The sequence below is a fragment of the Eptatretus burgeri genome, chromosome 8 (assembly GCF_056783735.1).
Source record: "Eptatretus burgeri isolate ZD-2024b chromosome 8, Ebu_testis_v1, whole genome shotgun sequence".
Taxonomy (NCBI): Eukaryota; Metazoa; Chordata; class Myxini; order Myxiniformes; family Myxinidae; genus Eptatretus; species Eptatretus burgeri.
In genome coordinates, this window is record NC_140968.1 from 70,626,234 (window position 1) to 70,698,322 (window position 72,089).

Here is a 72,089-nt window from a genome sequence, read left to right on the forward strand (position 1 = left end):
AGGACACAAACAACAAGCACAAGCATGAATAACTAATTTAACGTGTTAAATAAGGTGGTGGCCAAGACGCTGCATCAATGGCGGTAAACCTCGAAAAACATTTTTTTCTATAACATTTAAAATCTATTTTATTTCATTTGAATTATGTACCTGAACAATGGAGAACACAAATCGCCTTTTTGCGCTTCTGAAACCATTCCATTTAACTGTACTGTACTTGGGAAAAAAATATTACAGCGTTTTACGTCAAACCAATGAAATTTGCCGCTCGTAGACCCCACCTATGTCCTTCTTTCTCAAGACTGCATGGGAGACAGTGTTCTATGAACTCGAGGAATATTTGTTACTTACGTCAATGATTTGGACAGAGTGGTTAAAAGTCTGCTTTATAAATTTGCAGATGACACAAAGCTTGGAGGTGAGGTTGATAGCAGAGAGGACGTGATTAGATTCAGGAAAGTCGATACCTTCATTTATCAGACAAAAAGATTGGCAGATGCAAACAAAGAAATTAGGTGCTGGGGATGGGTGAGAACAATGAAAATAGGGACTGTTAATGCAGGGGGGCTTTACTGAGGATTTACTTCTTCAACAATCTTCTTGAAGATGTTCAATCACCAACACATTGGGTGTGACCATGAGCCAGACCTTCACCTACAGGTTCATGGAATACTACTCTCCCCTTTGACCTGGCACCCCGACCTCAAGCCTTGCTTAGCTCGACGCCACGTAAGCCTTCAATATCAATGGTAACTCACGATGAAGCTGTCTCTGGGCCTCTTACTGTCACATCACAGACAGGTTTGTGGTTTTTAGTTTTCGACCGACCCCTTTCTAGCCTTGCACCCTCTGCTTTCTGTGCTCTGCCCCCCCCCCCACCCCATTCCCCTGTTGCTTGCAAAAGGTGCACGTGGTCTGCCAGGAACCCACTTCTGGTGAAACTACCAAAATCCAGACACCCACCCCAAAAAATGCTCACCTTCATACATTCGTTCTTTTCTCTCACCTGTCGAACAAACTTCCTCAACCTATTCAATCTCATGCTTCCCTCCAGTGCTTCAAAACAGCTGTTTACCACCATCTCAAGTCACCCCCAATCCATATCCATGATATTGTCACGAGTCTGAGCGGTTATGGTTATTCCCGACACAATTGTGGTGTACTGGTGGTTAACACCGCCCAGGCCCGGATCGCCGAGCCATTTTCCTTAGGAGGTGGACACGTGATCCTCAGAGATCATGTGACGCACGCGGGAGGGGCAGGCGGCACGACGGATGCACAGCACAAGAGTTTATATTCGAACCCGCAACAGATGCACGGACACCATCAACTTGAAATAAACGTGGATTTAATGAAAATAAACAAATATTTACAAGGGTAAAATTCAAAATGTAGTAATAATACGTGAAGTAAATGAAGGTCTGAAGTCGAGGCGCCTCTACACACAGACTTAAATACAGAAAAGGGGAAAACGAAAGAAAAGAAAATCCTCCCTTTGATCTGGCACTGAGCTTTGTCCAGAGATGGTTTTTTATTGAACATTGCGATCGATGCACTTCGTCCTGCATGAGTAGACGTGCCCAAAAATGGTGCCCAGCCGCTTTCTCGGCGGGAAACGCACGCGAGGTAATATTCAACGCCAGGATTCACCAACCGCCGTGCGGCTTCCTTGTCGATCTCGCAAGCCGACGCCGCTGTTCTCTGCAGAATGGCGCCACTCCCTCACCAACCGCCGTGCGGCTTCCTTGTCGATCACGCTAGCCGACGCCGCTGTTCTCTGCAGAATGGCGCCACTCCCTTTGGTGACATACACGAGGCTTCGAGGTCCGTCTCATACAACCCAACCAAGAGTCAACGGCTGTCGTCTTGCTCCACCACACGAGCCAATTCACCTCAGCACGAATACGAGAATCGTTCCATCTTCTTCATGTGTCGAAGGAAAGCCGGCCGTAATGCCCAATGTTACACATTATCTCCTAGCTCTGTCATCTGTCGACCGTGTGCGTCGCTTACACCCAACCAAAACCTCTTCCTTCTGATGCCACGCGCATCAATCATCCACCTCCGGGCATGGCTTGCAGGCACGAAAACCGGGAAAGCGGGGCTTCTCACCTGCTTGGACATGCAGCTGTCTTGTTGTTGTTGTTATAAAAACACACTTCTTTCATGGCTGGCTTGTAAATAAAAAAAATGCAGGAGAAGGTCACAGGGGGGTAATTGCATCCTGGGGAAAATTGGTCTTAATCCCGATATAATTAACACAACACCACCCACCCCCTCCCATGTGGTCACACATAACACTTAAGCTCACAGTCTCCCTACTTAATTTACATCGAGATGTCTCCTACACGTCCATGGACCAAGCAATGCTATACAATCCTAACTTCACTGTGAAATTCCTCAATCTACCCCCACAACTGCAACAATATCTTCTACCCTCATCAACCATCTCGAGGTTATTGGGTTCCCTCCACCACCCGCTTCCTCACCCTCCTCGTTTTTTTTTTTTCTTTCTTTGTTCTGTTTTTACTTCTTCTTCAGTTTTCCCTTCCACGGGGGAAGAAGTAAAAACTGAACAAAGAAAGAAGTAAAAACGGACTGGCCTCAAAAGCCAGTCACCGACTGGGCATCCTCAGTCATGCAAAGTCCTTCCTTAGCACACCTGAACTCCTGACATACAAAGCTTTTGTCCACAGCCTGATGAAGTACTGCTCTCTCCACCTGGCTGGTGCTCCTGCCTCTCACCTTTCTCTGCTTCACACAGTGGAAACCAAGGCATTTAGGATCATTGGTATCGTCTGTGGTGAGGCTGAGTCTTTGTTCCTCTCACTCTCTCACCACCAACAGGTCGGTTGTCTTTCTGTCTTCTTCCGTCTTGCCCTCCCCCCCGCTCTGTCTGTGATATGTGCCCCCCATATTTCCACAGGATGCTCAAGGTCCGCCAGCAACCCTCTTTTGGTAAAACTACCAAAATCAAGAATTACTGCTCACCTTCACTCTTTCATTCCTCTTTATTTCCACCTTGGAACAAACTCCCACACTCTCTTTCATCCCACTCTTCCCTCCAAGTCTTCAAAACAGCTGCTCACCAGCATCTCTTATCTCCCCCCATCCAAAACCACGATCTTTTCTACCCCCACTAATCTGCCCCAAACCCACATCTTTCAAATTCCCTGCTTTCCTTCCTGAAAGTCCCTGCAACGTCCATCTTGTTAACCCCGTGTACCCCACCCCATCCCCCCTCTCGCTTCCAGATCTCATGTCTCTGTTCCCCACTGTTTTTTCCTTCCCTCTTCCACTCGTCACCTGCTCCCCTTGTTGTACATTGTGTGTAGCTCTCAGACGAGCCTCGACATTGTATAAAATAAAAAAAAACTGATTAAATGTTCTTTCTCTCCTCTCCTCTCCCTCTTCCCAATGTCCTTTCGTCCTCCAAATGTCCTGTGCCAGGCAAGCAGACAACAGTGCCAGGTAACTCTAGGTGGAGCTAAGAGAGTTCAAGGTTGTATTTTCAGGGTGGAAATTATAAATCAAGGTGGCATGAACTGTGCAGGAATTTCGTAACATCATTTCGAATAGTGCAGAGTTCTGGTCACCACCTCCGAGGCAGGACAAAGCTACCAGCTGCACTAGAGATACTGGATTGATTCCTCAAGGCTATCTCGAGTAAACTATGAGCGGCTTAAGGAAACAGGACTTTACACATAAAAAAGGAGGTGATTCTGAGATCTGATACAGATGTTCAAGAAAATGAAGGGGGTTTAAGATACAAGAGTGTTTCAGCAAAATGGATAAATGAGAGGACCAGGGGCCACAGTCGAATTAGGATGACAATAAGATAGGTATCTTCAACTAAAAGAGTAGTTCATGCATGGAATGGTTTCGAAATGGCAGCAGATACAATCGGTTTGAATTGGCTTTTCATTGGTACCGAGATGCATTGGGGATCGATGTGGACATGTTGGTAGGACTGGCAGGTAGCTTGGGTATGGTATGGATGGGAGATTGTGACGTTTGTGAGAAGAGCTTATCAAAAGGTGAATCTTCTATCAGTTTCTCGTCCTCTCCCCCTCCCCCCCCCAAAAAACACTTTTTTTTTTCTTTCATCAAAATAGCTTTGTGTACATCAATTAGGTATATATAAAGTCCTTATTCAACTTCAATAACTTTGAAAGTGCACATGATTGAAGCAAACTGTAAAAAGCACAGAACAGCACGATTCATAAAGTTTTTACACAAAACGGTTCAAATATTTAGGCTCCAACAAAACCACCATCGTTCATTATTCATCGTCCAATCCGATTTTCCGAGAGCGTTCTCGAGTTGCTGATGAACAATTTAATTTGTGATTTTACACCCAAGTTCATCCAAAGAATATGGTTTTGTTGAGTAAACATTTTTAACATAGCCCCATAAAAAGTTGGCCAATGGGGACAAGTTAGGTGAACGAGGTGGCCAAGCAATTGGTCCATGTCCACCAATTCACTTGTCTCGGGAAGATATATCATTCAATAATAATCACACATTCTAAAGGATAGTGGCAGGGAGCAGCGTTTTGCTGAAATAAGGAGTTAGCCGAACGATATCATTGTTCAGGGACAAGGAAATTCTGCAACATTGCAAAGTAACATTCACCACAGTTACAGCTTCAAAAATAAATGGACAAGGATGATTGATGCAAGACTTCGAGAGAACATCAGACAGATTTTTGGCGGGTCGCTTTCATGTTGTCAGACTGTGGTCTATCTGGCCCCTCAAATGTGACAATTGTGGCGGTCGATGTTGCCCACTGATGTGGGATGTTGCCTCATCAGAAAATGCCAACTCAAGTAACCCAGGAGAATTGTGGATTTCTGATTTCAACTATTCACAGAAATCCAACCTTACATGGTCATTCTCTTCCTGTGCCCATTTGAACCACCTGAATCTTGTAAACGTGTTAATGGAATTCCACTTTGCCAATGTTGTGCTCTGTTAAAAACAGAACTTTTAGTTCACCCTTTTGTCACAATGACTTTTGTGGACTCCGTTCTAATGTTTCTTGGATGACGGCCAGTCTCCTTGCTGATGTGAGACCTCCCAGACCATGGTTTGTCATTTTCTAATTCCAATTTCTTTAACGTTTTTCATCCAATTGCTAATCAAGTTCTAATGTAGTGTATATTTTCTGTAATGAGCAATTTTGTTTTCTTCTCATAGCTATTACAGAATTCTGCTATCCAGAAGACAGTTTAGCCTTTTCTTATACTGTCACTATTTTAAATCAGTTTCAGCATCTGAAATGAAATAAAAAAAAAAAAAAATTAACATTAACAAAAACTTTATGAATTATTTATGACACAAAGTTTGGAGGAAAGGTGGATAGCAGAGGAGGTGGTGATCAGATTCAGGAAAGTATTGATACTTGTATATATTGGGCAAAAGATTGGCAGATGGAATTTAACCTGAGCAAGTGTAAGGTGTTGAGGATGGGAAAGAACAATGAAAATGGAGATTACAGGATGCAAGGGGTAATTTTGGAGCGTGTCACACGGGAGAAGGATCTGGGGATGGTAATGGATACGGGAGGTGAGGAGGCAGCACAGTGCCAGGCAGCTATAGGTAAAGCAAACAGGGTTTGCGGTTGTATTCAGAGGGGATCATTTATAAATCAAAAGAGGTGGTGTTAACATTGTACAATAATTTAGTGAGGGCTACATCTCGAATATTGTGTGCAGTTCTGGTCACCACAATTCCCGGCTGGACATCGATACCACCGAGAGGGTTCAGCGCAGGGCTACGAGATTGATTCCGGGCCAAGCTTGACTCAGCTATGAGGAACGGCTGGAGGAGACGGGGCTTTATACACGAGAGAGGATGTGGTTACGAGGAGATATGAGAGAGATGTTTAAGATAATGAAAGGTATAGATAAAATAAGTGCAGATTAATTATTCAGAGTCGATGGTGATAGGACCAGGGACCATAGCCTGAGAGTAAAGAGGAGAGTTAAGACGGTAGCAAGGCAGGGGTCTTTTACTCAGGGAATAGTTAATGCATGGAATGGCCTCCCTGGAAAGGTAGTGGCAGCAGAAACAGTCGATAACTTTCAATTAGAATTAGATAGGTACCTGGACATTATGGAGATCGAGGGGTATGGGGATGTTGATAAGACTTTTAGGTTGTTTGAGCATTGATGAGTGATTGTGTATGGAGTGCTGTTGGTGAGGGTCTCGTCAAGGGGGGGTTGTGTGGTTGATGTTGTGTGTTTTTAAACCAAGCCCATGCCCTCTCCCCTGAGGGAAGAAGATTTGTTTGCATTTTCTTCTTTGGATTTTGTGTAGATAAATTGGGATGGTGTTCGCACAGGCATGATGGGCTGAATGGCCTCCATCTGCGTCTGATTTCCTTGTATTTGTAAGCCATTTATAGCTTGCTTCTATAATGTGTCCATGCAAACCTATTAAAGTTTAAATTTGCACAAGGACTTTATGGACAGCACATATGTCACTATTGACGTCCCTGTCTCACTGTTCTCATCCACACACCTCCCCTTGTCTTCGTTGTTGCTCGAGTTGTTAAATTAATAGATTGGATAAATGGGGGTGTGATATATCACAGGCATGATGAGCCAAAGGGCCTATTGTGTTAAAGTTCCTTGTGTGCCCCCTTTTCAGTTTATGCCAGAAATCAAAGTGGTTGAAACACCGATTTAAAGTACAGCTACACAGACACGGGATATCAGCATAATTTTCGCACAGCGAGTGCTCCTCAAAGCAGCCGTTGGCATATGCTAAAGGGTGACCCATTATTTATTTTTCTTCCGCAGTGACGAAAGGGGCAAGTAAAAATTTGGCACCCCAGCATCATGTGCTCAAAAGGAAATGCCAAGCAAGCCACCCCAACCCAACCCAAATTTAAGAGCAACGCATCGAGATGGAAACAAAATATCAACAAGTGATAAAATAAAGAAATTAATAATAAAAATATATAAATCCATCGGCAATTTACATAATCGGCTTCAATGGTACAATGTCATCAAGAAGCACAATTATAACCTTTTTCCCCCACTTTATTAATTCGACATCATCCTCCAAAACAAAACACATGACTGAAAGATTTGAAGAAAAAAAAAAAAACAAACATACTGCAACAAAACAATTGCATGAGGCCACAAGTAAGGCAATGGCTGGCAGGGGCGTTGCATGGCAACTTTCAGTGGATCTGTTATTAATCTCACCCATTCCCTAAGGAAAGGGTGAGGCTGTAATATTGCTCTCTGAGTGTGTGTGTGTGTGCGTGTGTGTGTGCGTGTGCTTTAAGAACAATGGTTCGTTCTCACATCTGTCATTTATATACCCCAGCAAGGTTCTACATTATTAAATGCTCAGTCTTGATTCTTAGACAATTGGCCTGATGCACGAGCATCGCTTCCCACGTGCTAAAATACTGCAAACCAGTGTCATATTTAGCCTGAGTGACATTCCCACACGAGTTGTTGCAACCATGTTCAACTCTTCCACGAGCCAACACGCACATACAAAACGGCAAAAAAAAGGTTCTTGGCAACAGGTTTGTTAAAATTAAACGGTATACAATTTTGCATAATAATGCATCTTATATATTTTTCGCATAGTGAGTACAAGCAACAGAAATGAAACACGATTACCTAGAGGTTTTAGTATTTAATACAAGAACGATAAGTATCTCAAGTGATTACTTGAAGAAGAAAAAAAAAAAATGCACCTTTACACAACTTGTGAGAGAATCCTATGAAGAATGGACAAACAGTGGACTAGTCGGGGTGGATTAAAGCACAATGTTGAGGCGGTTTATTATCATTTTTTGTCTCTCAGCAGATCCGTAACAAATAAAACTACAGAAAACTCCCTACACAGGCTCAACATAGTTTGCAGGCAGCATTCCCGTCTGCATGGTCCTCTGTACCGTTCCGTACATCCAACCCTGATCGATTGCTGTCGCTTCCATGATCAGATCGCCTACCCTGAAGGACACTTCATCTCTGTCTGCGGCATCGTAATCATAAAGAGCCTGGAAAACGTTCTGGAGATGACAAACAATACAGCACAGGACTTAAGAAGCACAGGAAACATAAGTAATATCTTGATCAACAACATCATGCAAGTTATTTTATCACATCCAAGTTCCATTTATTACTGGTAGGGTTTGAGAAGGGGACTGGCAGGAAGGCCGAGAGATACGCACTCATCTCTAAGCTGTCTAGCCTGCACATGGATATCGGCCCAGCTACATACCGTCATCTCGGCGTTTCATAGGCAGAGAGATTAATCGATGTGTGCTGTCCCTTGGAATGACGTGAAACAGGCGTCCTGTCTGCCGAAATTAGTTGATGGATGTTAAAAACTCCCACGGTGTCTTCCGTGAAGAGCAAGCAAGCTATTGCTAGCACAATGGCCAAATTCCTGTATGAACTTTCGTCAAATGTCAAGACTGGCGAGCCGGTTCGTGAAAGACTTGGGCCACGCTTCCCTGGCCAACGCCACAACATGAGAATAATTGTGGCCGTAAAAGAAGGGATTAAAAAAAATAAAAAATAAAAAGGGAGGGAGGCCTTGCACAGAAAAAGCACCAGGTCCGAAATAGAATGGAAGACAACCCAAACGAGAGAAATCAGGATGCTCAGGATAGAGGGGTTTGGTGAAAACTTGTGTTGCCAATCCCATAATAAGTGATAAGTTTGGATTCGGACCATCAAAGTAAGACTGTCATAATAGTTGTAGAAGTAATAATAATAATGATGATAAATAGTACTCGTAGGACTAGAAGTAGTTAAGTGTGGCTGAGGCTCACAGGCTTGTTATTAGTAAAAGTCAGAGAAATATTAACATTGTCGTTGTTACAAGAGCGCAAGTGAGCACAATATATGCCCAAAAAAGCTCTGTGATACACACACAATTATTTATTCAAACATCAATTTATGAACAAGAAGGTATATACAGAATTGTGCTACAACATGGAAAACAGCATCATGGTTGCCATGGCAACCACTTTAGATGACGAAAGTATGTCGCGACACACCGTCTCCACAGTCTGTACCTATGTACCAAATATGAAACGTGAAAGTCGAAAACTTTGGGAGTTAGAGTGCGGACAGGAACGGACGGACGACCGATATCACATAATACGCCCCGATGTATGTATATATATATATATATATATATATATGTATATGTGTATATATGTATATATATGTATATATGTATATATGTATATATGTATATATGTATATATGTATATATGTATATATGTATATATGTATATATGTATATATATATATATGTATGTATATGTATATATGTATATATGTATATATATATGTATATATATATATATATATATATATATATATATATATATATGTATATATATATGTATATATATATATGTATATATATATATATGTATATATGTATATATATATATATATATATATGTATATATATGTATATATATGTATATATATATATATATATATATATATATATATATATATATATATATATATATACACACACGTCGCGGATTCGCGCCCGCCGGCGTGCGAACGGCCACGTAACTCGAATCACGGCACGTCGCCCACCGGACGGACAATCCAGTCGTGACCCTCTCGGACTAACGCTGGGAACCAGTCACGGGTGGACCTTTCGGTCTTACCGCGATCGAGCCAATCGGCCCCCGCGTGGGATAGGGTTGCTCGCCAAATTCGACCTACCTAAGTACCCACACGGAGGGTAGATCGGGCGATCGCACCTCGCCGCAGGTCGACTTCGGACACGGGCCACTTAAGCGACCCGTTCCGTACTATCGGGATAACCGAGCGGTGTTATTCGCTGGATATGGGATATCATGGATATGGATTCGTCGGCCTCGACGGTTCGATTAATTATCGGGCGTCTTAACCCACGACCAACCCTTTACGTGAAGCAAGATGGGGATTCAATGAAAGAAATGACGAAGCGAAGCGGGAAAACAGTTCAACAATAAGCACATTTATTTCGCGGCACACGGGAAGCACACATATACAATTCCACCAAAAGCACATGGAAAAGAAGAAGACAAAAAGCAAATGCGACAATGCAGATCTAATACCGACTACGCGAGCACACGGCAACACTTATACAATTTTACTTCACAGACGGCGCCGACAACACACATTCCCAAAGCAAAAGAAAAGAGAACCACCCTCCAGGATGAGGGGGTAGGCGGGACTGGGGCCGAGACCGTGTCGGGCCTACCCGTCTGATGATGAGACGCGGAGCGGCGGTGGTGCCTCAACTCCGCGGGCCTCGCGGACAGTGTCTGGTAGGGGGTGGGAAGGGGGCCCCCTTTTGTCGCACTATCTCAGCGCGGGGGGAAACAGGAGGGGGTTGCTGATGCTCGGGGAAAGGAGGATTTCACAAAATCTCGGGTCCCGCGACGAGCGTCTCCACCACGACCTCGGTCGCGCCGGCGGCCTTTCTCTCCGCAGTTCCCTGAATCCGACGCGAGCACCCCCTCGTCCGCCTTCGCCGCCGCCGCCTCTCCACAGCTCCGTCCTCTTCACTCCGACTCCGCGAACTCCCAACTGCGAACTGCCAACTGCGAACTCCAAAACTGCCCTCGACTGACGAACGCAGTCGTTTTTATAAGCCCCGTGGCTTCGCTCTTTCATCTTTGACCCTCTGCCTCCGACCTTTCACCTCGCTCCCCATTGGCCCGAGGAAAAGTAGGCGTGAATGCTTTTTGATCCATGAATTTGCATATAGCGACCGCCCTCCAATGCCCTGGAGGCGGGGCCAAATCGCCCCTCACTCACCGATTGGACGGAACAAAAGTGGGCGTGAGTCGTTTTTGATCCGTTTTTCTGCGGAAAGTCCGCGATGCTTTTGAACACGCTGCACGGTGCGCGCCTTACACGAGTCCAGCATCGGTGCCCACGAGTGGCGCGAGATGACGGTGATGCGATGGTCGTGAGTTGTGACGGTAAAGGTCGTGGCGGTTGTGGTGAAGCAGCGTTGTGGTTGGTGGTTGTTGTGATGGCTGTTGAGACGTGGTTGGTGGTGGTAATAATGGCGGTTGGTCCAAAATAAAGATAGTAAAAGAAAAACGGCTATCCTGAAGAGTCGCAGCCCTCATGAATGACATTTATTCCCTCCAGACAACGGGTTTGGGCCTAACTACACATATACTTACCGAGATATCTCACCTAAGGGACCTGAATGGTGGTTTGCGAATTTGGTCAACCACAACAATGTATATATATATATATATATATATATATATATATATATATATATATATATATATATATATATATATATATATATATATATATATATATATATATATATATATATATATATATATATATATATATATATATATATATATATATATATATATATATATATATATATAAAATGACCGTTTTTACAGCCATTTTTCCCTGCTATGCAGGGGTTTGGCTTTTTCTTGAGGCAATGTTTTATGGCCGGATGCCCTTCCTGACGCCAACCCTGGTCGCCTCTTACGACACACAGGGATATGGTACACCTATTCTAACCGGGGCATACACCGGTACTCATTTCGCCGACCTCGGAAGGATGACAGGCTGAGTCAACCCCCTGGTGTTAATTCAGCAGCCAACGGGGCTTGAACTCAGGACCCTGGGATCCCAAGCCACCATCCTAACCACCAAGCCAACACCAGGCTATATATATATATATATATATATATATATATATATATATATATATATATATATATATATATATATATATATACATATATATATATATATATATATATATATATATATATATATATATATATATATATATATATATATATCCGGCGTATAAAAATCAGTCATCTTAGTTGGTATTTATGGGACTTTAAAAACAAAAACTGAAGGAGCTCTCCTGGTTGTTGAAATACAGTTTGGCAAGGAGCAGTCCAGATTTGGCACATTTTCAAACAGTTGCTTCCAACAAGTCACTTCCAGTTCTGAGTCTGAGCACATAGCACGTTGGCTCAAGCAGGGCATTAATTCATGCAGCGTCTGCTTCCAGTTCATCGAAGCTAAGTTTTCCAGAACAGATCCATCACGTCTTTCTGTTATATTTTCGTCCCTGTGTTGTTGGAGTTTTTATCCGATTTTCTGTGTTTCACCATACCTTCCATCCATCCATCCAGACCAGACTGTGCAGAGCGTTGGTGCTGCCAAATCAGTCTCCTTGGCTATTGGGCACAATCCTGGATGGGTCACCACTTCGACACAGAATACCAGCAAGTTGGCACTCATTTTGCTGATCTCAGAAGGATGACAGGCAGAATCAACCCCACCTGGTATTAATTAAACAGCCGAGTGGGATTTGAGCTCAGGATCCTCGGATCCCAAGCCCACCTCCTGAACCATCAAGCCAACACTAGGCATAAAACCATATCTTGTGGTGGTGTATTGTCAAATTTGGATTCATGAGTCTCTGGCCTAATCACCAAAGCCTCTGCAAGTCAGGTCAAGTACGGGAGCATGATCCAGAGCAGAGTCGTTGCGTCCACTTTACGCCAGTACGCCAGTCGCCTCCATTTGCCCATCACCCAGGCAGATGCTGAGCCCATCCCCATCTCCTTGAGATGCTGATCAACCTGCTGTAACAATGAGGCATGCAGTTGGCCCATTGGCATCCTCCACTGATGAGGCTCCCTCACTGAAAGAATCCAGTGAGCAGGATCAGCATCAGGAAAATGAGCCATGTGTCCATGCAGCCGCAGCTGACACTCACGGACGATGCAGGTAACAAATCTCATCTGAGTATCTCTCAGGAACCGCTCGAAGAACACAAATCCGACCAGCGCTAGCCAAGGATCCTCCGAAGAGACCTGGTACCAAAGGAATTAAGACTTTATCTCAAATCCCTGGTCAGTGTCCAAGTCTCACACCCTTGGAGCAAGACTGGAAGCACCAAGGAGCTGAAGACTTAGACTTTCGTCCTCCTGCACAGGTACCGGCAGCACCACACTCTGTGATCCAGTGAATCCGTGACTCTCCAGGCCCGACCCAGACGTCTATTGACCTCTGGCTCACAGCCAGCAGAGATATGAATATCACTGCCAAGGTAAGTGAATATCTCAGTGACCTCAACATCTTCACCACAAACAGGTACAGACAGGATAGCAGCACCCAAGACATCATTGAAAGCCTGGATCTTAGTTTTGACCCAGGAAACCAATAATCCCAGTGGCTCCTCATTCAGCACCTCAAGGGCCCCCAAAAGAATCTCCAGTCTCCACAAAGATGACTGCATCATATGCGAAATCATGGTCAAAGATCATGACATTCCGAAACGACGCACCACAGCTTGATCTCTCCAACATCCTCCCCAGAATCCAGTCCATACAAGCACTCAAAGTGTGGGGGCCAGTGCACACCCATGACGAACTCCAGTAACAACTGGAAATAAGTCGAAGATGGTACCACCACATCTCACAGCACTCTCAGTACCAGAGTCTTGTTCAGACATCAGATTGATCAGTTTTGGTGGCACCCCACAAAGACCAAGAGTCCTCCAGAGGGCATCCTGATTCACTGAATCTGCAAGCAGCCCCTGCTGAAACTCTCATCTGTGTTCGGTGAGGACCCAAAGGGCAAGGATACGGTCAATCGTTGACCTCTTTGGTGTAAAGCCTGACTGCTCTGGGTGTTGGTGCTCAAGCAGATGTTGGAGAACCAGATCAATAACCATCCGAGCAAAGACCTTGCCCGGCACTGAGAGCAGCGTTACCCCTTGGTAGTTGTTGCAGTCCTGGTGATCACCCTTCCCTTTCCAGAGAGGAATAACAAGGTCCCTCATCCAGTCAGTTGGGTTGATGCCTGTGTTCCAGGCAGAGCACAGAACTGCATCCAACGACATGAGTACAGCATTTCTTCCAGCCTTGATAAGTTCAGCATGGATGCCACAGATTCCAGGAGCTTCACCTCATTTCAACCGGTTCACCGCAGCCTGCGTTTCCACAAATGAAGATAGATCACAGTTGATTGGAGGGTCAGCAATAGGGATTGTAACACCCCTGACATCCAACTTAACAGCTGGTGGATCAGCCTGGCGCAGCCGCTCAATGTAACCAGCCCAGCGGGCCTTCACTTCGCACTCCTCTGTCAAGAACCCTCCCACCTCCACTCTAACTGAAGTACACCGAGGGACAGGCTTGGAGCAATGCAATGCGCAAATTCCCCTGCAAGCAGGACGTGAATCACTTGCCCACAGGTGATGCTCTATCCCCTCGCACATACACTTTTACACTTCAACCTCCTGAACAGCTCAGTTCTGCCATTAAGCCTGGCCCTGTGACTCTGGTCAATGGTATCCAGTGTCCCTTAAGACAAAATTCTTCTTCGCCCTCCGGTGAGTTCCAAGACATCCAACGGCCACTTCAAGGATGGTGGTCTTGAAGGCGCTCCACAACTCTTCAGGACCCCCCAAAGCACCCAGACCCCCCAAGTGTCCACTCAGCCTGTTTGCAAACTCGTCAGCTGCCCTCTCATTCATGCGCTTGCCAACATCCAGCTGAGGCTGGGATGGCACCATTCTCCCAGATTTAAGCTGCAACTTCAGAGTTGCTACCATAAGTCTGTGGTCAGTATTGAGGAACTGAGCACTCTGGTAGACACTGCAGTTCTGGATCATCCTCCAGCGACCATCAATGATCACATGGTCAATCTCCTTTGACATACCACCAGCGTTGGAATACCAAGTCCAGCGATGAGCTTGTGGGCGTTGGAACCATGAACCAGCTAACCTCAGTCCATGACTTCTTGCAAAGTCAAGGAATTTAGTGCTATTCTGGTTCACAGTTACAGACCCATGGGGACCAACACATGTCTTATAACCATCCCTATCTGTACCAGTCAATGCATCAGAATCCCCCAAGACGAGAAGAGTATCTCGCTTGGGGCACTGATCAACCACAGACTCGAGCGTGGCGTCGAATGCGTCCTTCACGGTGAGATCATTCGCCTCAGTCGGAGCATATACAGACCCAGAGAAACGACAAAGGAGTGACGAATCCCTTGTCTCATAATGCGCTCTATGACCGGTGTTACCTCAATTACCATTGCAATCTGCTTATTGGACACAGCTCCAGCAACTTCATGGGCATGGCAACCAGAGGGACCAGACCAATCGTAGGTGTAACCATCTCGCCACTATCCGGTCTATGAACCTCAAAGAGTGCTGCAATGCTGATGTTCAATCACTTGAGCTCAGATGATAAGAGACAGGTGATCATCCTCTCTTTGGGAAAGGACATTCCAGGCACCCACCCGAAGGGACTGCCTCAGGTTAACTCAAGGAGACGATGTGGTGGACGACACCTCAGCACCACTCCGACATACTCTCCCGCAATCTGACCTGGGAAGGTTACCCTGTGGTATTCCTCCTATACTATCAAAGAGGATTTCCCAAAGAGTACGAATCAATTTGCTTTCAATAACATTTTAAAATGCTCCACTTTTCTTCTTTCTCAGTCAGGAACACCCAGGTGTTCATCTTCTTCAGAATCTGTCCCTTTGCCTCTTCTTCACAAGATTTCCTTCCCAAACCTGTGTAACTCACAAACACTTGGGTGCATTGACAGTCTCCTTCCCCTTTCCCTTTCTCCCAAAGCTCCGGCAAGATTTATCTCCACGCCTTCAACAACCATAAATTTTATCGCTCTAGTGACATCAAGTCCAGTTTGCCTGCACACATCCATCAACTTCCCTTTACGTTCGGTAAGCGTCAACCCCCCCATGTCAGTCCCCTCCCCCTCATCATCTCCACAAGCCTGTTTCCTCCCCACCTCAGCCCTTTGGTGTCCCCCTTTTCATGTCCCACCCCCTTTCTGCTCCCCCCTCACAGCTCTCCTTGGCAATTTTCTCATCCGGTTCAATAGACTTGAACCCAGTCCTGGTGGCGGAGTTGCACTTCACATGGACAACTCCATTTCTCACTGTCCGTGCACTGCTCTTACACCTCCAATCTTCCAGGAGTACCTCTGGCTACAACTTCCCCTCCACTCCCACCTCGTTTGTCAACGGGTTGTACCGTCCTTACAGTGACGACTCCATTTACATTTTCTCTGTCTCTCTGAGCATGGACCAACTTTTAACCACCCATCCCAACTCTCTCTTCCTCAATATGCGGTGATTTCAACTGTCACCATACAAATTGGAGAGGTGTTTGTACATCTCTCAACACCCATGGTACTGCACCGAATGACTTCTGTAACTCCATGGACTTGACTCGATCTGTGAACTTTCCCACACATATTTCTGTCAATGGCAAATCGTCCCTTCTCGACTTGGTAATGACCAACTTCCCTGCTGATGTTTTCACAGTCTTCCTCTGCTTCAATTGGTTTATCTGATCAAGTGTTTATGAGTGTCAACATCTCTCTGGCTATTCTCAGAGAGCCGTGTCAGTGCCGGCAAGTTTGGCAGTTCACTCAAGCAGCAGAGATTCCGAGCTGCCATCTCACTCCAGGACTCTTCCGTATCTGCCACCTCAAATATTAACTCAGCCTCGGAATTCTTCACAGCTCCATACCATCTTATCTTCACTTACCATACCCTTCCTCCCGGCCATGGTAAACTGCATGCTGTGGTGAGGGAGTTGCCTTGAAACAAGTTCTCTTTCTGGAAAGTAAATCTGACCGAAGGCAACCCCAAATCACTCCACAAAGCCCACCAAAAGTGTGTCCACTTTCAGGAGAGCCAGAACAGATCTGGCCAACCTCAAGAATTAACTTATAAACTTATCTCGTTCTTGAAAAGCCTGATGGTGCCTTCGTAAGTCAATCTCAGGAGTAAGCTACCCCCTTCTATCCCTTTCTTCACTTCAAATGGTACCACAGCCGACTTGCTGCGAGAAGGTCGAATGCCTCAATTCTGGGTTTGCTTTCAAATCTGAAGTCCCCACCCCTCGCACTCTGGACCTCTCGCATACCCACTCTTACCCAACTGCTACTGGACAACCCTAAACTCTGATGGCATCAGCACACGTGTCCTAAAAACCTGCTCTGTTGCTATTGCCCATCCTCTTTCTGCTCTGTTCACCCCATCATTCACCCTCCGCAATCCTCAATCTGCTTGGAAGTCAGCCAACATCACTGTATTTCATAAACATGGTGCAAAAACCGATCCCCTTAACTTCTTCGTCCGCATGCAGCACAAGGCTGTGGGGTAGCATCATTGGCCGATGGTGCGGCTGTGTCGCTGAAGCAATGCCCTCTTCTGGTTTTGGCAGGAATTTGGCCATGGTGCCGGCGATACCTCGTCTACTCTTCACGAGGGACATCATGGCATCCTTAACGTCCACTAATGAATGCTGGAAAACAGGATGTCTGTTTAAGGTCCATCCGAGGGACATTCCACACATTGATGAATCGCTCTGCCTGTGATACACCGTGATGACAGTTGACAGTTGGGTCAGGATTCAAACCTCGGCTAAACAGCTTGGAGGTGAGTGTGCATACCTTTATTCATACTGTCAGCCATTCCGATTAACTACAGACCTATCAGCTTCCTTCCAATTATCAGCAAAATCATGGAATCCATTACAGCACTTGACATAATCCTTCCTTTTCTCCAATGTCCTGATTTCGGACCATCAACTCAGATTCAGACCAGATCACTCTACACTGGACATGCTGCCTCTGCTCTCCCAGCGATGGTTGGAAGCTGTCAATGTTAACCATGAGATCATGGCAGTCTCTCAAAACATACATCGGGCATTTGATACAGTCTGGCAGCCAGGTTTGCTCTCCAAACTCTCTGCCTATAGATGCATCAAAGACCACAACCACGAAGCTTAGTGACTTCCAGTACTCTCGGAGCCTTCACGTGGTTCTCAATGGGATCCTTTCATCTCCTGTCCATCATGACTGAAGTGCCCCAAAGCAGTGTTCTGGTGCAATTCCTAATCTTCCTCAACAACCTCTCTGGAAAATAGTCTCTCTCTTTGTTGACTCCACCCTCCGACGTGACGCGTCTCATCTTTCAGACAGGCAAGCAGCAGCCTCTTCCCTCTCTTCAGACATTGACAAAATCATAAGCTGGTCAAACACTTAGAATAAGTCTTTCGATCCTGACAAATCTTACTCACTCTCTCTCTCTCCGAATGGACGGTCTGGCGAACCCTCCATCTGCTTTGTTAACTATCCTCTTGAAGATGTTCAGCCATTCAATGTTTTGGGCCTTACTATTAGTCATAATCTTTCCTCGGCAAACTCCTTTCTAAGTTGGCCTTCATAGTTAGTCGCCAACTACACATCGTCCAAAGTCTTTCCTTGGCACAACTGAACTTTTATCTTTCTTCAAGGCTTTATCTACAGTTTGATGAAGTACTGCTTCCCCCTCTGAGTTGGTACCCCTGCCGCATACCATACTCAACTTGATGCCATGGAAACCAAGGCCTTCAAAATCAATGGAATCTCACATGATGAAGTTGAGTCTCTCGGCATACATCACTTTCACATCAGAAGACAGGTCGGTGGTCTCTGTCTTCCATGGCCTCATTTCTGTTGTTGCACCCTTTTCCCCATCCATGATCCGTCTCCCCAAATTTACTTAGGGTGCATGTGGTGTTCCAGAAACCCCCTTCTGGTGATGCACCAAAAATCCTGACTCTGCTCACCTCCTCTTTTGTTCCCATTTTTTTTTTTTTCCACCTGTGTTACCAATTTCCTGAATCACTTCAATCTCATTCTTCCTTCCATGCTTCAATACAGCTGTTGACCACCATGTCAGAATATCCCCCATCCACAACCATGATCTTTTCCACACCCATTAACCCTCACCCTCATTTTCTCAAGCCCTCCTCTTTGAGTTTCCAGTTTATCCTTCCACATCTGCAATTGAGATTTTGCGGCTGTATCAATCTTGTTCACCCCCCATGTTCTCCAAGTCTTTCTCTATTTTGTCCCGCAACCCTGCCATTGGTGTGTTCCTGCCTCCCTCCAAACTTTTCTACGGTTCCTTTTGTTCTGCTAAGTCCTGAACTGTTCTGTTATTGCTCCTCCATGAGCCTGGACACTGTATCCTAAATGAATAAGTAAAAAGGAGGGTGCAGCAAATGGGTCACTGTGCTCAGCCAGAAGTGCAAAAATGAGTCTTCATGAAGTGAAAAGGAAAAGGAAAAGGAAAAAAAAAGAAGAAGAAGAAGAATTCCCGAGGGCCACAATTTCCAAAATGTTATCATCGCAAGAACTACGCTACCTTCCTTAAAGGAATAATCAAACCAGACTTGGTGTCAAAGCCACCCAATGCTCGCCTGTTTATATATTTACCGTTTTACTCGCCTGTTCGAAGAACAGAGAGCTATAGCGATACCCCCGGCGTGAGCATCAGCGTGAGCGTGAAAATGTTAAAGTTTTTGGTGCAAGTTATTTTTTCCTTTCGAATGTTTTTATCTACCACGCTTTATATATATATTATATATATATATATATATATACATATACATATACATATACATATACATATACATATACATATATCGGGACGTATTTTGTGATACCGGTTGTCCGTCCGTCCGTTTCTGTCCACACTCTAGCTCCCAAAGTTTTCAACTTTCACGTTTCATATTTCGTACATAGGTACAGACTGTGGAGACGGTGTGTTGCGACATACGTTCGTCATGTAAAGTGGTTGCCATGGCAACCAGGATGCTGTTTTCCTGCAGTAGCACAATTCTGTATATACCTTCTTGTTGGGGCGTATATTGTGCTCACTTGGGCTCTTGTTACTGATTACAATATACAAATACATGTATTGCTTTAAAATTATTTGAATCAGGCTTCACTGCAATGCTTTGTAAAAAAAATATTAATTATTAGATGAGTCTTTTAAAAACGATAAATGTATAAACAGGCGAGCATTGGGTGGCTTTGACACCAACTCTCTGGTTAGCTCGCCTGTTTGAAGAACAGAGAGCTATAGCGATACCCCCGGCGTGAGCATGAGCATGAAAATGTTAAAGTTTTTGGTGCAAGTTATTTTTTTCCTTTCTAATGTTTTTATGTACCACACTATTTTTTATACGCCCGATATATATATCGGGGCATATTATGTGATTCCGGCCGTGCTTGCGTCCGTCCGTCCGTCCTCTAACTCCCAAAGTTTTCAACTTTCACATTTCATATTTGGTACATAGGTACAGACTGTGGAGACGGTGTGTCGCGACATAAGTTCATCATCTAAAGTGGTTGCCATGGCAACCAGGATGCTGTTTTCCATGTCGTAGCACAATTCTGTATATACCTTCTTGTTCGGGCATATATTGTGCTCACTTGCGCTCTTGTTACTGATTACAATATACAAATACATGTATTGCTTTAAAATTATTTGGATCAGACTTCATGGCAATGCATTATAAAAAAAAAAAAAATTAATTATTAGACTAGTCTTTTAAAAACGATAAATGTATAAACAGGCGAGCAATGGGTGTCTGACACCAATTCTCTGGTTAAAAGACGAGTCTAATTATTTTTTTTATATAAAAGCATTGAAGTGAAGTCTGATCCAAATAATTTTAAAGCAATATATGTATTTGAAAATTGTAATCAGTAAAAAATAGTGGTAGATAAAAACATTGGAAAGGAAATAACTTGCACCAAAAACTTTAACATTTTCACGCTCACGTTCTTCGAGCAGGTGAGCTAAAAACTGATTTTGCTCGTGCTCATGCAAATGTTTTTGCTTCTTCTGAGCAAGGCTAATCGTTCTCACTTAACTACAAGTATACAATTAATATCCTCAACAATAGGACAGCTGCTGCCAATCGAGACATTTCTTCTGCTTTTCAGATCAATCACAGCCAGAAAGGCTCAAGTCAGAATGCAGGCTGCACACACCTTTGGAGTTGAAGCTTGCTGTCGCACAGGTGAAGTTGGTATGTTGTGCTGTTGCTCTCCTTTATAATACCCTAATGGGCACATATCAGCACAAGTCACACGTCACGACTGATAAAAGTACGAGGCATCAAAGTTATGTAACACAGCACACTTGTGAAGACTCATGCCATGCAGCTATTTGTGACATGTACTCATGCACCTAGTTCACAAAATGCACACAAAAACAAGCTTACTCAGTAAAGGAGGAAACCTAAACAAGACACAACTGATAAGGAAAGGAAGACAAAAGGAAAGCAGGTCATGAACAACCATGTACGGGTAGCTAAACCTGAAAAGCAATCAGAGTTTTTCACACCAACAGCATTGCAAAGTTGAAAGAACTTACCGGAGTCCTGAACCTTGCCATACCCAGCACCATGTCTTGGTTGATGTGAACCTTGCATACTGCCCATACTAGGATCATCTAAAGACAACCCTCCAAGCTTCTTCTTGCTTTTTTCAAAGTCCTCATGGTATTTTATCTGTACATATGTGGGCAGTGTTTACTATTGCAGAAAATGAATGAATGTTGCATTTCCATTTCAGAAAAAAAACAAAAATGAAAAACCCAGAGCACAGAATGTTGGACAGTGTTTAACCCGGTCACCAAAAACTATATGCATATTTTATTTGGTTTCATTCACCGGTTCCACAGAACTTGTTTAAATCCATTATACGGACGGCTCATGCAGCGGCTGATCTGGTGTGTCGTAACATTACAGAATTTGTCTATTTGTCAGAGAAGAGCTTTCTCAAAGATTTACTGCAGTGCTCCATGGAGGAACTTTCAGATCAATTACCTCCACCTCCGAAGGCGAAGCAGGTTTATGTTTTCACCCCTTTCTGTCTGTTTGTTTGTTTGTGTGCAGGATATCTCAAAAAGTTGTGGACGGATTCAGACGAAACTTGGTGGACAGGTTGGGTGTGTGACAAGGACGAATTGATTCGATTTCGGTGAAGATCCAAATTCGGATCCGGATATGAGAATTACTTAATTTTCAAAGCGATTTTTCACCTTTGAGAGATCGGGCCAAAAACAATATATAGTATGATATTTCAAAAATGTATTGGGCCCGATATGTTCTTGTGGATCAGGCATTGCGTGGTGGAGGTATGTGCTCTACCGAGTGACCTTCTCGTTTTCGCTGTTATTGCCAAAATGGAAATGTTTATTTAGGTGAAAAAAAAATTATTGATTTGAGATATTTGTCTCAATGATCATTCCTCTTAATGACACTTTGCGTGACTGGGTTTCACATGACATCAGTTGCAAAAGCAAGTCTAATGTAGCCGGATGAGAAAACAAAGCAAATGTCAATACAATCCACTCATATTACATTCATTCACTTTATACAGTAAAATAGGCTTGTAGCAGGATTCAGTTTTTTTTTAATTGGTAAATGTGGATAAACATCGATTACACATCACACTCACAGACTGACAAAAAAAAATTCCATTGTAAAATGGATTAATTTACAGAAAGGGGACATAATAAAATGATTGTTAACTTTTTGGTTCAATAATAAGAAAATGCAATACTTGAAGCAGGCAGGTCTCCATGGTGGCTCATTAAGTGTACAGTACATGCATGGGGTCGAGAGAGCGCATTCAGTAAACCCTCGTCCAACGTGGGGGTTAGGGTCCTGGAAATGCACATTCGGCAAAACCGTGTTGCGCAAGCTTAATGCCTTATGAGATAAATGGAGGTCGGGGAACGTGGCAGTGGAACGCAACATAGATATTTTAAATGTTAATAAAAACCTCAAAGGGAAAACAATATATATATATATATATATATATATATATATATATATATATATATATATATATATATTATCATTTACGCTTTACGTTTCAGTGCCGTACCATATTTAAGGGTATATTGTATGCGGCTAAATAATGGAGTCAAAAAATCTCCTATGCACGAGCTCACTCGACCACGGCACTATGCAAACGGAAAACAACACTAGTGGTCTAAGATAGTGGTCGGAGATGGTGGGAGACGTCACCTCTGCGCATGACGTGGTCACAGCGCCACGTTCAAATCCGCGTATAAATCAAGTTTTAGGCACGTTCGGGAAACGAGCGTCTCATTTATTCCTGCACGTATAAACAAATCCACATTGTGAAGATCCATGCTGGACAAGGGTTTACTGTATGCAGTTGTTTTTTTTAATGTGGGTGGCAAAAATACCAAAAGGTATTCCAAACCGTAGTAATTACGTCATCCTGAAAAATAAAAATCGATAAAAATTGAAATAAACAGTCAAAAATAAACCAGCTTTATCCTTCAAATTTTTTTTAAAAATCAAATAATGATGAAAATCATGCCAAGCCCATTTATAAATGATGACCAGGAGACCGAGAATACAAAATAAGAATAGATGAGAAAAATTACAAATAAAAAACCGTGCCAAAAAAGAAAGATTTTGATTCATCCTCCCAGGAGAAAACCTATCAGCAACCATGAAGTGACATCTATAGCCTAAACTCGACACCAGATTTCCCATCACCCCCTTCCATCCCCCCAAACCCACCCTCCTAAAATATCCATCAATTGAGGGGATATTGGGAGTATGTTTGTACTCTTTCCAAGTTGCCCTGATACATAAATTCAAGCACAAAAGTGTGTACTGACCAGACTATGCAGGAGAGGCAGATTATCTCTCTCCTTGAAAGTCATTAGTGAGCCAGCTGGGTTTTTACCAACAATCCTATAGTGACACAACCCAAAATAAATCTTTGTAAAAACTGCTAGACCTTCAGCTGCATGTGGACCCACTGCATCTCAGAATGCTAATGTGTCCTCACCATACTCAAATTTTAATTCAATGCCCACGTGATACTTCAAATAAACAGCACATGGCTACATTTACATCTTTCATGAACAACAACTTACATTACTGATTTGCTCCTGGACCTTCTTCATCCTCTCCATCTCTGGAGTCTCACTTATCGCATTGAAACATTTTCCTTTTTCCTTCTCAAATTGCTCCTTGTACTTTACCTGGTATGTACAACAATTGCAGGCAAGTAGTTAGCTCACACTCACTGGACATATATACAGCAAGTAAAATAGTTCAAAATATAACATAATCCAGTGCTCGAGTTCCCAAAAGTTACAAAAAAACCCACGACAAAAAAAAATAAAAAACAAAAAACAAAAAAAACACCAAAAGATATGACCTCTCAAAATTAAGCACAGCCTTGTATGTCAATCTAACAATGACACGACTAATGTACTCTTTCTTGAGATGCATTCAAATTTTCATCCATTTTTCTCAGTGCTTTCAAACAATAAGCTAGAAATATTTCAACCAAAACGACTCATCCGATTTGTCGAGTCTGAAACTCATTTAAATATCAGCTTCCATTCTTGTGTTGCACAGTGCAATAGAATGATTGCGGAGGAGGAGAGATTGGGACCATACTCTGTGTAGAGCGTTGGTGCTGCTTATGCAATCTCCTTGGCTATTGGACACAATCCTGGACGGGTCGCCACTCCGACACAGTATACCAGCATGCTGGCACTCATTTTGCCGACCTCCGAAGGATGACAGGCCGAGTTAACCCCACCTGGTATTAATTCAAAAGCTGAGCAGGATTTGAACTCAGGACCCTCGGATCCAAAGCCCACCACCCTAACCATTAAGCCAACACCAGGCATAATGATTGAGTGTATAACAATGCCTAAATTTTGGGGATGATAAGCATGAGAAGAAAAAAAAGAAGAAAGAAAGAAATCCCATCAGCATTCTGCAACTTTTTTTTGTTGTTCTTGTTGTTTTGTTTATTATTTTTTAGCTCATCTGGAATTGGAATTCCAGATAAAAGTATGGTCATCGTGAACCGTCCTTCCATCCCCCATTTTGACTTCTCCGGCCAAACTGCTGGGACAATCCGGCTCAAATTTGGCAGCAAGGTTCCGCTCCTGACTGGCAATGGGGACAGCAAATCTCGTTCAGCTGACATGACTAAGTTGGTCAAGATGGCAGACCTGGTAAATTCTTTGAAACTCTTCTTCTCCAGACCCTCCATTCAGAATGCTACCAAATTTGGGTTTAGGCAACATTAGGCCAGGGTAGGGATGTTAAATTGCAGAGGTCATGCTGATCACATGACCAAAAGTGTGTCAAAATGGCGAACTTGGTAAATTATTGAGACAATTCATAAATTCCTTCAAAAATATTCTTCTCCAAACCCACCAATGAGAATGCTACCAACTTTGGGTTACAACATTAGGCCAGGGCTCGATAAGCTACAGGTCGAGTGGTCCTATTTTTAAATACAAGATCTGGCCTCATGAAAGAGTGAGGTGATAGAAGATTTAAAGAAAAAGAAAAAAAAAACAAACAAACAAACAAAAAAACAACGAACTGACAGTGGGAGCAGTGTGGCCACTGTTGGACAAAAACAGAGTAATGAACGAACAGGAAAAGAGGGGAGAGAGGGAAAGAGAGCAAGGAATAAACACGGTAATCTGCAAATAACAGTGGTGGGTTGGGAAAGGTAAATAGTGGCTGCAAAGATTGTGGGTAGGGATGGGGGATGCTGGTGCACTGCAAATTTGAAGTCCTGTGAGAGAAGAGGGAGACTGAACCACATCTGGAAGGCAATTCCACAAATGGGTGGTAAGCCTGGATTTTGGGGGTTTAAAAAGGTGGTGGTTACTGGAAGAACATGTACATCCTGGAGGGGTTCGTTGAGCAGAGGGAGTGACGCTGGAAGGAGACTAAAAAACAGAAGCCATCAACCTGTCTGCAATGCAAGAGAAACAGTGCGACGTAACCAAGTTTCAATGTAAAATGTATATCCATGTTTTGCTTCATGCATAATTTTGTTCCACCCATTTCTTGCCTCGTGCATATTCATGTTTTGCCTCGTGCATATTTATGCTCCACCCATGTGATGTCATCTATGCTCCAAGCGGGTGAGAGAGACTCTTCCCCAGTTTGGTGGGACATATGGTTTTGTGGAAAAGGCACGGTTTTTACCGTCGTACTAGTGTTTTAAAATGAAGAAAAAGTGAATTAAACCTCTGCAAATGTTGGTTAAACTGCCTGGATCGGGATAAGTAGTCAAGAATCGATTCAATAAGACGTAGGCTGTTCCAGGATAGTAAAAAAAAAACCTGACTTGCTGCTCGTCTCACCGCTAGGAGGAAGAGCCACCACCGTGGAGAGCTTGCTTTACGCGCGGTCTCTCGCTGGCTCCCGTTGTTTGTCCAGAGCTGCCATGTCGAGCTTGCTTCACACGCGATCTCTTGATGGTTCGTCCAACTCTTCCAGGTCTTCACTCTTTTTGAAGGCCAAAGGAAAGCAGCCGACGCCTTTGTCAGAGCTGCCATGGGATGTAAATCGAACGAAGCTCGATTGCTACTCAAAGAGCAACAGATGCAGCAAATATTGATGAGTGCACAGCAACAGAGTGATCTCGAGCAGCAATGACTGATGGCTGCACAGCAAAAGCAGCATCTTGAACAGCAAAAGATGCAGCAACGATTGAAAGCTACATGGCAACAGATACATCTTGAACATCTGAAGTGGGAGGAAGAAGTTGCTATGGCTCAGGCCCACTTGAAGATGATTACTGACGTTCTGAGTTGGGATGAATTCGACAATATTTTGGTAGCTGGATCACCTGCACCTGCAGAGGTGGTGAGAATGCTGTTGTCCAGGAATGCCACGTCTTCACCATCATCCATTCTATCTGAAGACGAAACTGAAAGTATTCCACAAAACACCCGGGTACGTGGCTGACCCAGTTATGTTGCTCGAACCAGTGTCATTTCAGACAGACCCCCTTTCACCAGCCGTCAACGCTGCAGCACCAGCTTCCATGGAGAACTCGTAGATATCAAACGTGTCCAACAGGCAAGTTGTGTCTGCTCAGTATAACACGAGATGCCAGCTCCTGGTCTATCGTATGAAACTTACCAGACAAACTAATGCCTTACACACAACCTTCGTGTCATCATCCTTCTCCAATGCTACGTGTCACGGTTGCACATCAACCCCCACTGTGTTAACGTGCACCATTATGAGCTCGTGGGTCACAAACCGGGCTCCAGTTACGACCGCTCGGTATCCCATGGTGTATACTGACCTATTGTTGCCATCCAGTGGGATTACAACAGACAACCAATCAGGTTATTTCTCACGAAATCCAATGCACACCCATGCTGTACCCACATATGCTGTGAGGACATACTGTTACGAATCTGGAAGCCTTGTGTACCCAGACAGCCGTCCCCATAGCTTAGTTATTTCGATAGGTGCGTTTCTAGTTAGCACCCCCTACCTGTGTCTAATGGAAATTACATGTGTGCGCTGCGAATTATTTTTTTAGTTGGGGTTTTCTTTTGTTTTTACATCAACGATAACAACACGCCATCGCCTCGCTTCCTCGACCCGGCGCCATTATGCACGTGGCCAGAGGTGAGGAGGTGGGCGGAGCCACAAACGCCTCCGCTCGGGACTCCGCCCAGAGGGGTGGGAGTTGCCCCGCCTACCATGGGCCTGTCCAATGGAGGACGGCCAGGGAATCGTGTGATGAGTCCGACCAACGAGGAGGTGAGTGGCCAGAGAGAAGAAGCCCCTCTCTCCAGCGAGAAGAAAGTGTGGTGGTCTGGACGAGAGAAAAAGAGACAGACGGGACGGCGCGGTGTCTGCAGCTGCTGGTCTCCTGTCGCTGCTTCTAATCGCAGCTCGAGCGCGTGGTCTGGTTCTCTGGTCTGGTCGCATCTCGCTGGCGCTGGTCTGGTTCTCGGATCGCATCTCTCGACGCTGGTCTGGCCTCATCTCGTCGCTGGTGCTGGTCTGCGTCTGGCTGCCCTGGTCTGTCTTCTGGCGACCGGAGCTCTGGGAGGGGATGGACATCCAGTCACGCGCTCACGGCCAGCCGTCCTGACTCCCAGCCAAACTATCCTCCGCGGCTGGAGAGTTGACTAAAGACCATTGAGGTCCATTTCGTGTGTGTGTGCGTGCGTGCGTGCGTGCGTGCGTGTGTCCTGTGGGCCTGTCTTGAAGTAGCAACTGGTGAAGTGCTTTTGCTGTACATTATTTGCATCCTTTATAGTCGGTTAAACTCTGCCCTTTATGTGTTCCTTCCCCACCTAAAATACCTCTATTGTTGAATGTTTCAGCTCGTCTTTGTCCTTCCCTTCATTGGTTTAGCATGGTGCATGTTGGGTGATTAAAAAGGCCGTTGCTGCCGTAGTTGTGCATTTGGACCGACGGGACCTCGGTAACCATCCGCTCGGGTTACGCACGGGTCGATCACGGAAACGGCTCGTGCCGTTCGAGCTCCGTCAAGGGTGTGAATTCCTCGGTAGCTCGTCACGTGGGCCTCTAGGTATTTTGAAGTTTGGCAAATAACCCTGTACCATGTGGATGAAGTATTGAGGATTCACGGTCCTGTAAGGAACCCGTACCTTCGGAGTTATCCGAGGGTAACGATCTGAATTCCGGGTGTTCGGTGGAGTCGACTCTGCTGCTCCAACTAGCGGTCGTACTTGCCACCGATACCCGGCCTACAACAACACAACTCATCCGGCAACAATATTACCAGTGTCTAGCCATTCACTATTGGGTCGATAAGTTAAGCCATCAATCATGCCAACAATGATGCCTGCCATATACGACTGTGTAAACTATCTGTCTCGTCGACACTTCGTTTCAAATAGGATTTCTGTGTTTGACGAATAGCCTAATATACCGGGAGCCAGGGGCATCAAACTCATGTGAACGAGGTACCAATGTTGCACCCCATGGGATGTTGGGACCCACAGCACTAACTCTCAAACTGACCGTCTGCCAGGATCTGGTAGGTGGGTGTGGCTCCCAGGGCCTTTATAGTGACCCCTGAAAAAGGGTCTAGATCATGTGTTCTAGGTACTGGCTGAAACCAATTCAGAATCGTGCGTTATGATTCCACGAATATGAAGTGCCATGTGACAGACGTTTTGAGTGGTGGAAACCCCCTGGCAGACGCCCTTAAAGGGACCCTGAAAAAGGGTCGAGATCATGTTTTCTAGGTACCGGCTGAAACCAATTCAGAATCATAGTCTGGGTTCCCCTGAGTACGAAATGACCCAGGACAGACGTTTTGAGTGGTGGAAAAAAACCCTGGCAGAAGCCCTTAAAGGAACCACTTAGTGTGACCCCTGACGTCATGGGGGAGTTGAGGTGCCTTCTTTGCCAGCACCCAGTCACGTAAATCATGGATCCGCTCCTGTGAAACCAAGTCTATCTTGCTAAAACTGTTTCCTACACCTAAAAGTGCCGACAGATGTTTGTTTAAACAAGCAAAGTCCAGTTGGTGTGTCTTTGATTAAAGACCGGGTTTCGGATACTGCAGTTCGGCCTTGATTGTGGACACCTCGCCGTGCTCGTTGCATGTCGTTGCTTGGCAACTGAAAGTGGCACGCTTCTAAAAATACGACGGTGACCTTGGCCTCCACCCGGCGTTTAAACGGCATGCCCATGCCTTGAAAATGAAGGTCAGAGCGCGGTATTTTCTCAGTTTTGGCGGCCACGCGGCCTACGTCGCATTGATATAGTACGACTCGTAGCATTGAATCTTGTTTTCGGACGAAATTCTTCCAACAATACGGACATTCGCCATATAATTTATCATTTCAAGCATCATATGGATACAGTAAGTATTACCTATTTGTCAATATTTTAATTTCCATTATTGCGTATAAATGATGATTTAATGAATTTATGATACCATGTACTGTCACAGACTGGCATCCCACATAAGACACACGTGCGAGTTGTTTCTGGATACAGCGTGTATACAATGTATACTGAAAAACCTTTCATTATGAACGTGTTTTATTTATATTCATATTTTGATATAATGATTACGTATCCATGATGTACACGCCGGTCTGCATTTTGTGTCGTGCGGGATAATTTTAATCATATGGAGAGTAGACAGCAGAATGATGATGTCAGGTCAGGTCAGGTATGGGAGCATGTGCCAGAACAGCGCGTCGCTGCGTCCACTTTCCGCCGGTACTCCAGGGGCCTCCGTCTGGCCATCCCCCAGGCAGATGCCAGGCCCATCCCCATCTCCTTGAGATGATGGTCAACCTGTTGCAACCATGAGGCACGTGGTCGACCCACTGGCCTCCTCCACTCATGAGACTCCCTCGCTGAGAGAATCTGGTGAGCAGGATCAGAGTCAGGAAAACGAGCCACATGTCCATACAGCCGCAACTGACGCTCACGGACTATGCAGGTAACAAATCTCATCCGAGTCTCTCTCAGCAACCGCTCGTTGGACACAAAATCCGACCAGCGATAGCCAAGGATTCTCCGAAGAGACCTGGTACCAAAGGAATTAAGTCTCCGTCTCAGATCCTTGGTCAGAGTCCAAGTCTCGCACCCATAGAGCAAGACTGGAAGTACCAAGGACCTGAAGACTCGGACTTTCGTCCTCCCGCACAGGTACCGGCAGCGCCACACCCCATGATCCAGTGAATCCATGACTCCCCAGGCCCGACCCAGACGTCCCATTGACCTCTGACTCGCAGCCAGCAGAGACATGAATATCACTGCCAAGGTAAGTGAATCTCTCCACGACCTCAACATCCTCACCACAAACAGACACAGACAGGACAGCAGCATCCAAGATGTCACCGAAAGCCTGGATCTTAGTTTTGACCCAAGAAACCCGTAATCCCAACGGCTCCGACTCCTCATTCAGCACCTCGAGGGCCCCCAAGACGATGTCTAAAGTCTCCGCAAAGATGACTGCATCATCTGCAAAGTCAAGGTCCGAGATCTTGACATTCCCAAATGACGCACCGCAACTTGATCTCTCCGACATCCTCCCTAGAATCCAGTCCATACAAGTGCTGAAAAGTGTGGGGGGCAAGTACACATCCCTGACGAACTCCAGTAACAACTGGAAATAAGTCAGAGATGGTACCACCACACTTCACAGCACTCTCAGTACCAGAGTAGAGTTCAGACATCAGATCGATCAGTTTTGGTGGCACCCCACGAAGACCAAGAATCCTCCAGAGGACATCCCGATTCACTGAATCGAACGCTTTACAGAGATCAACATAGGCTGCAAGCAGCCCCTGCTGAAACTCTCGTCTGCGTTCGGTGAGGACACGAAGTGCAAGGATACGGTCAATCGTTGACCTCTTTGGTGTAAAGCCTGACTGCTCTGGACGCTGGTGCTCAAGTAGATGGTGGCGAACCCTATCGAGAATTATCCGAGCAAAGACCTTGCCCGGCACTGAGAGCAGCGTCACCTCGGTAGTTGTTGCAGTCTTGGCGATCACCCTTCCCTTTCCAGAGAGGCACAACAAGGCCCCTCTTCCAGTCAGTTGGGATGATGCCTGTGTTCCAGGCAGAGCACAAAACTGCATGCAACGACACGAGTGCAGCATTTCCACCAGCCTTGAGAAGTTCGGCATGGATGCCACAGATCCCTGGAGCTTTGCCCCGTTTCAACTGGTTCACCGCAGCCCGTGTTTCCACAAGCGTAGGTGGACCACAGTTGATTCGAGGCTCAGCAACAGGGATTGTAACACCCTTGACGTCCAACTCGACAGCTGGGGGATCAGCCTGGTACAACCGCTCAAAGTAACCGGCCCAGCGGGCCTTCACTTCAGACTCCTCTGTCAAGAGCCTACCACTCTCTGCTCGAACTGTAGTGCTCCGAGGGATGGGCTTGGATGAACGTAATGCGCGAATTCCCCTGTAAGCGGGACGAGAATCACCTGTCCACAGGTGATGCTCTACCCCCCTCACAGATTCCTCGCACATAGGCCTCCTTGTCCACCCTCAGTGCACGTACAGTTTTACGCCTCAGCTCCCTGAACAGCTCAGCTCTGCCATTCAGCCTGGCCCTGCGACTCTGGTCAATGGTATCCAGTGTCCCTTGAGAGACAAAATTCTTCTTTGCCCTGCGGTGAGCTCCAAGGCATCCACCGGCAACATCAAGGACGGTGGTGTTGAAGGCGCTCCACAACTCTTCAGGACCCCCCAAAGCACCCAGACCCCCCAAGTGTCCACTCAGCCTGTTCGCAAACTCCTCAGCTACTCTCTCATCCCTGAGCTTGGCAACATCCAGCCTCGGCTGGGATGGTACCATTCTCCAGGATTTAAGGTGCAGCTTTAGAGTTGCTACAACAAGCCTGTGGTCAGTATTGAGGAACTGAGCACTCCGGTAGACCCTGCAGTTCTGGATCATCCTCCAACGACCGTCAATGAGGACATGGTCAATCTCCTTTGCCACACCGCCAGCGTTGGAATACCAAGTCCAGCGATGAGCTTGTGGGCGCTGAAACCATGAACCAGTCACCCTAAGTCCATGACTTCTTGCAAAGTCAAGGAACTTAGGATGATGTCATCGCACTAGAAAAGCACGCACCAGGTGATTAACGCTTCGTAATGATTTATTTGTAAACTATTGTATTGCCTATTCAGAACATATAAGTATTATGATACATACTTTGTTAGAAATGACACCTTTGCGAAATCCTCCACGCTGTCTCGACTTTGATATAAATTTACTATGTTTTTGAGAATTTACCAATACATTGAAAATTGTGATGATTTTCCAGAGTATCGATATGGAGGAAACGGATCAAGCCGAAATGGTGATACCAGCTCCCAGTGTGTGTATCATATGTAAGACCAGCGGAGCAGTTCCGTTAAAACCATTCGATTCCAAGTTATGGGGTTTCATAAAAAAGCGACTGAAATTCGAAGGCAGATGTCATCCGACCGCTACAGCGATGCTACATCTGAAATTTTGACACGAGTTGACGAAAGCAAAGCGGTGTACCATACACAGTGTTACAGAACATTCACTGCTGTCAAGCGTCGGTCATCTTCTGGTCCATCAGTTCATGAGCCAACGGCGAAATTACCCACGACGCGACAACGAACTTTCCTACCTGCTACTGACGAAAAAGGATTACTGAAGGGGACATGTTTATTCTGTGGGAAAGTGAGAAAGAAATGGAACGGTGTGGACGAGAAACTGTCCGAATGTTTAACAGCAGATGGTCGTGACACAATCTTTGCTGCAGCTCCACGAAGCAACAACGAACGAGTTAAATCAGTGGTTCGTGGCGAGGTAGATATTATAGCAAAGGAAGCGCAATACTACAAGTCGTGTCATCGATTGTTCTTCAAGGAAGCGGACCAATCTGTTGAAAAATCTGCCACCCCACGTACTGGTCGGAAGCTTTATGCGGAAACGTTCGAAACTATGAGAAGGTTGATCGAGACGGAAGTGATCGGAAATTGTCGAGCAATGTTGGCCAGTACGTTAATCAAGCTATATCGTGCGGAATACATTGGCTGTGGCGGTGATGTAGGCATTGAGAATTACTCAGTTCAGACGTTAATGAGCAAAATCAAAGACCGATTCGGTGCGAGATTATCTATCTCTCTCTACGACAAGCGTCAGGGTAATTTTATGTACAACTTGACAATGTCTGACAATGATGCGCGAGTCAGCTTCCACGAAGATCGCGACAAATTTGAACATCACGACAAGATTCACGCAACCGCTCTATATCTACGATCCCTAATCCTGTCGATGCCAACATGTAAAACGCCTACACCCACGACACTACACACATTGAAAACCTGTTCAGCGGAGATACCGGAATCCATCCCTTTGTTCTTCAAAACCATGATCTGCGGGCTACGTGAGCAGAACGAGAACGAAAACATCGAACGAAAAGTGTTAGCGATGTATAATACTTCCAAAGACTTGATTCGTCCTTGGAAACAGACCGTCCTCGGTCTCGGGCTAGGAACACTAACAGGATCAAAACTGGCGCTTCAAATGCTAAATCGTCACGGTCATTCAAAAAGCTATGATAAGGTGAAACGACTGGAAACAGAGATGTCGTGTTCCACATCAGAAGAAAACCGCGATACTCCTGACGGCCTGTCATTGAAAGCTGACCTTGGAACAGGGCTCGCGTGGGACAACTATGACGTCAATATCGAAACGTTGGACGGGAAGAACACGCTGCACGCAACGGTTGGAATACGCTACCAAAATCAAGCGCCGATTGAGAACGAGCAAACAGAACATCAGCCCAATATACGTGATGAAAGAAACCAGCGAAGTTTTGTCGGAGAAGAACGGGAGATTCCACGGTACCGGACGCCTCTGAACAAAGCAAAGTTCAGTATCTCTCATCGAGCCGACGTGCAGTTGACCGAAGGACTTGCTCATGGTTTACGACCGATTGACATGTTCTGGTTCCTACAGTCACGCGTTAAGTCGATGCCTCTTTTCAATGGCTACTACTCTCAGTTTGTGACAGACAAACTTCCACTGCACAAGATTTGTTACATTGATCCCATCGCCAAACCACCAACACAAAACAATGTCGTCCAGGAGACAATGGTCAGGAGTTTAAATGTAGCGTCTGAAACAAATCAGGAATACGGCATAGTAACGTACGATCTTGCTGTAACCCTGAAGGCGTATTCTATTCAAGCTGTTGACGCCCCACTGTTTGATAATCTGCTAATCCTTCTCGGTAATTTCCACGTTGAATTCGTGATGTTCGGTGCTCTCGGCACGTACATCAAGGAATCGGGAGCGGAATATTTGTTGGTAGAGTCGGGTGTATTCGCCGATGGGATTCATCCACGGAAAGTTTTATAATCGATGTACACGAGTTCATGAAATCCTTGCAAACGTATTGGAAAGAAAACTGTACGACCAATTCGTCACTCCAGTGAGTCAGGAACGCATCGATGAAGTCCGAAGCATCCTCGACAGTAGCTCGACAGAGAGCGACGACCTCGAACGCTATATTAGAGAGCATCCCATCATTCAGGATCACATGAGGCAATATGAAACCTTCTTCCATGAAACGATGGATGGACGTCTTGGTCCAACGGCAACATTCTGGACCACGTATGTCTTCACAGTTAACCGAGTGTATCGGGACTTGCAGCGCGCTGTTCGAACAAACGATGTCAGTGGGTACCTCACCGTCTTGCCTCCACTCGTCGACATATTCTTCGCTTTGAACAGACAGAATTATGCCCGCTGGGGTACGCTTTTCCTCGACAAGCTGCACAACGCCGAACCACAGTTCCGTGCAATTCTTGAACGCGGAGCCTTCTCCATCCGTCGCACTAAAAAAACATTTCTCACGAACGGCCATCGACATACGTCTTGAGCAGACAGTTAACAGGGATGCTGCATCGCCAATGAGAGGTATAGTGGCCTTCAGGAATTCTGAGAAAGCAGTCCGACGCTGGTGCATTACAACCACACAACGAGGCATGGCCGTAACGGAATTGCGACGATTGTCTGGCTTGGAGATGACGGAGTCACCTGCGGCTCAACTCACTGCTGCTAGGATACGGAAGGACAACGAAAGTATGGATGCACTGACAGACGCATTGACCGAAGCATGACCATTCTGCGCCCCAGCATGTACGTCAGAATCACTCATAAACATTGCGACAGGGAAAGCTACGGATCCGGAAACTAAAACGTATCTGCTTGAAACCATGTCACGAGGAAAGGAACTTCATGAGAAATTCGAAAAAGAATGTCAGGAAGACGATGGGCGTCTCCTAAGGCGCGTGTCGAGGAGCAAAGTCCAGAATTTTGCTGCTGAGAACACTAAACGAAAACGAACATCGACCGCAGCGGGAAAGCAAACGACAGAGGGGGTTAGAGATATGTTCATCCGCATGGTCGTGATCATATCCCAGCAAACTGCATTCGACTTGAGACACGTTATGACATTTCCCGTAACGCAGTACCCACTTGCAATTGCACACTCTGACGGCACACCGCTGAAAACGTGCAAGGCCAAACTTCTGCAAAAATTGGAAACGCTTCAAGATGGTTACACCCAATTCGATCTCCCTCCCGTTGACGCAACAATGGTGGATGGCGGTCTACTTCTGCATACATTCCTCTCAGTTACAAACAGCGCAATGTACGGTGCGATGGCAAGGAGTCTTCTGATCAAAGTATGTTCCAACCCGGGTGTCGAAATACACGCCCTGTTCGATACATACGACAGATCGTCTATCGAGGAAATTGAGCGGAGGTTACGGGGCGCAGAGGATCGTCCGTTCGTCATCAGCGGCCCCTTACAAGTATCTCGACAAAGTGGCGAGCAATTGCTGAAGAATGGTAACTTCAAAGACCAATTGGCTGCGTTTGTCCTCGAAGAATGGGGAAAGAATCAATATGGCCCGATTTTGGGGGGAAAGATAATGATTGTGTCGCACGGTGGAAACTGCTGTCGCTACATCTACAATGCACAGAACGAGTGTATCGCTGTCGATCGTCCCAGCCACCTTCAAGGGAAACACGAAGAAGCAGATACTCTGATCGTATTTCATGCCAGTAATGTTGCTGGATGTATTGTGGTCAGAGCATCAGATACAGATGTAATGGCCATCCTTATTCATATGCTGGGAAGACATGTAGAGAGCGGTACGCAGGGACCAACAGCGATCATGGACTGTGGCGTTGCCAACAATCGCCGATACATCGATCTGAATCAAATCGTAAAGGCTTTGGAAGCCATGCAACCTGGACTGTCATTGGCAATCATTGCCATCCACGTCTTCACTGGAACAGAGTTCACGACGGCATTCTACCGTCAGGGAAAGGTTGGGCCGTTGGAGATCCTCATGAAGGACAGTTCCGGCTGGTTCATCAAGGCATTCCAAAACATCAGTACCGCAGACAAACCAGATGAGCCTACTCTACAGGAGTACACCTGCGTAGTGTACGGACAGAGCGGTCAGGTCGACATCAATGAGGTGAGACATGCCAAATTACTGCAAATGACCGGCAAGATCAATCAGGTCAGTAAAGCTTGCACTGTTCTACTCTGGTTTACTTTATTGCCCGTAGAAGTATTTTGTAACCGACCCTGTATCTGATTCATCGGAGTGACACTTTTCATGCATTCTTTTTCTGCAGGATACGCCGCTGGTGATCGTGAAGCAGATCGACTGCGCCCTCCTACCACCCTGCCAGAAAAGTCTGGCAAAGAAGATTGCACGCACCAACTACGTCAGCATGCTGTGGGGTCGTGCCACGGCGGCAAATCCGGCACAGGGCCTGGATCCTCTGGACTACGGATGGCGACGAGAGGGTGAATGTCTCGTTCCAGAATGGTTTTCGGGACCCAAAGTGCCAGTCGATCTCTTTCGAGACAACACCAACGTCAGCGACTCCATCACCACTGCCGACACTGAAGATAACGATGTTTCGGAAGACGACACCGACACCGAGCCATGGAGCGAGGAAGATAGCGCGACAGATCGATTCGACGATAGTTTGGAATGAGAATTTGCAGAGCCAGTGCGGCGAGAGTTAACAGATACAGCAGTGTGCTACATATTATAAGTCATAGTTAACAGAGATAGCAGTGTGCTATGTATTATAAGTGAGAGTTGACAGAAACAGCAGCGTGCCATGTATCCTATGTGAAAGTAAGAGACAGCACTGTGCTGTATTATAAGTTGAGAGATACAGCAGTGAGCTATGTATTACAAGTGAGAGTTGATAGACAGACAGCAGTGAGAGTTGATACAGACAGTAGTGAGCTATGTATTATAAGTTAGAGTTCATAGACAGCAGTGAGCTATGTATTATAAGTGAGAGTTGATGGACAGACAGCAGTGAGCTATGTATTATAAGTGAGAGTTGATGGACAGACAGCAGTGAGCTATGTATTATAAGAGAGAGTTGACAGAAACAGCAGCACGCCATGTATCCTATGTGAAAGTAGAGACAGCACTGTGCTGTATTATAAGGGCAATTCCGCAGTTAGTAACGTTACATTTTAGGGACATTCTCATTATTTAGATAAGAGTCCTTTCTCTATCTGTGGATGTAAAGTCTCATTAATGTCACCAGAGATCAACCTAGTCTTGACGTAGAACAGAGCAAAGAATGAAATCATTTCATGAAACATTCTAGAAGAAAGAACTGCTTTTAATGCCGGTTAGTAACGTTACAAAAAAAGGACGTTACTAACCGGCATTAAAATCAGTTCTTTCTTCTAGAATGTTTCATGAAATGATTTCATTCTTTGCTCTGTTCTACGTCAAGACTAGGTTGATCTCTGGTGACATTAATGAGACTTTACATCCACAGATAGAGAAAGGACTCTTATCTAAATAATGAGAATGTCCCTAAAATGTAACGTTACTAACTGCGGAATTGCCCATAAGTTGATAGATACAGCAGTGAGCCATGTATTATAAGTGAGAGTTGATACAGACAGTAGTGAGCTATGTATTATAAGTTAGAGTTGATAGACAGCAGTGAGCCATGTATTATAAGTGAGAGTTGATACAGACAGTAGTGAGCTATGTATTATAAGTTAGAGTTGATAGACAGCAGTGAGCTATGTATTATAAGTTAGACTTGATAGACAGCAGTGAGCTATGTATTATAAGTGAGAGTTGATGGACAGACAGCAGTGAGCTATGTATTATAAGTGAGAGTTGATATAGCCAGCAGTGAGCTATGTATTATAAGTGAGAGTTGATATAGACAGCAGTGAGCTATGTATTATAAGTGAGAGTTGATATAGACAGCAGTGAGCTATGTATTATAAGTGAGAGTTGATAGACAGCAGTGAGCTATGTATTATAAGTGAGCGTTGATGGACAGACAGCAGTGAGCTATGTATTATAAGTGAGAGTTGATACAGACAGTAGTGAGCTATGTATTATAAGTGAGAGTTGATGGACAGACAGCAGTGAGCTATGTATTACAAGTGAGAGTTGATGGACAGACAGCAGTGAGCTATGTATTATAAGTGAGAGTTGATATAGACAGCAGTGAGCTATGTATCATAAGTGAGAGTTGATATAGACAGCAGTGAGCTATGTATCATAAGTGAGAGTTGATATAGACAGCAGTGAGCTATGTATCATAAGTGAGAGTTGATATAGACAGCAGTGAGCTATGTATTACAAGTGAGTTGATATAGACAGCAGTGAGCTATGTATTATAAGTGAGAGTTGATATAGACAGTAGTGAGCTATGTATTATAAGTGAGAGTTGATATAGACAGCAGTGAGCTATGTATTATAAGTGAGAGTTGATATAGACAGCAGTGAGCTATGTATCATAAGTGAGTTGATATAGACAGCAGTGAGCTATGTATCATAAGTGAGTTGATATAGACAGCAGTGAGCTATGTATTACAAGTGAGTTGATATAGACAGCAGTGAGCTATGTATTACAAGTGAGTTGATATAGACAGCAGTGAGCTATGTATTATAAGTGAGAGTTGATATAGACAGTAGTGAGCTATGTATTATAAGTGAGAGTTGATATAGACAGCAGTGAGCTATGTATCATAAGTGAGTTGATATAGACAGCAGTGAGCTATGTATTATAAGTGAGTTGATATAGACAGTAGTGAGTTATGTATTATAAGTGAGAGTTGATATAGACAGCAGTGAGTTATGTATTATAAGTGAGAGTTGATACAGACAGTAGTGAGCTATGTATTATAAGTGAGAGTTGATGGACAGACAGCAGTGAGCTATGTATTATAAGTGAGAGTTGATGGACAGACAGCAGTGAGCTATGTATAAGTGAGAGTTGATGGACAGACAGTAGTGAGCTATGTATTATAAGTGAGAGTTGATGGACAGACAGCAGTGAGCTATGTATTATAAGTGAGAGTTGATATAGACAGCAGTGAGCTATGTATTATAAGTGAGAGTTGATATAGACAGCAGTGAGCTATGTATTATAAGTGAGAGTTGATATAGACAGCAGTGAGTTATGTATCATAAGTGAGTTGATATAGACAGTAGTGAGCTATGTATTATAAGTGAGAGTTGATAGACAGACAGCAGTGAGCTATGTATTATAATTGAGAGTTGATATAGACAGTAGTGAGCTATGTATTATAAGTGAGAGTTGATAGACAGACAGCAGTGAGCTATGTATTATAATTGAGAGTTGATATAGACAGTAGTGAGCTATGTATTATAAGTGAGAGTTGATAGACAGATAGCATTGAGCTATGTATTATAATCGAGAGTTGATATAGACAGTAGTGAGCTATGTATTATAAGTGAGAGTTGATAGACAGACAGCAGTGAGCTATGTATTATAATTGAGAGTTGATATAGACAGCAGTGAGCTATGTAATTAGGTGAGAGTTTACAGAGACAGTAGTGGACTGTGAGTGAGTGTTGACGACCGAGAGACTAGCGTGTTATATGTGATGAGACCAGCGCAGTAGAAAGCGGTTTAGACAAAGCTACGTGTATTTGCACGACTTGAGAAATGTCATAAACAGTTACAGCAAAGATATAAATAGCCCATACACCCATAAAGTTACACATTCTCAAGTAATCGTAATTGTTTACAAAAAACTAATATGGGAATTCATTCAAAATCCGCGATATTTCGTCGAATATTTCTGCTAATTTACCCCGATAGGGTACGAGGTGTTATTGCTATTCAGTGGTTTGAGTATTTTTTTATTTCGCGGGTGTGCCCCTTGAACTGGCAGCAGACATTTATAGAATGTAGTCGATTTGCAATATGATTATATCCTGTATTGATAGTTGACTAGAGATGATGTGCTATGCCTTTTGATTACCCGAGTGGTTCTCCCACAGAAAACGTCTGACATGGGACATTTCGTGTCACCCCAACGATTCTCAATTGGCACAATATAGTGATCGAGAGCACCTGCTCAGGGGCGGGCGTCTGCCAGGGAGTGTCCACCACTCAAAACGTCTGTCCTGGGTCATTTCATACTCAGGGAAACCCAGACTATGATTCTGAATTGGTTTCAGCCAGTACCTAGAATATATGATCAAGACCCCTTTTTAGGGGTCACAAAAGTGGTTCCTTTAAGGGCGTCTGCCGGGGGGTTTCCACCACTCAAAACGTCTGTCCTGGGTCATTTCATACTCAGGGGAACCCAGACTATGATTCTGAATTGGTTTCAGCCGGTACCTAGAAAACATGATCGAGACCCTTTTTCAGGGTCCCTTTAAGGGCATCTGCCGGGGGGTTTCCACCACTCAAAACGTCTGTCACGTGCCACTTCATATTCATGGAATCATAACGCACGATTCTGAATTGGTTTCAGCCAGTACCTAGAATACATGATCTAGACCCTTTTTCAGGGGTCACTATAAAGGCCCTGGGGGCCACACCCACCTACCAGATCCTGGTAGACTGTCAATTTGAGAGTTAGTGATGTGGGTCCCAACATCCCATGGGGTGCACCATTGGTACCTCGTTCACATGGGTTCGATGCCCCTGGCTGCGGGTCTATAACCTCATGGTTCACATCTGACTGATGGTTCAGAATCCAAAGCACTCAGAGCATCTTATCCGAGTCTACATTTCTCACCCTGATGTCCATTTGGAGCAGGTCTGGAATAGCCTTCAAGAAAGATTTGGCAGTGATGAAGCAGTTACACAATCATTGCTAAACAAGCTGGAACTTTTGCCTCAAGTCTCTCCTCATGACTGCAAAACGTTGCTCAGTTTTGCGACACCATCAAAGAAATAGAGGCCACCAAAAATGATGGTTCCCTTCCTAGACTTGCAGATTTGGATAGATTTCTGCTTCTCAAACCAATCATCGTGAAGCTTCCACCTGACCTCGTGGATCGATAAAGGATGGAGGCCTTCAAGTATAACGAAACCCACAATGTCACTTTTCCACCATTTTCGATGCCCGCGTCCTTCATTCGGCGCAATGCAAAGATTCAAAATGGCCTCAGTCTGATTGTTTCCTCAGGATATGATGATGGATCATGTTCTTCAGCGAAGGTGAAAGCTCCCCTCACTTGTGATACTCGTCCAAGGGTCAGAGTAAACAAGACCGAGGTCACGGGTGAATTGCTGCCACAGATTGTCCAGCAACCAAATGCAGCAGTCATGTCACCTTCTGAAAATCAGCACACTCATCGTTAAATGGATGATCCACAACAATCCTGCGCTATTCACAGGACCAAACATCCTCTTGAGCATTGCAGAACAAAGCAAAAACATTGCAATGCAGACTCATCCTTCTTAACCAATTGAAAATATGTATCAGATGTGCTCTGTCAACTAACCATTCAGCCAGGGAGTGTCAAGTAAAATTGCGTTTTTCTTAGCGCGACAGCACCAGGCATTGCTCAGCACTTCATTATGCCAGCTGCGCTACCCTCGACAGAGCAGCAGGGAGGCAATATACAAGGGGCTCTTCGAACCCTGAGAGAATGTTGGATGGGCTTCGAAAGCATGGTGAGGAGCGAAAAATCTGTCTTGTGAAGATATTCATCACTGGTAATCCTGAAAACTTATGCCGTGTTGGATGACCAGTCAAATCAGTCTCTGGGCAACAGAAACTCTGACTACTTTAACGTGCCAAATAATCTAGTCCCCAATGAACTCAAAACCTGCTCTGCAACTATGGCAGTCTTTGGTAGGCATGTCAGGAATCTAGTCATTGAATATTTCAATGGAACCGTCCAAGTGCTGCTCCCGGAGCCAACCAAGTGTAATGCTAGTTCTTGCAATTCCTTCGAGATTCCAACACCGGAGGTCGCAAGGCTCCACTCACAGATACGTCCTATTGCTGAAATGTTTCCCGAACCTGACCCAGAAGCGACTATCTTTCTGTTAATTGGACGAGATGCTCCTCAGCTGCAGGTGGTCAGAGCATCTCAGAATGGACCACCTAATGCTCTGTGGGCACAGTGTATGGACCTTGGATGGTTGATAATTGGCGATATATGTCTGGACGGCATCTCAAGTCCTGAGCAAGTGGAGGCCCATCGCACTCACATTCCTGGCAATGGAAACCATCAGATTGCTTACCATGCACTAATCGAGTCACCGTCAAGGACGTTATCCTGCCACATCATCACATACCTTCAGGTCAGCTCTTTGGGAGATCCTGTGACCACAGAGCCTAGGACGACGGGGTCAGCAGACACGTACATCAGTGAACAAGGAGTGATAAGTCGGGTCGCTCCAGAGAAAACAACTATTTTTTCACGATTATAGAGGACAGATTAATCATGAATGACAATGGCAATTGGGTGGCTCCGTTCCCCTTCAGAGACGATGTAAAAATTCCAATCGACCCCTTGCAATCAACCACTTAAAGTCCCTTTGCAAGCTTCTGGATAAGAAACTAGCCCTTAAACAGCAGTCCGTGGACTTCATGGCTAAACCTTTCCAAAGGACATGCTGAGCCTCTTGAAGCAGGAACAGAAACAAAATGACCATGATGGTATCTTCCTCATTTTGCTGTATTCTCTATCCACGTGAAGCTGAAAACATTCGTGTAGTGTTCGATGGCAGTGCTACCTATATGAATGTCTAGCTAAATAAGGTACGACTTCCTGGTCCAGACCTCTTCAGTAGTCTCTTTGGGGTATTAGTACGCTTCAGACAGTAACCCATCGCCATCATGGCCGAAGTAGAGCAAATGTTTCATCGTTTTTATGTGCTTGAGAATCACCGAGACCTTCTGCGATTTCTCGGGGATTCCTAACTACCCAATCAACCCACTTTGTCTGCTGTAGAGTTGGTTAACGATCTGGAGTTCAGTTGCATTGCTGTATTAGCGACCAAGCACAAATGTTCATTGGGAACATAACGGTTCACACATTTCTCGAAGTAGAAGTTGTCCCCCCTCCTTCCTTCCCCCAAATCTGTCACATATGAGTGGAGTGTGGGAACAAATGATTGGTGTCTGTTGTGGAATCCTAGATGTGATTCACTTGGAGACAAAAGCTTTCCTAACTCACAAGTCTTACTACCTTCCTGGCAGAGGTATTCCCAATTGTCAACGCTCGACCATTTGTACCAGTGTCGAAAGATCCCAATGTGCCAGAAATCTTGACACCAGCGACACTACTTACCATGAAGACAATGCCTCTTCGTGCACCGCCAGGCAATTTCGGTCATCCTCCAGACATCTTCGGCCATCAGTGGCGATGTGTACAGCATTTGGCGAATACCTTCTGATTACGACGGCACAAGGAATATATTCCGACCCTGCAGCAAAGTACATGGTGGCAAGTCAAGAATCACAACCTTTGTGTCAGTGATATCGCTCTGCTGAAGGCAGATGTGCACGGGAACGACTGGCCCTCTGGACATGTGATTAAGACATTGCCAAGCACAGACAGGCGGGTTTGAAAAGTGCAAATCCACACCATGAAGGATGGCAATCTCATATCTACCTGCAACCCGTGAGTGAGGGTGGACTGCTGAAACCAGCAGGGGAAAGAGTGAATTCCTGCATTGTGAACTTCCTATTCTCATGTTATTTTCCACTATGTCCCGATCCATTAGCCATTGTCTGGTTCATGAATTTAGTGACTGCATGTGATCTACTATGTAGTCAGTTTATTTCATTTTTGACAAGCGTTCAACATTATTGATAACATTCAATAACAATTTGACAATGCTTCGAGCCAAGGTGGCAAACCCCAGTTCTCGTTTCACTTTATTATCGTTGCTCAATCAATTGCTGTAGTGGTCGAAATAAAAACCAAGTGAAGAGGGTGATGTAACCAAGTTTGAATGTAAAATGCATATTCATGCTTCGCCCATGTGTGCCGTCACCTCCGCTGCAAGCGGGTGAAAGAGACCCCTCCCCAGTTTGGCGAGATGTATGGTTTTGTGAAAAAGGTATGGTTTTTACCGTCGAACTTGGAGTGTTTATAAATAAAGAAAGTGATTTGAACCTCTGCAAGTGTTGGTTAAACTTCCTGGAGCATTCCTTTACAAGAATCTGGACACATAGGCCGTTCCAGGGTAAACAAGCCTTGTGTTTCAGCCTCATTTTGAGAGATTTCAACAATGAAAGGTTTAGATCCTACAGCATCCAAAGCATATTGTAAAATAAGTGGAAGAATGCTCCTTTCATGGTTGACATTGCAAAAACAAAAAGAAGAAGTTAAAGAGTGTACATTGACAGTGTACCCAGTGTCTCATTGTGCCCCTCCATTCCCCTATCTAAATTTTGCAGTAACAATGAGCATCAATAAGAGAGAAGTTGTTTACAGAGACAACCCTACCTTGTTAGTCCACACAGAAAAGGAAACAGGGATCACTGAATGGTCTGCAAATGCAGCCAAGTGATTTGAACTTCGTATCAATATCAAAAGGACCAGAGGTAATTTTCCAGCAAAATACAAATCTCATCTCTCTTGGTACAACAACTACTGCATGGAGAAAAACCATGAACAAATCTCGGCAATACAAGATCACAGGTGCAGCACAATAATGAAAGATCTACAAAAGTTAAAGGATACCAAGGTATACAATGCTGGCAGCTCTCGTCATACAAACGTTAAAGGATACCATGCTATTGTTGCCATTCTTGGTTCAAGAACCGATATCAATGACATAGAGAGGTTGACTGCAACAAAATTAGGTGGGATGCTCCATGGAACAGGCAGACCAACCGACAGCGATGTCAGAAGGCATTGAGGAAACTGCCACCAGACAAGAGATTCATGTGGCATTTTCTCAGTGTACATTATCCCAATGCCGATCATACCAGCTCATATAGATTCTGGATATGTGTACAACAGCGTAACCGGTAAACGGTGTGTTCTTTTTTGGTCTAAGAGACCATAGACTGTTGCAAGTACGACTTTATTGGTTCACGAAAAAATATTTTCACGAAAGAAATAAGTGACCACTATATTTGTTATTGTTGTGCGTCTGTCTGTCTGTCTGTCTGTCTGTCTGTCTGTCTGTCTGTCTGTCTGTCTGTCTGTCTGTCTGTCTGTCTGTCTGTCTGTCTGTCTGTCTGTCTGTCTGTCTGTCTGTCTGTCTGTCTGTCTGTCTGTCTGTCTGTCTGTCTGTCTGTCTGTCTGTCTGTCTGTCTGTCTGTCTGTCTGTCTGTCTGTCTGTCTGTCTGTCTGTCTGTCTGTCTGTCTGTCTGTCTGTCTGTCTGTCTGTCTGTCTGTCCTGAGCATAGCTCTGTGGGTTTTGATCCGATCCTGACAAAATTTTGGTGGGAGGTTTATATCATGATCTCGTTGTGTTTTCCTGAAAATGGGCGTGGTGCGCCCATTATGGGCGGAGCCACGCCCAAAAAAACATGTTTTTAGTGGTTAGCAGATTTCAATTTGCATCTTCTCCGAGGTGGTTTGTCGAATCTGACAGGGGTTTTGGTATTTGGTTAGCCCAATGGCACCTGCATAGCCCCACAGAGCTCAATTTTTCATTTTCGTCCCAAGGTCAAGGTCACAAGGTCACGAACTCAGAAAATTGCGAATTGTGTTTTTAGGGGGTAGCCAATTTCAATTTTCATCTTCTCCTAGGGGGTTTGTCAAATCTGGCAGGGGTTTCGGTATTTGGTTAGCCCAATGGCACCTGCATAGCCCCACAGAGCTCGATTTTTCATTTTCGTCCCAAGGTCAAGGTCACAAGGTCACGAACTTAGAAAATTGCTAATTTTGACATAAAAATCCATCTTCTCCGAGGGGTTTGTCGAATCTGGCAGGGTTTCGGTATTTGGTTAGCCCAATGGCACCTGCAAAGCCCCACGGAGCTCGATTTTTCATTTTCGTCCTAAGGTCACGAACTTAGAAAATTGCGATTTTGACATAAAAATCCATCTTCTCCGAGGGGTTTGTCGAATCTGGCAGGGGTTTCGGTATTTGGTTAGCCCAATGGCACCTGCATAGCCCCACGGAGCTCGATTTTTCATCCCAAGGTCAAGGTCACAAGGTCAAGGTCACGAACTTAGAAAATTTCGAATTTTGACATAAAAAAAATCATACGACCGCCCAAACTTTGAGAGCTAGGATGACAATATTTTTATGCATAATCTTGAGGTCATTCCCCACCTCAAGTCTTCAAAACCATTTTTCTCTATCTCGAATGCCTTGCCCGTGGCACCCCCTTCAAGTTTGTTTTTACGCTGATTTCATCAAAGTATGGATAATCCGAGGAGTGTGAAATGCCATATAGCCTATATGACGTCATATTGTTCCTGGAATGTTCCAGAGGAAGTTTTGCACCAAAGGTCATAATCCTTGACCTTTGACCTTTAAAGTTCACAAAGGTCAAATTTTCAAAGTTGTGGGAATCGAACCGGGTTTTCGACCTTCTGCGACGAACTAACTCCATTAAGCTATAGCACGTATCCTGTTTCCTTATTTTAATGTCCACAACATTGTTTTGTGACCTTTAAAGGTTATGCAAAGGTCAAATTTTTTTAAGTTCTTGAACGAAACCAGGTTTTCGACATTTTGCAGCTAATAACCTGTCACTCGTACCACATGATGTTGATCATTTTTATAACTTGGTCAAACATTATCACAGGTGTCTCATCCTTGATTTCTGAAACAATCTACATCGTCAAATACCGCTCATGAACCATCGTAGTCTTCAGACTTGTTTTTATTATTATTTAAACTTCTTCCTCACTGCAGCCCCATGTTCCATCCCTTCATTCGATTTTACCTCCTCCCATTTCCCCTTCCAATTTTCTTCTTCACCTTTTTATTTCCCACATCACCTCATTTCTGATATATGTTGTGCATGCGCGCACACAAGCACGCACGCACTCATGACCCCCTACCCTTGGGATATGTAATAAATATATGGCTACCAAACGACATAGTACACAAGTGATACAAAGCCTGTGTAATACAATTAACAGGAACTCGTATCAATTCAAAAGAGATGGCATGGTTAATCACAAGTTATGCCTGTACTACGTTCATGAAGAATACAAGTGACTAGCTGAAGTAGCCCATGGAAATTCAATGAAATATGCGTTTCAATCTTTCCTGCATGACAAATTGGGGAATGTTGGCCTTATTGTTTATTATGAATCACCAATCTTGAGCATGGCAATATGTGCTTGGACCGCTTTCCCTTCTTTTTATTAAATTTTGTTTTTTTTAAATGCAACAAATCACTACAACCTCAACATACGATCTTCACAAAACACATTACGTGATAGCTCCTGGCTCGATGAGCGGGATTTGAACTCGGGACCCTAGGATCCACCCTAACCATTAAGCCAACACCAGGCAACCATTAAGCCAAAGCCTGCCACCCGAACCATTAGCACAAGGTCTGAAGACCAATTATCTTATTTTAATCAATTTTATTCTTTTTATCCAAACATGGCCCTCCTCAACCTTCCTCCGGATGAAAGAGGAGGCCATGCAAAGTTTGGTTGCACTGGTTCTTGCAGGGTCTGAATGCATAAATGAACAAACAAATGAACAAACACAAACAAACTTTCTTCTATATATATATTAGATAAGTAACAAATTCCATTGACAACATAATTTTGACAAGAATGCCATTTCAGAGACGCAAAATAAACAAAATCAATTTGAACAGAACTTTTAGCCACACTTAATAATCCTTGCTCATGGTCTGGTACAATCAGAGGATTTTGTTAACAGATCGATGCTGAACAGGATAAGTGAAATTGCTAAAAATAAATCTATTTTTTTTTTAAATCACAACCTAAAAAGCAATTTGTATGAATATTTATCGCATTCACCTGGCTCTGCAGTTTGCTCTGCTCCCGAAGCCGAATATTTTCTGGAGTGTCAGCTACAGTCGTAAAGGACTGCTTTGGATAATGGCTGCAAGCAAAACACAGAGAGGAATTGCTTAATGACAACAACAATATTGCAGGAAACAACAAAATTCCTTGTGGATGAATGCAGGTACAAAAGGACTGTGAAGGACAAACAAAGCATGGTACAGAAATCAAAAAGTACAAACTCAAAAAACAAGCGTCTTTAAACAAAGCCAATGCAATTTGTAAAGCAAAAGCGGACTTCAAAAATAAACTGGCATCAGAAACCAGACTCAGAGGTGTAATGGTTAGAGCATCCCCTCAGAGAGGGGGAAGGCCGGTGGTTCAAACACCGGCCGAGTCAGGACCTGAAAAAGGGTACTTGCTGCTTCCTTGCTTGATGTTCAGCATTTAACTAGTTAAGAACATGAACAATCCCCATGGGGAGTCGGAAATTCTTCCTAAGGAAATGCCCCGCTGAGTGCGGTGAGAAAAGTGGCGCCATTGTTGTGACGTTGCTGGTACCCAGAGTACCCGGGAAGTGACGGCACTTTCCTTAAGCTCAATGGCTGTGTTTGTCTCGTCAAATAGTCGCGCGCGCGTGTGTGTGTGTGTGTGTGTGTGTGTGTGTGTGTGTGTGTGTGTGTGTGTGTGTGTGTGTGTCTGTGTGTGTGTGTGTGTGTGTGTGTGTGTGTGTGTGTGTGTGTGTGTGTGTGTGTGTGTGTGTGTCAGCTCCACTACAAGCTTTAGATCATGTATAAAAACAAGCAAGTGAAGACAAAGCTGATGAGTTTCTGGAGTTGCATCAAAAGTAAGATGAGAGTGGAAATGGGCAATTGGACATTTAATGAGTTGATGAGATACGAGCCAATAATGACATAGAGAAGGCAAAAACGTTGAACAATTTCTTCAGCTCAGTATTTAATTATTGAGGACCTAACACTGCAGATTCCAGAGTTTGTAGATCGGGCTTTCCATTTGGGCCTCTGAGCACTCTTGTTTCATTGAGATACCATCATCAATATTCTGGATGAGCTAGACCAGATGAAGCCACCAGGACCAGATGATGTCCACATCTGACTGGTGAAAGAAATGAAGCACAACATTACAGCACCATTAATTCAATGATTTCCTCGCAAATGGATATGTAACAACCTCTTGAAAGGCAGCCAATAAAGTTCCGCTCTTCAAGAAAGGTAAGAACGACCCAAACAACGACAGACCAATGAGTGTCACCAGTGTGACCAGCATGGTGATGCAAACCCTGCTAAGGAATGAGATCAGGCATCATATGGCTAACAATCTAATCAGCTAACAGCAACATTGTTTCAGAGAAGGCAGATCCTGTTCATCACAGCTGCAAGAAGTCAGAGAATCAGAAAAGGGACTTGGACAACAATACCAATTTGGACAATCTACCGTGACGATCAGAAAGCCTTCAATGACACACCACACAAACGGCTGCTGAGAAAGGTACACTAATATGGTATTTGAGAGGATTCTATCTTTCATCACCAGGTGGAAGCAAGTGATAGCAAATGGGATATCCTCAAACCTTAAAGATGTCACGAGTGGAATCTCAGAAGGCACCATTCTAGGTCAAGCACTCTTCCTCATATTAATTAATGACCGACCGGAAGTCACCTCAATCACAAGAAGCACAAAACTGTTTGCCGATACCAAATTATACGGACAAGTCGATAACAATCCAGAGTCAATCTCTCTTCAAGACCACTTAAACTGGATAACTATGTGGGCCAAAGTCTGGCAACTTCCATTCAATGCCAACAAGAGTAAAGTGCTGCATCTTGGAAAGATGAACCCCAAGCACAACTACACCATGCCGAAAGTGTCACCTGCGAAAAACACATTTGGAGTGATATTTATGGAGTCAGTGATTTTCTGCAATCATGGAAAAAAGGATGGAATTCATGGAAATTGTGACCTGAAATGGGGAAAAAAAAACAGAATGGAGTAAATTACAGAAAAAAAGGAAGGATTAGGCCCAACTACAAATAATCTATTCACTATATAGTCCAATTTTATGTGCGATTCTTCACAGACACCCTTTCCAACAGCATAATTTTATGAAAAGGAGAAAAACAAATTTGAGGTAGAAGGAATAATGTTTATACCTGGAGTGTGAGCACAGCTAAGGCTCCACTCGCATTAATCATAGCCGCTTCGGATGGGTGTCGCTGTGAATCTCTCAATTGCTGGTGCTAAATAGTTCATAAAATTCCATCCATCAACCTCTGGAGAGCCCAGTCAAAGTGAAATTCGATTTGAAATTCCCCCCACTTTGTCGAAAATATGATCACTGGCAAAAACAAAAATAGGACCACGCCCCCTGAAGGTCACCTGGATCAGAAGCAACAGTCACTCAAACCCCACAACCTCTTTGACCGATATGTTCGTTTAATGCCATGAACAAACTTTGGTACATCACCGGTGATTGAAGGTCGTGGTCAGGTTTTGTCAAAATCATGTGTGGTTTCAGAGAAGAGAGCAAATACCTATTTTGGGTGGTCAGACCCACCCCTCACTCCCCCTCACCACCCGTAGACCCCTTCAATCAGCACAGATTTTGATGCAGTCGATGAGCACTGTCGTTCCGAAAGCAAACAAGAAACTGGCAATCAAACTGCAGTTTCTCATTCCTGAATCAACAAGGATTTGTCTTTACAAAACAAGTGTTCATGCACCACTGGAATATTGTGCTGTACATGCGTTTGGCACCCCATTTGTAGTATGATGCTGTCCAACTGGAGAAGGTCTTCGTACCACATCTGAGGACTAATTCAAACTCGAGTCACCGGAGATATCCGAAGTGCCCAGAAACTCTTGGTCTCCCAATGCAAATTGACCACAGACTGAGAACTGACGATCAACAAAACCGACAAATTCTTCCATAGCCTTGACTAGAGGACATCTGGAATAAGATGGAATAATAAGACGAGAGGCCACAGGCAGTGGCGCCGCGCAGCGGGGGCAGGCAGTGGCGCCGCGCAGCGGGGGCAGGCAGTGGCGCGGCGCAGCGGGGGCAGGCAGTGGCGCCGGCGCAGCGGGGGCAGGCAGTGGCGCCGGCGCAGCGGGGGCAGGCAGTGGCGCCGGCGCAGCGGGGGCAGGCAGTGGCGCCGGCGCAGCGGGGGCAGGCAGTGGCGCCGGCGCAGCGGGGGCAGGCAGTGGCGCCGGCGCAGCGGGGGCAGGCAGTGGCGCCGGCGCAGCGGGGGCAGGCAGTGGCGCCGGCGCAGCGGGGGCAGGCAGTGGCGCCGGCGCAGCGGGGGCAGGCAGTGGCGCCGGCGCAGCGGGGGCAGGCAGTGGCGCCGGCGCAGCGGGGGCAGGCAGTGGCGCCGGCGCAGCGGGGGCAGGCAGTGGCGCCGGCGCAGCAAAAGAGATTGGTAGGAATGAGATTTTGAAGACCGTATTTGTGGGTGATGAGACTATAAAATATGTGGATTATTTATTCAGTAGGGAGGATCGTAGACATAGAGTTCTGTGCAGTTTTGAAGGGGCAGGAGTTAGGTACTTTGAAGGAAGGGTAAATGACATCGTATCGGGTCACAGTTAGAGGAAGTTGGTTGTGGTACACCAAGGAGAAAATGATTTCGGGAAAGCTTACTCAGAGGATTTGAAAAATAGATACAGGATATTGGGTGAGCAGCTGAAAGCAAAGGGTTGTGAGGTAATGTTTTCTGGGATGCTGCCAAGATTAGGAAACAATATAGAAATTATGAGCAGAGCAATAGATGTCAACCAATGGCTAAAAGAATGGTGTGGGGAGGAAGATTTTACATTTAAGAAGCAGTGGGAATCCATCCATCCATTAGGACCATACTCTGTGCAGAGCGTTGGTGCTGCCAAAGCAGTCTCCTTGGCTATTGGGCACAATCCTGGACGGGTCGCAACTCCAACACAGGATACCAGCATGCTGGTACTCATTTTGCCAACCTCGAAAGGATGACAGGCGGAGTCAACCCCACCTGGTATTAATTCAACAGCAGAGGGGGATTTGAACTCAGGATCCTAGGATCCCAAACCCACCACCCTAACCATTAAGCCAACACCAGGCATAGTGGGAATCAATTAGGGGACAAAGGGAGTGTTTCCAGAATAATGGCCGAATGTTAAATTGAAATGGTGCAGCAAGGTTTGCAGTGGGAATTGAGGAAGGAATTCAGGCTTTTTTAGGTTAGCGGAGGGTGGGGAAGCGATTATGAAAGGAACGGATTTAGTAATTGTGATGAGTAAGGCCAGGCAGGAAAAAGTTAAATATATTCTATACCAATGCCAGAAGTTTAAATAATAAGATGGAAGAGCTTGAATCCAAAGTGGATTGCGAGGAGTACGATATAGTTACAGTAAGTGAGACATGGTTGAAGGAGGAGAGTAACTGGAGGACAGGATTAAAAGGCTACAAGGTGTATCGGTATGATATGAAGGAGAGAATAGGAGGAGGAGGAGGAGGAGTAGCAATCTGGATAAACGACAGCATTGCATCAAGAGAAAGGGGTGACGTTACGGAAGGAATAAATGTTGAGGATTCTGTATGGGTAAAAATTAGAGATTGTACAAACAGTAAGATACTGGTAGGATGCTTTCATGGAGCACTTGGTGTGGAGGAGGAGGATGAAGGAGGAGTACATGAAGAATTCAAAAAGGCATGTGGTCAGGGAAGAGTATCGATTATGGGGGATTTTAACGTGCCAGGGATATATTGGGTCCAGGAACAGGGAAAGGGCAGAGCAGATGAGGATTTCCTAGTTTTAGTCCAGGAGTGATTTTTATCCCAGTATGTAGATAAGCCCACGAGGGGGAGTGCAGTGTTAGACCTCCTTTTTAGTAACGATCCCGATATGGTGGAGGAGGTGGAGGTCGGGGAGCATTTTGGAGCAAGTGACCAAAACTTTGTGTGTGCAAAGACTTTGTTAAGGGTTGGAGTTCAGGATAGTAGGGTAAGGCTATTAGATTTCAGGAAGGCAAACTTTGAGGGTATGAGGAAATAATTGGGTGATGTAGATTGGGAGAAGCTAACAATATGACAATCGCATCAGAGAAATGGGAAACCTTCAAGGAACAAATGGGTAGAGTGCAGAGTACGCACATTCCAATGAGGTGTAAAACTAGAAACAGAAAGAGACCAGGGTGGTTGAGCAGTGAGATGAGGAACGCTATTAAGGAGAAGCAGAAGGTATTTATAAGGTTTAAAATAACAGGACGGGTTAGATTTATATCACGATCAGAGTAAACAGAGGCAGGTTTAGAAAATAACTCGGCAAGCCAAAAGAGAGGATGAGAAGGACATGGCTAAGAATATTAAACATTATAGCAAGGCTTTCTTTAAGTATATCGGGGAAAAGAACAGGTTAGGACTAATGTGGGCCCATTGAGGAATAGCATCGGGAGAGTGGTTAGTGATGAAAGTGAGATGGCAGGCTTAGTAAACAGGTATTTTGCTTCAACTTTTACACAAGAACAGTCACGAGAATTGCCAATTGCTGAGAGTATTTATCAAGGAGGTGAGGAAGGGCTTTTACAGAACATCCAGGTTGGAGTGGAGGAAGTAAAGGAACAGCAAGGTAATCTAAGGCTCCGGGTCCAGATAATATGCACCTGAGTATTTATGGAGGTGGCTGAGCAGGTAAGCGAGATGTTAACGGATATTTTCAAGAGCTCACTGGAATCAGGACAGGAATCGGAGGATTGCAGAGTCGCAAATGCAACACCATTATTTAAGAAAGGATCCAGAGAAGAATTGGGAAACTATAGACCTGTTAGTTTGACTTCAGTTGTGGGGAAGATGTTGGAGACATTAAGGACCAGATGAGGAACCATTTAAATAAATACAAACTAATTAAAGGTAGTCAGCATGGGTTTATCAAAGGTTGTTCCTGTTTAACAAATCTTTTAGAGTTCTATGAAGCAGTCCACATTTTTTTGGAGTTCTTTTGGGGTCCACATTGGAGGTTGTTAGCCAAGGTGAGGATTTGTGGAGGGGCTGGGAAGGTAGCTAATTAGATTGCAAACTGGCTTAGTCATAGGAAGCAAAGAGTGGCTGTAAGTGGGAGGATGCCCTGCTGGGAGGATGTAAGTAGTGGAGTAACTCAGGGATGACTATTTATTATTTACATCAACGATTTGGATAATGGGGTAAAGAGTTGGCTTTCCAAATTTGCAGATGACAGAAAGCTTGGAGGTAAGGGAGATAGCAGAGGAGGTGGTGATCAGATACAGGAAAGTATTGACATTTGCATAGATTGGGCAAAAGATTGGCAGATGGAATTTAACCTGAGCAAGTGTAAGGTGTTGGGGATGGGAAAGAACAATGAAAATAGAGATTACAGGATGCAAGGGGTAATTTTGGAGCGTGTCACACAGGAGAAGGATCTGGGGTGGTAATAGATACGGGAGGTAAGGAGGCAGCACAGTGCCACGCAGCTGCAGGTAAAGCAAGTAGGGTTTTTGGTTGTATTCGGAGGGAGATCATTTATAAATCAAAAGAGGTGGTGTTAACATTGTCGAGGAATTTAGTGAGGGCCACATCTAGAACATCGTGTGCAGTTTTGGTCACCACAATTCAGGAAGGACACAGATGTCATAGAGAGGGTTCAGCGCAGGGCTACTCGATCGATTCCGGGCTGAGCTAGATTCAGTTATGAGGAGCGGCTGAAAGAGACAGGGCTTTATTCACTAGAAAGGAGGTGGTTACGAGGAGATATATATGCTGGAGATGTTTAAGATAATGAAGGGTATCGATAAAATAAGTGCAGATGAATTATATTCAACAGAGTAGATGGTGATAGAAGCAGGGACAATCAGCTGAGAGTAAAGAGGAGAGTTAAGACGGTAGTAAGGCAGGGGAGTTTTACTCAGAGAGTAGTTAATGCATGGAATGGCCTCCCTGGAAAGGTAGTGGCAGCAGAAGTAGTTGAGTAGTTTAAACTGGAATTAGATAGGTACTTGGAAGTTATGGAGATAGAGGGGTATAGGGATGTTGGCAGGACTTTTAGGTCGAGTATTGTTGAGCGATTGTGTGCATGTGTGCGGAGTGCTGCTGGTGGGGGTGGTGTCGGTGTTGAGTTTTTATTTTTTTTTTGCATTTTCTCATTTACATCTGGTGTTAATGTGACGCAGGCATGATGAGCTAAATGGTCTCCACCCGTGTCTGAGACAAGAAAAAAAACAGGTCGAGGGGGTCACAACTTCAAGTCAAAGCAATGTCGATTCAAGAAAACAATAATTTGGCAAACCAGTTTCTCTTGGAGGAGAATCAGAGTCCAATTCACGAAACCTTCACAAGTCGTGACCAACAGCCCATCAATGAATGCCTTAAAAAAACAGACAAGACTGCAATGCCATTGGAGAACGAACATTCCACATTTCATCTGGACCTGAACTTTAACCGTCCAAGCTCAGCACATGCAGAGATTGCAAATCGCCCGTATATTTAAAAAGGTATCAGTTGCGTTTGAAAACAAACAATGAAAACAACAACACAAACAACACGGGCTGGTGGTACGAGTGAAACAATGACATCAGACTCCAAACACGTCTCGGTCAACATGAACATGACACCATCGACCCCGTTACGTCGACCATACCTGTTACAGTAGGGTTTTTTGGAAAAACCCTTATAGTTCTTCAAGTTCAGCTTCAAGTTGCACACCTCGCATGAAAAGCAGCTTTTGTGCCAAACCTACGGACGGAGGACAAATACCAACTGGCGATATTCTGTATGTGTGTTTGGAAATAAATAAATAATTAAATTAAATAAATTAATATATCAGCGATCGTGCGAAAGGTATATTCTATTATTTGCAACTCGAAAAGGCAGCACACGTTAAAGACGAGGCTCCAAAAACAACAAAACCGGTGCATCGCAGCAAAGTTTGGAAGTTCGCGTCGCGACACGAAGTTTGGAAGTTCGCGTCGCGACACGAAGTTTGGAAGTTCGCGTCGCGACACGAAGTTTGGAAGTTCGCGTCGCGACACGAAGTTTGGAAGTTCGCGTCGCGACACGAAGTTTGGAAGTTCGCGTCGCGAGGCGAAGTTTGGAAGTTCGCGAGACGAAGTTTGGAAGTTCGCGAGACGAAGTTTGGAAGTTCGCGAGACGAAGTTTGAAAGTTCGCGTCGCGAGGCGAACTCGCGCGTCCCCTGCGAGAGGTGGTAGGGCGTCGGCTCGCTCGCTCACACCACGTACCGAATCCAGGCAACTGAGCTTCTCCATCGGGTACGTCGGCTTGTTGCACCTGGCGCATAGCGGATTCATTGTTCGACGATTGGGTACAAAGAACCTTGTGGTCGCAAGTCTCGTCCGCCGTCGTTCGGAGGAGGAGGACTTTCCCCTCGCACGGACGCACGCACGCACGCAGCGCGTAAACTTTTATGAACAAAAGTCGTCGCTGACGTGTGGAGTTCACGGGAAGTATCCGCCTTCCTGTCGGAAGCGAATAAAACTGATCAATGATGATGTCTCGTAACGATGCCTGAGATTCCTTATTTCGACTTTCAACATGACGGTAATTAATATAGATGATTATTAATAATAATGATAATAATAATAAAAAAACAAAAGGATCACTCGGAGTCGAAGGACGTAATTGGAATTCCGCTTTGTTGATCGTTAAACAAAAGTTTATTGTATCAAACAAAAGTCATATTTGGCTTTATTATAGTCATGTTGAAGTCGATGACGTACACGTGTCCACAGGACCGGCTGTACAGCTTACACCGCTCGAATTTTAACCGCAATAGGTTTGGCACTTTGTTTACCACCAAACTGAGTGAGCAAGGTGAGAGTAATTACATGAAGGAGTCAATATGCAAATCTTGAGTCTCGCGGACATTGTCGAAAAATCCATTTTAATTACCGTACCGTCCGTATACCCGTTTACATCTGCTGTATTTTGTCAGACAGTATGGTACTCTACACCTCATGGCCAAAAGTATGGGGACAACCTGTTCGTCCAACATCTCATTCGAAAACCATGGGAATTAATATGGAGTTGGTCCCCCCCCCCTTGCTGCTATAACAGCCTCTACTCTTCTGGGAAGGCTTCCCAAGAGATCAGGGGTTCCCAAACCCAGGGTCGTGACCCAAACTTGAACCCCCCCCCTCAAAATCTCACTTTTTGATGGGGGGGGGGGGTTCATGTCAAAAGCATTTTCTCTGACATTTTTTATCATAGGTACACTAGGTACCAGTATCATTTGGATTGCGAGGAAAATGTGATTTCAAATTTTGGGTCATGGACAAAAAAGTTTGGGAACCACTGCACTAGATGTTGGAACATTGTTTCTATTCGTTCTGCTCTTTAGTTAGGGCTTCAAGCATGGCTGAAGCCCAATTGAATTCGTTAGTATTGTTGTGGTTGACGAAATTCACAAACCACCATTCAGGTCCCTTAGGTGAGATATCTCTGTAAGTATATGTGTAGTTAGGCCCAAACCCGTTGTCTAGAGGGAATAAATGTCATTCACTCGGGCTGCGACTCTTCAGGATAGCCGTTTTTCTTTTACTATCTTTATTTTGGACCAGCCGCCATTATTACCACCACCAACCACGTCTCAACAGCCATCACACAACAACCACCAACCACAACGCCGCTTCACAACAACAACCACCAACCACAACGCTGCTTCACAACAACAACCACCAACCACAACGCCGCTTCACAACAACAACCACCAACCACAACGCCGCTTCACAACAACCACCAACCACAACGCCGCTTCACAACAACCACCAACCACAACGCCGCTTCACAACAACAGCCACGACCTTTACCGTCACAACTCGCCACCATCGCATCCACACCATCTCGCGCCACTCGTGGGCACCGATACTGGACTCGTGCAGGGCGCGCACCGAGCAGCGTATTCAAAAACATCACGGACTTTCCGCAGAAAACGGATCAAAAACGACTCACGCCCACTTTTGTTCCGTCCTGTCGGTGAGCGAGGGGCGATTTGGCCCCGCCTCCAGGGCGTTGGAGGGCGGTCGCTATCTGCAAATTCATGGATCAAAAAGCATTCACGCCCACTTTTCCTCGGTCCAATGGGGAGCCAGTTAGAGGTGAAGGGTCGGAGGCAAAGGGTCAAGGGTGAAAGAGTGAAGCCACGGGGCTTATATAAACGGCTGCGTTCGTCAGTAAAGCAGTTGTGCGGAGTTCAAGAGAGTCGTCGGTGGAGCTGGAAAGAAGTGGGAGAAGTCAAGAGTGAAGAGTTGGGACGAGCCAAGAGAGGAGACGGAGAGGGCGAGTAGACGGAGCTGTGGAGAGGTGACGGCGGCGAAGGCGGACGAGGGGGTGCTCGCGTCGGTGCCGGGAGCTGCACAGGGAGAGGCCAGCAACGCGCCCGAGGTCGAGGAGGAGACGCTCGCCGTGGGACCCGAGACAGGGTGATATCCTCCTTCCCCCGAGCATCAGCAACCCCCTCCTGTTTCCCCCCCGCGCTGAGATAGTGCGACAAAGGGGCCCCTTTCCCACCCCCTACCAGACACTGTCCGCGAGGCCCGCGGAGTTGAGGCGCCACCGCCGCTCTGCGTCTCATCATCAGACGGTAGGCCCGACACGGTCTCGGCCCCAGGCCCGCCTCATCCTTGAGGGTAGTTCTTTTTCTTTTGCTTTGGGAATATGTGTTGTCGGCGCCGTCTGTGAAGTAAAATTGTATAAGTGTTGCCGTGTGCCCGGTAGTCGGTTAGATCTGCATTGTTGCATTTGCTTTTTGTGTAATATTGCATTGTCTTCTTCTTTTACATGTGCTTTTGGTGGAATTGTATATGTGTGCTTTCCGTTCATCGCGAAATAAATGTGCTTATTGTTGAACTGTTTTCCCGCTTCGCTCCGTGTTTTCTTTCATTGAATCTCCATCTTGCTTCACGTAAAGGGTTGGTCGTGGGCTAAAACGCCCGATAATTAATCGAACCGTCGAGGCCGACGAATAACACCGCTCGGTTATCCCGATAGTACGGAACGGGTCGCTTAAAGTGGCCCGTGTCCGAAGTCGACCTGCGGCGAGGTGCGATCGCCCGGTCTACCCTCCGTGTGGGTACTTAGGTAGGTCGAATTTGGCGAGCAACCCTATCCCACGCGGGGGCCGATTGGCACGATCGCGGTGAGACCGAAAGGTCCACCCGTGACTAGTTCCCGGCGTTAGTCCGAGAGGGTCACGACTGGATTGTCCGTCCGGTGGGCGACGTTCCGCGATTCGAGTTACGTGGCCATTCGCACGCCGGCGGGCGCGAATCCGCAACACTGGTGTCAGGTCGTGCGATATAAACTCATCGCCCTCCTCGCGGCACTGGTATCGGAGAACGGGAAAACGGGCTCTCCTGTCTCCAATTAAATTCACGGGAATCGGTCCAGGGGTGAGAGGAGCGACCCCCGATTCCCTCCATATTACGAGCGAGCTAAATTAACCCTTTAAGAGAAGCAAGATGGCGTCTCAAGGCGAGCGGGAGCCGGGGGTATTAGAAATGGATGTAGAATGTGTAGGATCCATGGTCCAGGATGAAATCCCCGTGCAGGAAATGTTGGTTGTACAGGAAAACGAACTCGCCCAACTGAACCCAGAGCCCGAAATGGGTGCGGCAGCGGCCGCGGTGTATGACACCTCCCCTCCCCCTCTCCACCAAAACCCTTCCCCAACCCCTGCCGAAACGGCTCACCCAAGCGCACCCGACATGGCCCAGCTATTCACCATGCTGGCAAAAATGAATGCGGAAATGACAGCGAAGATGGATGCGAATGCACAAAAGATAAATGCGAACATGAACGAAAAGATGGATACAAATACAAATGAAATGAAAAACGAAATGAAAAAAGAAACGAAAAAGCTGCGGGGTGAGACGCAGAACATGGGCCGATGCCTGCAGGCGGGCATGAAGGCCGTAAGCAGGGAGCTTAAAATGGCGACTCCACGTGTAGGAACGAACGAGCTGGGAGGGGGTGCAACGGCTGTCGGGCCCGCGGTGGAGGCGGGTAAGGAAAAAGTAATTCGGGAGACAAGGGACGAGGTGAAAGTAATTGGGAGGGAGAGAAAAGAACAATTAATACGGAAAGCAAGGATGAGGTACGCGGAGATCGTGAAAGAGCAAGGAGTGAAAAACAGGGAAGGACGGGAGCGACTTAAAGAGAAAGCAAGGTTGACCTACATAAAGATAAGGGAAAGACGCCAGAAAGAAGCGGAGACTAATAGACAGGAGGGGACAACAGAAACTTATAAATGTATAGAGACACGGGAGACAAAAAAATAGAGGAGAGACTGCATGATAATGACAAGGCTAGAGACGCACACACACACACGGAGGTAGTGGAGGACAATGGGGGTGAGCTGGTGGACTGGGTGGAGGCCCGGTGCGAGCAGCGGGATAGCCTCCTCCAGGAACGAGGGGAGGGAGTATGCCCCCTTGAGGCGAGTCACGACCAGGTGAGTTCGGTCGTGCTTTGCGAGTTCGAGGGGAGGAGTGCTGCGAACGGGTGCACGGAGAGCTTGGGGGGTATAGAGGCCCCGGAGACTCTTGTGGGGACACGAATCCCCAGTGTGGTTGTCCCTGTGTGTGTGGTGCAAGGCGTGAGTGCGTCCCCGTGTGTGGAAGCGACCCCGTGTGTGAGTGGTGTGGTGGCGATGGTGCCGGAGTACGTGCTTCCCAGCACGCCGTGTGTGGATGAGGCACCGTGTGTGGAAGAGGCCGTGTGTGTGGATGAAACGGCCAGTGTGGATGAGGCACCGCGGGTGAGTGCCCCCGCGTGTGTGAGTGAGGCACGGTGTGTGAGTGAGGCACCGCGGGTGAGTGCCCCCGCGGGTGTGAGTGGAGTGGTTTGTATGAATGGAGCACCACGTGTGAGTGGTATGGTTTATGCAAGGGAGACCGTGTGTGTGAGAGAGCGGTATGTAAGGGAGATGTCGGTCGGCATGTGTGAACATGCAGCCGCGTCTCCCGGGGTGAATGTAATGGAATGGAGTGTGAGCGTCGTAACACGCGGGAGTGCGTGGGTGGAATGGAGGCGACGACGGAGACATGTGAGAAAAGAAAGCCGAGTAGCGGCTGTAGTTGTTTCGGGGACCGTGCCGGGTTCACCCAGCAGTGAGCACGAGGTCCGTGCTGTGCAACGCACGAGGCCCCCACGTGCTCGCTTGCGAGAGTGAAGTCCCGGTCCGGAAACGCACGCGGTGGATTTGCCGATCCCGCGGACGGACAAAGCTTAGGCAGGATTTGGGATTTGGACCGGACGGGTTCTCCACGCGATCGTGTGTGTTAAGCTCCAACGGGCAAAGCACATGTGTTCGCGTGGGGAACCCCTCGAGACGTGGGGCTTGTGTTTTTTTTTTTTTTATGCGCACGGTGACGTCATGGCTGCACGCGGGGTTGGAATCCGGCAGGAGGAGTATCCCTGCCGGATGGTACCGTCCAAGGAGGGAAGAGGTACACGTGCAGCTGCATGACGTCACGGGCAGGTGCAAGGTGCGCGAGTTGCCGCGCTGGAGCTGCGCATGGAAAAAAAAAAAAAAAACAGCAAGCCTCACTTTCGGGTGCAAAGGATTCCTGGACAAGGGGTGGAAGACCCCCTTACCCCAGGGCACAGGATGGAAACTAGTTAGGGGGAAGGGTTAGCTTAGTTAGACCTTCATGGGGCAGGGGTAAGTCCTCATGGAGTCCGTGGAATGGATTAGGTAGAGGGATTTAGTGAGCTTTAGGTTGGGAAATAAAATGATTTATTTGGAGAGTGACAGACTTGTGGATGTGTAGAGGGGACGTAGCTTAGCTACGTAGTGTTAAAAGGAACGTGCTATAGTATAAGGGACGACGTGGGAGCACGAGTTAGTTAGGGGATGTAGTTAGGAGGATGGCAGAGTTCAGCGGTGTGTGTGTTGAAGAGTTGTGAGGTGAGTACTTGTTGAGTGAGTGAGGCCAGCGGGTCTGTGTGTGTGGAGTGAATGGGGAATGCATGGTGCGATGAGTGATTGGGGGGAGGAGTGACTCCCGCCCAAGGGACCTCGGGGTCAGTGTAGAGTGAGTTAGGGGGTTAGTTAAATTGAAAAATGGAGGTCGTTTTGTTGTTGGTGTGAATGTAGGCTCGAAACCCATTTGGAGGGGTGCAGGAGCCCTGTTGACGGGCTGGGAGCGTGGCTGCGAAAAGTGAGTATCGCTGAGTGGGTACCCCGGGCACCAGGCTAGTCGGCCGTGGTAGGCCAAGGGCCCATGGGGGGCCGGGATAGCGTAGTGGGCACGGGTGCGCCTGCTTGGTGCGGGGGCCCGGGGCGCCATTAGCCGCGTGGGCAGTGTTGTGGGCAAGGGTGACCCTCGGGAAGGGGCCCGGGAAGCCAGCCTGCCACGTGTGCGTTTCAGGGGAGGTGCCATGGGGGGCACTCCCCGGTGTTTAGGGAGCTGGTAGGCTCGGAGGCAGTGTAGTGCCCGGGGGTGCCATAGCTGGGGAATTGTCAGAGGGTCGTGCCTGCCAAAGGGAGCCACGTGTCCCAGCCATGAGACCGTGTGAGTTCACGGAGAGAAAATTGGGGGGCGAGGCCCGAAATTGTGAGGACAGCAACACAGGCGACGGGAATCTGGGTTGTTAGAACCAATAGTTTAAGCGAGAGGGGCTTGTTGAAAGCCCCGGGGTAGTTTAACAGTTAAATGGATAGGGTAGATTAGGAAGTGTACTCCTCCGCACCATCCATCCCCTCGCTCTCGTTGTGGGCCGCTGGACCCACTTTGGTTATAGATCGCTGAACTCTGGGGAGGCCATTCTGAGGCTTCGTTGGGCCTCGACACAGGACGTTAGCTCTCCCTTACTCCCCTCCGGGAAGGGAACGTAGGGGTTGGGAGTAGGCTAGGTGACAGGATAGGTTAGCCGAACAAGGACAGTACAGGGGGTTAGGGGGCGATTTATAGTGGGGAAGTAAAAAAAAAAAAAAAAAAAATTAATTGGGGCTAAATTGGGGTTTGACAAATTAAGGGAGTGGGTATGTACAGTGACAGGCAAAGGCGATAGGTGAGAGGGAGACAGGTAGGTAGGTCCGAGCCCGCCTTCTGAGTGGCCAGCACCACCGCACTCCCTCCACCAACCTCCACTGAACGGCAAAGGCTGGCCAGCTTTATCTGCTGGCTGCGTTGCTGCAAGGCAAAGGCTGGCCCACTTCATCGGCAGCTGTTGTGTTGCTGCAAGGCCTGTGCCGGCCGGATCATCTGCAGCTGTGGTACTTCACGGCCTGTGCCGGCCAGTTCGTCTGCCGGCTGTGTTTGCCTGCAGCGGCCTTCTTCTGCGGGCTGTGTTTTCCTGCTGCCTTTGCCATGCCATGCCCACTGCCCCTGTTCACCAGCCCCGTTCAATTTTTGCTTTGCCCCCCCCCCTGTTCATTGCCATGTGCGCCAGGATCAAGGCAACAGTTTGCAAGCTGCAAGAACTGCCCTGTTGGCAGCTACATCACGGGCCTGCAGTGGCGGCCCGTGCACCGTGTTTGTGTTCATCCATCCATTCGTTGTGTTCATTGCGTGTGCCACTTGAGCTGGCACGGAGACTGCGTTGTGCAGCCCATGCACCGTTGTGGTTCACTGCGTTCAGTTCAAACCATTCATCCATCCATTCGTTGGGTTCATTGCGTGTGCCACTTGAGCTGGCATGGAGACTACGTTTGTGCAGCCCATGCACCGTTGTGGTTCACTGCGTTCAGTTCAAAAGGGAAGGCCTTGGACTGCGTGTGAGCAGCCGGCCACGTTCCCTGTCACCTGCATTGTTTGAGCCAGAGACTGCATGCGAGCAGCCTGGCTCCCTGCTAACTGCTTTCTTTTTGCAGAGTTCATCGATCCTGGGCCATGGTTTAGTGTAAAATTTGTAAGTTAAGGTTAAGATGTACTGTAAATATGAGTGTGCCCCCGGCATGTATGTCTTAGCGCCGGCAATTTTATTTAAGTCGTCCGTGTGAGTGAGTTTGTTTAGGTAGTTACTCAGCCCTTAGGTTATTTATTTTGGGGACACGAATACCATGAATGTCGCACTCAGGGATCCGTAGGTAAAATGTACTAGGGGAAAACTACACATGATGGCACACGAAAATTTGACGACTCGGGACGAGTCTGTAAAAAGGGGAGGGGGTAGTGTTGTGGTTGACGAAATTCACAAACCACCATTCAGGTCCCTTAGGTGAGATATCTCTGTAAGTATATGTGTAGTTAGGCCCAAACCCGTTGTCTAGAGGGAATAAATGTCATTCACTCGGGCTGCGACTCTTCAGGATAGCCGTTTTTCTTTTACTATCTTTATTTTGGACCAGCCGCCATTATTACCACCACCAACCACGTCTCAACAGCCATCACACAACAACCACCAACCACGCCGCTTCACAACAACCACCAACCACAACGCCGCTTCACAACAACCACCAACCACAACGCCGCTTCACAACAACAACCACCAACCACAACGCCGCTTCACAACAACAACCACCAACCACAACGCCGCTTCACAACAACAGCCACGACCTTTACCGTCACAACTCGCCACCATCGCATCCACACCATCTCGCGCCACTCGTGGGCACCGATACTGGACTCGTGCAGGGCGCGCACCGAGCAGCGTATTCAAAAACATCACGGACTTTCCGCAGAAAACGGATCAAAAACGACTCACGCCCACTTTTGTTCCGTCCTATCGGTGAGCGAGGGGCGATTTGGCCCCGCCTCCAGGGCGTTGGAGGGCGGTCGCTATCTGCAAATTCATGGATCAAAAAGCATTCACGCCCACTTTTCCTCGGTCCAATGGGGAGCCAGTTAGAGGTGAAGGGTCGGAGGCAAAGGGTCAAGGGTGAAAGAGCGAAGCCACGGGGCTTATATAAACGGCTGCGTTCGTCAGTAAAGCAGTTGTGCGGAGTTCAAGAGAGTCGTCGGTGGAGCTGGAAAGAAGTGGGAGAAGTCAAGAGTGAAGAGTTGGGACGAGCCAAGAGAGGAGACGGAGAGGGCGAGTAGACGGAGCTGTGGAGAGGTGACGGCGGCGAAGGCGGACGAGGGGGTGCTCGCGTCGGTGCCGGGAGCTGCACAGGGAGAGGCCAGCAACGCGCCCGAGGTCGAGGAGGAGACGCTCGCCACGGGACCCGAGACAGGGTGATATCCTCCTTCCCCCGAGCATCAGCAACCCCCTCCTGTTTCCCCCCGCGCTGAGATAGTGCGACAAAGGGGCCCCTTTCCCACCCCCTACCAGACACTGTCCGCGAGGCCCGCGGAGTTGAGGCGCCACCGCCGCTCTGCGTCTCATCATCAGACGGTAGGCCCGACACGGTCTCGGCCCCAGGCCCGCCTCATCCTTGAGGGTGGTTCTTTTTCTTTTGCTTTGGGAATATGTGTTGTCGGCGCCGTCTGTGAAGTAAAATTGTATAAGTGTTGCCGTGTACCCGGTAGTCGGTTAGATCTGCATTGTTGCATTTGCTTTTTGTGTAATATTGCATTGTCTTCTTCTTTTACATGTGCTTTTGGTGGAATTGTATATGTGTGCTTTCCGTTCATCGCGAAATAAATGTGCTTATTGTTGAACTGTTTTCCCGCTTCGCTCCGTCTTTTCTTTCATTGAATCTCCATCTTGCTTCACGTAAAGGGTTGGTCGTGGGCTAAAACGCCCGATAATTAATCGAACCGTCGAGGCCGACGAATAACACCGCTCGGTTATCCCGATAGTACGGAACGGGTCGCTTAAAGTGGCCCGTGTCCGAAGTCGACCTGCGGTGAGGTGCGATCGCCCGGTCTACCCTCCGTGTGGGTACTTAGGTAGGTCGAATTTGGCGAGCAACCCTATCCCATGCGGGGGCCGATTGGCACGATCGCGGTGAGACCGAAAGGTCCACCCGTGACTAGTTCCCGGCGTTAGTCCGAGAGGGTCACGACTGGATTGTCCGTCCGGTGGGCGACGTGCCGCGATTCGAGTTACGTGGCCGTTCGCACGCCGGCGGGTGCGAATCCGCAACAGTATTATTATTATTATTAAAGGCGTTTTATGTTCTACTGACCGATTTTGTGGCAGATCTGGAGGGAAAACTGTTGGATGAAATTGAACGAAACTTAACAGGATAATTACTCACCACCTGAAGTTTATACTATGAAACATTTGATGACGTAGGTCACGTGGTATGGCGGCCATATTGGATTTTATCCAAAACCTAAAAACATCTTCTCCAGAAGGGATAATCTGACAGCCTCAATCTTTTGCACACATTTGCAAAGTTCCATGGTAATGTTAAGTTGTTAATTTGGTTTAAATCATTATTTAATTTATATGATTTAAAATGATGCTGATTCGCCTCATTAAATATGCAAAATATGCAAATGAGAGTTGAAAAAAATTAATGACAGATTCTGATAGGCCTTGAAGAGGGGATTCCAAATATGTTTACACTATGTCTGTATTTTACCCCAGTGAGGGCCCAGAGCCCCCCAAAGTTCAAAATCACCCATTTTTGACATGTAAAATGAAAACTAAAGAAGATAGACATATAGTGACCACACATTCTGGAAGATATTTTAACGTTCTACAAATTCGCCATTTACATTAATATGCAAATGTGGAGTTATTGGACTTTTTTGGGGACTTGAAAATTTGTCCAGCCTCGATTTCTCCAATGTGAAGTTTCTTTCTTTATCATGTATTGCTATGGGCTTTTCAATCCTTCATTGATATAACATGAGGGACCCCATAGCTGGACCCCATTGCAGACTTGAACTAACTTTCTAACTCGGAAAACCCATATCATGTGGGTGATAGTGTTGAAATTTGTTAAAATGGAGGCACGCCTTGAAGCCCGGGATTACTGGTTTACCAGTTTTAATTGTTTCTATTTTTGCATATGTACTGTGGAAGCGAGTACTGGTATTCTGGCTTCCCATTGGTTGGAAGAAACGCTCCATGCCCTTCTTCGGAGCGAAGCCTTGATCTGAGGCGATGGAGGCTCCGCCCACGCCTTCAGCCAAAACACATGGGCAATGGAGTCGGTGGTGTGAAGAAGTGAAGCTGGGCAGGTGAAGCGCTTGTTCGCCCACAGAGTGGGAGGAGGAGTGAAGCGAGGGTTTTGTTGTCGTTGTGTGGCTTCGGGATGTAAAAAACCTGACTACAAAAGAAACCCTGGTTCTTTTTCTGGTTTTCATCAATGATCTCTCTGACTCTCTGGAAAATCCTCTATATCTCTTTGCTGATGACTCCACCCTCTGCCGTACCATCGGTCATCCCTCAGACCGGCAAGCAGCAGCTTCTTCGCTTACTGCAGATCTGGGTAAAATCACAAACTGGTCCAACACGTGGAACATGTCTTTCAATACGGACAAATCTCACACTCTCTTCTCTCTCATGTCTCTTCAAAAGGACTGTTTAGAACCTTCCCCCCCCACCCCCCCATCCACTTTCTCAACAATCCTCTGGAAGAAGTCCTTTCTTTCAAGCTTCTGGGTCTCACGATCTGCCATGACCTTTCCTGGGAAAGCCACATTTCAAACCTCGCCTCCAAAGCCAGTCGCCGACTGGGAATCCTCCGTCGTGCAAGGTCCTTCCTCGGCCCACCTGAGCTCCTGACCACTTACAAAGCTTTTGTCCGTAGCCTGATGGAGTACTGCTCTCCCCTCAGGGCTGGTGCTCCTGCCTCCCACCTTTCTCGGCTTCACGCTGTAGAAACCAGAGCATTTCGGATCATCGGCATCTCCCGCAATGAGGCTGAGTGTTTGGGCCTCTCACTCAATCACCGCAGGTTGTTCAGTGGTCTTTCTGTCTTCTACCGTCTCCTCTCCAGCCTTGCCCCCCCCTCGATCTCTCTGTGATTTGTCCCCACCTCATTTCCTCAGAGCGCTCAAGATCAGCCAACAACCCCCTTCTGGTAAAACTACCAAAATCACGAATCACTGCTCACCTTCACTCTTTCATTCCTCTTTTTTCCCGCCTTTGGAATAAACTCCCTCACTCTATTCAATCCCATTCTTCCCTCCAGGCTTTCAAAACAGCTGTTCACCACCACCTCTTTTCATCCCCCATCCAAATCCTCGATCTTTTCTACCCCTGATAATTAATCCACCCAAGCCCACTTCCTTCAAATTCCCTGCTTTCCTTCCTGAAAGTCCCTGTAATGTCCATCTTCTATTCCCCATGTTCCCCGTCCCATCCCTCTCCTTTCCACAGATCTCCAAATGTCTCTGTTCCCCACTATTTTGTCCTTCCCAATCCCTCCCCTCCTGTCTCATGCCCCCCCCCCCCTTGATGTGCGTTAGCTCTCATACGAGCCTCGACAAGGTATACAAAAAAAACCCCCGCAGCGCACACATGAAATTCCCATTAGACATAAGGGACGGGACCCTAATTATAAACACATACTTATCAAAATAACTGAACTGCGGGGACTGCTGACTGTCTGTGTGCAAGAGGCTTCCAAATCCGTAACACTACCCCCCCTTTTTTATAGACTCGTCTCGAGTTGCAAATTTTCATGTGCCATGCAGGTGTAGGTTTTCCCCTAGTACATTTTATCTATGGGTCCCTGAGTGCAACATTTTTATACGTGTCCCAAAAATAAATAACCCAGTGCACTGCGTAACTAAACTATCAGACTCACTCAGACAATTTCACTAAATTGCCGGCGCTAAACAGACACACAGGTGGGTTACAATTTATTTACAATTTTACCTATTTACACCAACCATGACCCAGGACCGGTGATTTGTGGGAAAAAGGCACAGTAAAGTCAACAGTTTTGTGTGAGTAGGTGCACAGCAGCTTGAAGGTCAGACGTCTTCAGGGCCTGCTCAAAAGGTCCTTCTTTTTGTGTCACTGAACCTTCCTGTTCTCATTTCAGTCTTCAGCTGCTGGAGGCAACTTACCCTAACACGGCAGGCCATGCGCCGTCCCACAGGCCATTTTAACTGGCCGTTATGCAAGAAGAATAAGGGGGGGGGAAGCCGGGCTGCTCAATGCAGTCCCTAGCTCATTTCAATGGAGAATGGACAGGATGCAAAAACACAAATGATGGATGGTGTGGCTGCCTGCAGGGCAGTCTTTGCAAAACACTTGACGATGGATGGTCCTGGCGCACATGGATGGTTGGTGACATGGGGAGGTCACGCAACAAGGGCGAGCAGGCATGGGGTCAAGGCAAAGGCAGGCAAGTGAAGGCATGGCAAATGCGGACCAGCAAATACAGCACAACAGGCCGTCATATGAAGCTGGCCGGCCTCTGGTCTGGTCTATGAGGTCCTGGAGGGAGTGCGATGGTGCCGGCCGCTGCGAAAACGGGCTCGGACCTACCCTACTGTCTCTCCCCCAACCTATCGCCTTTGCCTGTCCTTGTCCATACCCACTCCCGTAGTTTGTGACAACAAAATTTAGTCTTCCCCTTTTTTATTTTATTCTTATTATTTATTTATTTTTTTCTTTTATAATTGCTTGTCCCTAACCCCCTTACTGTCTTTGTCCGGCGAACCTATCCTACCTGCCTACTCCCAAACCCTAAGATCCTTTTTGAGGGGAATAAGGAAGAGACAGGTGGATCTGTCTCGATGCCCAATGCAGCCTCAGAACAACTTCCACAGATTTCAGCAATCTCCCATGGTGGGTCCAGTGGCCTACGGGCAGCGAAGGGATGGATGGTGTGAAGGGGTACACATTTCCTATCCTTTATTAAATTTTAAACTATCCCCGGGGCTTTTCAACACACCTGTCTCTTTAAACTATCAGTTTCTAACAACCACGATTCCCGTTGCCTGCGTTGGTGTTCCTTATAAATTTGGGCCTGGCCCTCAAATTTTCTCTCGTGCCCTTGCACAATTTCGTGGCTGGGCAGCGTGGCTCACTTGGCAGGGATTCCCGTCTGCCAAACTCGAACTACGGCACCCCCGGGCAGCTGAGGCTGTCTCCGAGTCTACCTACTCCGTATGAACGCGGGGAGTGCCCTTCCTGGCTACTCCCCCGTATATGCCCACGTGGCATTTCTGGTGCTCCGGGTCCCATTCCGAGGGTCACCTGTGCCCATTTCACTATCCCGGTCGCTTGGACCCATGGCCTACTTCTCCGTGCCCGGGGTGCCCTCTACTCAGTACTCACCTTTCCACAGCCACGCTCCCAGTCGGTCAATAGACTCCTGCACCCTACAAAAAGGTTTCGTGCCTTCTTTCAACACCAACAACAAAACAACATCCGATGGGTTAATTTAACTGACCCACGAACTAACGTTACACTAACCCCGGGTTCCCTTGGGTGGGATTCACTCCTCCTCCCAATCATTCGTTCGCACCATGCATTCCACATTCACTCCACTCACACTTGGGCCCGCAGTCCCACACTCACTCATTGTATTTCTTTTTGCTTGATTTTATTATTTTTATTTTTCATTTCTCACATCACACTCTAACAACTACATCCCCCTAACGAGCTCATGCTCCTCATCATCCCTTAACATAATGCACGTTCCATTTAACTCGACTGTGAAGCTATGTCCCCACGACATGGTCCATGTCTGTCCATGTCCCCCAAATCCATTTCTAAATCTAACCTAACTTCCCACTAACTGTTCCACGGGCCCCATGAGGCCGGTCTAACTAATGCTAAACCCTTCCCACTAACTAGTGCTCCTTTGCCCGGGCGAGGATGCTTGCTTCATCCTGGCTGGGCATCGTGTACTCGGGGCAAGGTCCACGAACCTTGCATCTCCAGGGCGGGGGTCTGCAACACGCACGTCCCTTCCGTTTGGGCGATACATGAGGCCGTAACGTCACCCCATCGATCGCACCATGCGCTCGCTTTCGAGCCATCCACCATGTGAGCTGTGCGCCACTCAACTGGCTTTCGTGCTGCGAGATCTCTGGTGACATCACTCGCACACGGAACCTGAGCGGCTTGGCGTGCAGGCCCGCCGGAGTGTGTGGTCCCGGGGACACACAACCTTCCTTTTAACCGTGCACGTGCCGGTTTCGTACCACGCACGAGACGTTTCAGCGCCGGCTTCCGATCGCGCAAACGTGCGCTTGGGCTGTTCGCAAAACACGGAATGGACCTCGCACGCAGCGTCCCGCGGAACCGGCGCAGCTTCCAAAATAACCTCGTGCGGCCTGCCAGGCTCGCCATTCCCGTCTCCCGTCTGGATTGGTCCGTGTCCCATTTCCATGCACGCACTCATGCATGCCATGACACTCACACCATTCGCACACCGGGACAATCACATCGGGGATTCATGTTAACTCAAGGGGTCCTGGGGTCTCTACCTCCCCAAACTCTGCATGGACCCGTTCACATCATTCACCTGCTCAACCTCGTACGGCTCTACCGGACCCATCTGGTCGCGATCTGCTTCGAGGGAGCATACCATCTCCCTCTGTTCCTGAGGGAGGTTAACCTGATGCTCGAACCGGGTCACGAGACATTCCATTAGTTCAACCCCATTTTTCCCATATTAATCCGATGTGTGCGTGCTCTTTAATTTCCTGTATTTCGTCTTTAACCCGTTCTATCTCCTGTGTCTCTTCTATTTCTTTTAATTCCTGGGGTTCTGTCTCTGTTGTTCCCTCCTTTGTCTCTTTTATTATTTCTGACTCCTGTTTTTCCATCTCTGATAATTTCTCCGTCACCCCTTGTCCGAATTCACCAATTTCCCCCT

General features: G+C 46.3%; 1 protein-coding gene across 1 annotated transcript; it reads right to left on the bottom strand.

Moving 5' to 3' along the window:
- Positions 1-7,028: 7,028 nt before the first annotated feature.
- On the bottom strand, positions 7,029-56,981 carry LOC147022004 (LIM and SH3 domain protein 1-like). Its single transcript, XM_085892536.1, has 7 exons — positions 56,683-56,981; positions 56,084-56,178; positions 48,462-48,546; positions 23,829-23,936; positions 21,276-21,411; positions 20,891-20,961; positions 7,029-8,041 (listed from the first exon to the last, which is right to left on the bottom strand). The coding sequence occupies exons 1-7, from the start codon at positions 56,749-56,751 to the stop codon at positions 7,868-7,870; spliced, it is 738 nt and encodes a 245-aa protein (XP_085748662.1). The 5' UTR covers positions 56,752-56,981; the 3' UTR covers positions 7,029-7,867.
- Positions 56,982-72,089: the final 15,108 nt, after the last annotated feature.

Coding starts and splice junctions, on each gene's coding strand:
- LOC147022004 (XM_085892536.1), bottom strand. CDS start 56,751: ATGAATCCGCTATGCGCCAGGTGCAACAAGCCGACGTACCCGATGGAG. Junction 56,179..56,682: donor AGCTCAGTTGCCTGGATTCG/GTACGTGGTGTG, acceptor CTCCGTCCGTAG/GTTTGGCACAAAAGCTGCTT. Junction 48,547..56,083: donor AAAAAACCCTACTGTAACAG/GTATGGTCGACG, acceptor TTTTGCTTGCAG/CCATTATCCAAAGCAGTCCT.